This window comes from Wolffia australiana, chromosome 4 (assembly GCF_029677425.1).
Source record: "Wolffia australiana isolate 7733 chromosome 4, ASM2967742v1".
NCBI lineage: Eukaryota > Viridiplantae > Streptophyta > Magnoliopsida > Alismatales > Araceae > Wolffia > Wolffia australiana.
The window spans coordinates 2,309,827-2,377,751 of NC_135838.1; the positions used below are offsets into that span (position 1 = coordinate 2,309,827).

General features: G+C 36.3%; 4 pseudogenes; all 4 read right to left on the bottom strand.

Moving 5' to 3' along the window:
* Positions 1-14,134: 14,134 nt before the first annotated feature.
* LOC144701932 (photosystem II CP43 reaction center protein pseudogene) lies at positions 14,135-18,077 on the bottom strand (annotated as a pseudogene).
* Positions 18,078-18,478: 401 nt separating this feature from the next.
* LOC144701933 (photosystem II D2 protein-like) lies at positions 18,479-29,762 on the bottom strand (annotated as a pseudogene).
* An 11,894-nt stretch (positions 29,763-41,656) lies between these two features.
* Positions 41,657-43,470, bottom strand: LOC144701935 (photosystem II CP43 reaction center protein pseudogene; annotated as a pseudogene).
* Positions 43,471-44,821: 1,351 nt separating this feature from the next.
* Positions 44,822-54,709, bottom strand: LOC144701936 (photosystem II D2 protein-like; annotated as a pseudogene).
* Positions 54,710-67,925: the final 13,216 nt, after the last annotated feature.

Here is a 67,925-nt window from a genome sequence, read left to right on the forward strand (position 1 = left end):
TGTATGTGGATGATATTTTGCTTGCATGTAACGATATGGGATTATTGAGTGAAACCAAATCATTCCTGTCAAGGAATTTTGAGATGAAAGATCTCGATGAAGCCTCGTTTGTCTTAGGCATAGAGATATACCGAGATCGGACTCAAAATATTATGGGGTTACCACAAAAGGCCTATATTGATAAAATCCTTAAGAGGTTTAACATGCAAAATTGCAAACCAGGAAATACCCCTGTATCAAGAGGAGACAAATTTTGTCTTGGTCAATGCCCTAAAAATAATCAGGAGGCAAAAGCAATGCATACTATTCCTTATGCATCAGCTATTGGAAGTATGATGTATGCCCAAGTTTGTACGCGTCCGGATATTGCGTATATACTTGGAGTGCTTGGAAGATATTTGAGCAATCCAGGAATGGATCACTGGATAGCGGCCAAGAGAGTCATGCGCTATTTACAGAGAACTAAGGATTTCATGCTCACATATAAAAGGTCAGATCAATTGGAGATCATTGGATATTCTGATTCTGACTTTGCTGGATGCCAAGATTCAAGAAGATCCACGTCAGGTTATATATTTCTGTTGGCTGGAGGAGCCATTTCATGGAGGAGTGCAAAGTAACCACTTGTAACTTCATCCACTATGGCGTCAGAATATATTGCTATGTATGAGGCATCTAATCATGGAGTATGGTTGAAGAATTTTGTCACGGGGCTTCGAATTCTAGATCGTGTCGAAAGACCATTGAAGATATATTGTGACAATAAGTCAGCCGTTCTGTTCTCCAACAACAATAGGAGCTTGACAAAGTCTAAACATATAGACATCAAGTACTTAATTGTCAAGGAAAGGATACAAAATGGAGAATTGTCCACACAGCATATTGGAACAAACTCAATGATTGCGGATCCGCTTATGGAAGGTGTATTGCCTAAAGTATTTATGGAGCATACCACTCACATGGGCATTCTTCATTGGGAAGAATAGTGAATTTAAGTGGGAGTTTGTATGAAGTGTTCTTAATGTGGACATGTATACATTTTCTGCAGAACTAAAGTTTCTTTTATCCATTTTGTTTATAAGATCTCCATAAAGTGGGACTCGTATAAAATTTAATCTATGTCATTCTACATTATAGCATTAGTGATTGTGGTGGCTGAATTGCACAATAATGTGATGAAAGCTGTTCAGTCCTATGCTAAATATGTTGATGGACGAGATGAATATTTGTACTTTGATAAGTAGTAACCGTTTGAGCTCATTAAAGGTGGAAAGTCAAGGTGTGTAGCCCAAGTGGGAGATTGTTGGAATTCCACCATCAATGTGGTCTACAACCGTTACTTTTCTTAACGGTTGCAACCTTTGGTATTCGGCGGTTGCAAGCCCTTGATGGAGGGGCTTGCAACTGCCACCCTTTGGAATCCCGTTGGGATCCTATTTAAGGGGTTTCGGGTCCCCTTGATCCACCATCAAGAGGAGTCCCCTAGGTGCCATCGTCCTAGAGGAAGAAGCTCCTCGGTGAAGGATCAAGAAGGACCCTCCACCCTCAAGAAGAAAGTAGAAAGAGATCGTTGATGGAAGGCATGTTTTGTTTGTTTCTGATCTATCAGTTCTCCCCGCTCCCAATCTTCACAACATTGGATGTAAATGGGTGTATCATATCAGGTATAAACCATCCGGGAAATAAACAAGTATAAAGCTCACCTTGTAGCCAAAGAATTTCATCAGCAGGACGGATTTGATAACACCGAAATCTACAGCCCTGTCATCAAACATACCACCATAAGCCTTTTACTCTTCATTGCCATCACTCATCAACGGCATATTCATCCATTAGACGTTTTCTAATCCCTTCCTTCGTGGTGAGCTTACTGATATCATCTATATGGAGCAACCCGCTGGCTTCATCATCTCTCTCATTCTCCTCTATCTCTATTCTTCTTCTTTTCTTCTGCCACTTCCACTTCTCGTGAGAGAATCTTTCCAGAGAGCGGGAGGGTGAGAGACAGAGAGCGAGGGAGATAACGAGAGAGAGGCAGAGAGCGAGCGAGAGAGAGCGGGAGAGCGAGAGACAGCGAGCAAGATAACGTGAGAGAGACAGAGCAGGAGCGAGAGGGAACGACAGAAAGAGAAGAGAGAACGAGAGAGAGGGACCAAGCGAGCGATAGAGGAAGAGAGAGCGAAAAAGAGAGAGCAAGAGAGAGGAAATAATGAGAGAGAGACATGAAGCAACAATGAGCGAGGGAGAAAGCGAGAGAGCATGAGAGAGAAAGAGCTGATTTTCTGAGACTGTTTGATTTTGATCACACAAATCGAATAAATTTTCGGTCGTTTGCGCCCCAGATTCTTGTTCGATGGACACATTTGGTCAGTTCAAACAGGCTTTGCTTATGTTCATCAAATACTTTGATCGATTCGATTCGAACCTTAGTTACAACTGTAGTTTTTTGAGAACGAACGTAACAGAACTCAGAAACTCGCACTTGGGATGTCACTTTCAACAACATGCCACAATTAAGGCGTCCATAAAATTGTAAGTGGCCCCCTTTCAAATGAGAGCCCATTGTTTCCTTTTGGTAGGGCCAGATGCTCCGTATGCCCTGTTCTTTTCCTGTTGATATATATTTTATTTACCATCTCGTTTATCGCATGCGCATGGTAGATGAAGCGGAGCTCAAGCAAATCGCCAGTCGCGAACGCAATTCAAGTGTCTTTTGTTCAAGAACGAACATGCCAAAGTTCTGCAACATTAAATAGAGACCTCACTTTCAACGACGTAACACAATTCACGCGTCCATAGTAATTTAAGGAGTCCTCTTTAAACTGAATACTCCTTTCTTTTCTACGTTCTTCTCTTTTTCTCTCACAGGCCAAGTGCCAAGACGTTAGAAAGGTTTTTTTTAAGGCCGAACGTGCCAGAATTAAGCAACATACACCTTAGACGTCAGTTTCACTAGCGTGTCATAATTCATTTCTCCATAATTTTTTAAGGGGCTAACTTTCAAACGACAATCATTGTTGCCTATTTGTAGGGCCAGGAGTTCCATATGCTCTCCTCTCTTTCTCTCTTGAGATATATTTTATTCATCCATCCCTTTCTCCCTACCCACAATAAATATGTGGGTCGCTAAATAGAATCCAAATGACCACCCACTTGGCCAAATGATCACTCCAAAACGTCTGTGCAAACAGCAGATCAAACGGGAAATTGATATGGTGATGTGTCTTAAAGATGCTGTTTCTGCCAAACTTCCCAAGTTGATGTCTGTGGGTCCGATGTATAACGTTTTCATGGTTTGCTTATGGGGAAAGAATCTCATACAAACTCCTCCGGCCTCGAAATACTGATCCGATTAACAGCGAAGTATTCTCTTGACCTTCAACTTGGGAATTTTTTTCCTGATTTGGTAATCTTTTCTGGATCTAATCTCATACACCACAAATCACAGGCTAATGTAAACTTCCTCTTGGTTCTACTCGGCCAATAAATACAAGAGTAACGAGAAGAACACCCCAGGATCGGCGCTTCTCTGTTTAGCCCTTCAAGAATTAGAAACTGCTCTAAGGAAGAAGAAGAAGGGAGTGAGTAGAGTGCAGCCAAGAATGACTTGCCGGCGTCTGCCGCAGCACTCGATAGAACAGCCTATCCTGCGGCGAGTCGCTGGCAAGTTGTTCTTGGCTACACCCAACTTCACTCCCAAGTCGGGACGGCTAATAAAAGGTATTCCCGACGCCCCTCAAATGAAGAGTTACCTTTGTTCGAGTTATCTGACATGCTTGAAGTTCACGAAATGAATGGTAACAAGATAATATATGGTTTAGTATGTGCATCGTCAATTATCCTTTAATTGCATATTTTTACGCCTACGATGCAAACGCTCAGGATTGGGCTCGTCTGGGATGACAATCCACCAACTCTTCGCAAATAATTCTACAGCTAAATGCGTAGTGCATCTGTTGTCTGTCGCTCTCTCTCTGTCTCTGTCTCTGTCTCTCTCTCTGACTCTCTGTCTGTCTGTTTGTCTGTCTGTCTGTCTGTCTGTCTGTCTCTCTCTGTCTGTCTGTCTCTCTCTCTCTCTCTCTCTCTCTTCCTCTGTCTTTCTCTCTTTCTCTATCTTTCTATCTTTCTCTCTGCCTTTCTATCTTTCTCTCTTTCTTTCTTACTTTCTCACTGTTTTTCTCTCTTTCTCTATGTTTCTCTCTTTCTCTCTGTCTTTCTCTCTTTCTCTATCTTTCTCTCTGTCTTTCGCTCTTTTTCTCTCTCTTTCTTTCTCTATTCCTCTCTCTCTTTCTTTCTCTGATTCTCTCCTTCCTCTCTTCCTCTCTCTCTTCCTCTCTCTCTTTCTCCCTCTCTTTCTCTCTTCCTCTCTATCTTTCGCTCTTCCTCTCTCTTTCTCTCTTTGTCTTTCTTTCTATCTTTCTTTCTTTCTTTCTCCCTCTCTTTCTCTCTTCCTCTCTCTCTTTCTCTCTCTCTCTCTCTCTTTCTCAATTTCTTCCTCTATTCCTGTCATTCTTTATCTCTCTCGCTCACTTTCTCTGTTTCTTTCGGTCTATCTCTCTTGCTTTCTCTCTTTCTATCTCCCTCCCTTTCTCTCTTTCAGTCTCTCTCTCTTGCTCCCTTTCGTTCTCTCTTTCTTCCTCTCTGTCTCTCTCTTTCTCACGTTCTCTCTTTCTTTCTCTCATTCTCTCTCTTCACTCTTTCTTTCTCTATTTCTCTATCTCTATCTCTCTCTTTCCTTCTCTCCTCTCTCCTTCAATCTTTTGTTCTCTATTTATCTCTCTTTCTCTATCTCTTTCATTCTTCCTACCTTTCTCTCTATCTTTCTTTCTTTCTTTATTTCTCTGTCTCTCTCTCTTTCTTTCACTCTTTCTTCCTCTCTTTCTCGCTTCCTCCCTCTCTTTCTTTCTCTCTTCCTCTCTCTCTTTCTCTCTTTGTCACTCTTCTTATCTTTCTTTCTCCCTCTCTCTCTTTCTCTCTTTCTGTCTCTCTCTCGTTCTCCCTTTCTTTCTCTTTTTTTGTTTCTTTCTCTCTTCTATCTATTTCACTGTCTCTCGCTCGTTCTCCCTTTCATTCTCTCTTTTTCTGTTTCTTTATCTCTTCTATCTCTTTCACTCTTTCTCTCTTTCTTTTGCTCTTTCGCTCTTTCTTTTGCTCTTTCGCTCTTTCTCTCTTTCTCTCCCTTTCTTTCTCTCTTTCTCCTTCTCTTTTTCTCAACCTCACTCTCTTTCTCCGTCTCTTTCTCTCTTTCTTTCTGTCTTCCTCTCTCTCTTTCTTTGTTTTTCGCTCACTCTCTCTCTCTCTCTTTCTCTCTTTTTTCTCTCTTTCTCTCTCTCTCTCTCTTTCTCTCTTTTTTCTTTCTTTCTCTCTTTTTTCTTTCTTTCTCTCTCTCTCTCTCTCTTCTCTCTCTCTCTCTCTCTCTCTCTTTCTCTCTTTTCTCTCTCGTTCTTTCTCTCTTTTCACTCTTACTCTTTCTCTCTCTTTCTCTCTTACTCTTTCTCTCTCGTTGTTTCTCTCTTTTCTCTCTTACTCTTTCTCTCTCTTTCTCTCTTTTTTTTCTCTTACTCTCTCTCTTTTTCGTTCTCTCTTTTCTCTCTTACTCTTTCTCTCTCTTCCTCTCTATTTTCTCTCTTACTCTTTCTCTCTTTTGAAGATGAATAACAGGAGTGAGAACGGAAACTCGCTAGCAGCCCATAGGATCATTAATAAGAAGTAGCGAGTAATAATTAAACACGTACCCTATACTCGTTAGAGAATATAAATAGGAAAATATAAGTTTAAACGTAGATTAGGATTAAATATATATAGATCAAATATAGATAGGATCAAACGGTTACGATTAAATCCGGATATAGCCGTTATACTTGTTATGACTGCTATGACTAAAACGAGGATCAAACGACCAGAACCGTTCGATCCGTAGCCGTTATATTCATATAACGACTTGCAGTTTTAAACACTTACTATTTTAAGTAACATCGATCAGAATATAATAGGAACCAATGTAGTCTGTGTTGAGCATGGAGAATAAGAGATCTTAATTCCTAGGCTTAAGCCTGTGTCTTCTCTCCCTCACCTCACCCCCTTGTTCTTTTCTCCCTTTCTCTCGTTCCTCTCTTTTCTCTCAAGCAAAGTACGAGTTTTTACACCTATCTCTCTTTTTTTTCTCTTTTTTCTCTCCTCTCTTTTCTCTCTCTCTGTTTCTCCCTCTTTCTTTTTTTTCTCTCTCTCTCTTTTCCTTCTCTCTTTTTCTCCCTCTCTCTCAATTTTTTTCTCTCTCTCTCTCTCTTTTCCTCTCTTTTTTCTTTTCTTTTCTTTTCTCTCCTCTCTTTTGTTTCTTCTTTTTCTCTCTCGTTTTTTATTCTCTCCCTCTTCCTCTCTCTCTCCTTCTTCTCTTTTTGGCTCTCTTTCTTGCTTTCTCTCTTTCCTTGTCTTTTCGTCTCTTTCTCTCTCTTTTTTTTTACCTCTTTCTCTTTTTTTCTCTCTCTCTTTTTCTCTTTCTTTCTCTCTCTTTTTATCTCTCTATTTCTTTCTCGCTCTTCCTCTCTTGTTCTCTCTTTCTCTCTTTGTATCTCGCTCTTTTCCTCTCTTCTCTTCCTTTCTCTCTCCCTCCCTTTCTCTCTCTTTATCTTGCACTTTCTCTCTCTTTGTTTATTTGTCTCTCTCCCCCTTCTCTCGCTTTCTTTCTCGATCTCTTTCTATCTCTTTTTTCTCTTATTGTCTGTATTTCTCTCTACTTTTCTCGCTTTCTCTCTCCTTCTGTCTCTTTCGCTCTACTTGTCTCGCTTTCTCTCTCCTTCTGTCTCTTTCGCTCTACTTCTCTCGATTTTCTTCTTTTTCTCGCTCTTTCTCTCAATATTTTTCTCTTTTTCTCTCTGTCTTTCTATTTCTTTCTCTCTCGTATTTCTTTGACTATCTATCTCCATTTTTGTCTCTTTCTCTATTTCTCTCTCTTTTTGTATCTTTCTCTCTCTTTCTCTTTCTTTCCCTCTCTTTTTTCTCTCTCTTTCTTTTTCTTTTTCTCTCTCTGTCTCTCTTTTTCGTTTGTCTTTCTCTCTCTCCCTATGTTTATAGCTCTATCTTTTTTTTCTATCTCTTTGTTTTTAGTGCTCTCTCCTTTTCTGTATCTCTTTTCTCTCTCGCGCGCTCTTTCTTTCCCTCTTTCTATATCTCTTTTGCTCTCTCTTTTTATCTCCATTTTCTCTATTTGTTTCTCTCTTGGTATGTCTGTCTCCCTTTCTCTCGCTATCTAATACTTTTGAACGGAAACTAACATATTTTGGTAAATTTGGAGTTTTTTTCATGAATCATTGCAAAATATGGTCATACCCACTATGCAAAATAAACAACAAAATCGAGATACTCTGAAATTCAGAGTCTGAATGTGGTTAGACTGTCTTAACTGGTCACGTTATGGGGGATACTGGGGCCCCTATTCTGTGTCCCTAACTGGATAGACATGCTTTTCTTTTAGCTGTGAATTTTCACAGAGGGGCAAGGGAAAAACAATTAATTACTTTTGAAGCAACATGTCGCAACACTATTGATGTACTAGTTATGCCAGCCAAGGCATGTTTAACACTTGAACATCAGTTAGTTCTATAGGTATTTTCAGCATTTGTATTATCAATTTGTACTTAACTCTACACGAGGAAAGTTTTTTTGCATTGAGAAACACCTAGAAAAGTTCTTTTAATTGGACCAGTTTAGTTACTTTAATTAAAATTTTGAAAATGTTTAATTATTTCTTTTTAGGAGCAAGGTTAGTCAACGTTGTTGATGGATTTGATATGACATGTGAGTTTTTTTTACGCTTGGAACTCTTCATCATTCTGAATAATTTAGTCTTTATAACTTCAACGTATTTATATTTATATACGAAGCAATATTTACTGTTGTCCCTTGGCAAACAGCTAGCTAACTTCTACCGATAATTTACTTTTATGTATTTTTTATTACTACGTTGAATACGACGTCTGAATCTGATATACTTTAACATAATTATATATACAAGAAACATTTTCCCAATTTCACTAATGAACACCTAGATAATTTCTACTCTAGTTCTGTTTAATATCCTGGTTATTATCAAATAAGACACATCAACATTGCACTGTAGATATATCACTTTATGTATCATAGAAAGTATTTTATCTCATGAAACTTTAAGGGACTTTATGTGATGAAACTTTGAGATACCTGGTGGTAGAATAGGTTTCACAATAGATATTTTATTATAAGTAGTTGATTTCCCAGAACAAAAGTAATTGATCAATGACATATTCAATGAGTATAATTAATGGTGATTATAAGCTGACCAAAAATTATTTGTATTCTTTTTAAAAGGAGGTTCAATTACTGGGTGCCTAGCTCATAATATGTGATAATGTCTATTTAGAACCTAAATTCATGCATAATTCTGTATTTAATTACGTTAGTAGTTTATACCTTCATGTCCAGTACAATCTACAGCAAGAAGTTTTCGTTATTTATTGTGATTATGCAAATGATGTCAAACATGAAGTTAAAATTCTGTATTTATGTGGGGCTCTTATAAATTTTAATTTTCAAGTTCATTTTTATTTTCAAATAATCATAGAAAGTAGTTTTGAGTTCCATATGAAGCAATACTTGCTATCTGATAAGTCAATATAAAGGTATTAAATCAGAGTTCATTAAGGCGCATTTTATTCACATTTCATATTAAATCCTAACAGGGGGGCATGTGTATTTAGTGAAATATCATGTTAGAACTCTCGACATATATTCACCTGTTAAATAGTATAAAAGTATAGTTTTTTTGTGCTGAATGTGACCCACTTGGCCAATCAGCCAAGTAGGCCAAAACTAACCTCTTCTTTGGGAGGATTTGGGACCTTTTTCAGGACTAGTAAAATTGATCTTATGAAAGAACCAAGGGACTCTTCATAACGCCAAAGGAGAGCTCATTGGGATAATTGGCCTCCCTCTCGAGAGAAACTTCCAAGGAGCTGCAAGAGACCCTTTAAAAATGTGCAAATATTCTAGTATGGGCACTAATGGGCCTATGGGCTTGGCCCAAATTTATTGATTAATCAAGGGGAGTTAGACCCTCACTCCCCTATCAGTGAGGAATGTAAATTTATTGATTAATCAAGTGAAGTCCTCACTCGACCTAGTTCGTAATAGTTAGTATCAATAACCTAGATCCCCAGTTCCCAGGTTATCACTATCCATCAAATATTAAGGATCAAATGGGCCAATTAGGCGTCCTTTATTTAAGTTTATCCACCCTTATGTTGTATCCCTTTCTTCACATTTTTCCGCAGCTACTTTTATGAAAAAATTGATTCAGCTCTACAATATTTCATAGCCCATTATTGCATGACGAGAGTGGTTATCAGGTTTTCAAAGAGTCTGATAAACAAAAGAGAAGCAATGCTTTGAGTTCTCATTGGGCTAGTTGACCAAGAGGTTTGTACGATCTTTCATCTTTTAACCCTGATTTCATGACCTTTATTCCTAAGTCAGCATTCCAAAAGATAGCCTAGATATAATCTTTCCAACACCACAGAGTTGACACTGATTATATCCTTGTTACCATTGATTTTACATGTAGATATACAATTAAATGACCATGCACCTATCTATTAAAATTTCAATAGTTTCATAATTTTTTGAAATGATATTCTAATTTATCCATTTTTGGGTGTTTTACAAAACATTCTAACATTAAAATCATAGAGATATTAAGTGTTATGAAAAAATAAATTTTCTTATAGATACTCATATTAATATTTGGTATGAAATAGCTTTTTATTCTAAGAAATGTGCTTTGCCACGTGTTGTAATCTGAATTATTTTAATGTTAATCAATCATTGATATTTAACAATTTGAAAATGTCAAATTATTGTAGGAGTCATTATGACCTCAAGAATTGTGATGGCATTATCCAAAAACTACAAGTTAACTTTAATTTTTTATTTCAATATAAAATTAAGCTATTTCGATTGTAATAAATGCAATTTTAAAGTGAGAAGATGTGGAAGCCCTACAGAATTACGACATTAAAATTCCATAGATGTTAAGAAAATGCCTGAAACCTCATAGATCTATGGCCTTGCTTTATAACACAATACGACAAAACATGTAAATGTGGTACTAGCAGGATGTGTTTCCGAATCATGCATTTCATAGTATACAAATTACTTTTTTTTTTCTTTTCTTGTATTGCAACATCATATGTTCGGCCATAAAAAACGTATCAATGGCATCATAAAGAACTGATACCAACAGCGAGAGAAAAGTTTGTTGAATTGTATGTGTAAAACTATTGAATGATATGGTGGTAATGTGCTGAGAAATAGAGAAAATATCAATGGTACATACTGTGACAACTTCTAGCCTTGATATCTGACAATACACAAGGCAGGTAGAATTTGAAACTCAAGACCAGCTTTCTCTTTCTCCGGGCATAACTATTTGTGCTCAATGTTCTATTACTGGATATATCAAAACTGTAAAAACTATATTGGAAGTGCTCTTACATTGGTACGCCTAGTAAACGAGGTAATTTAATGTTCAATAAAAATCTCTTGATCTAGTTCATGGGTTCAAACTTCGAGACAACATAGAAAAGCATAATATCATCCTACGTCAGCAAATTGCTTAGATGTTGGCCAAATAACAGGATCTTATCTGAGTTTCTTGAAACTACATTCTATCATTATCACATCACCTGCATTCCAATCCACGTAATAAATTTCCATTCATTCCTCCTCCATTACATAATCAATAAATCCATTTTATCCAAATAATCAATACATTTATCGTTATTCACCTTCAACATCAGTCCTGCACTTTATCTGCCATTTCTCTCTCCTATTATATTTTACACTTCTGAGTCTTTATCTTCCTGCATTTCATCTAATTGCCTCTCTTCTATATATGAATATTTATTTCCACCTTATCCAACCATTTTTATGTATATCCATATCTCTATCTCTATTACATATTTCTTACCTTCCCCTAATCACCAATTAAGAGGCATACACATTCTAATCATTCTTCCCAGCAGAGACAACCATTTCTCATCACTATGTAGCTTTATTTTATAGAATCAATTTAACTATACATTTATTGTTCCATAAACTCAAATTTCAACAACTTATCACCATAAAATACATCCAAAATTTATATCTTACAAAACGTTATGTTTAAAATCTCCATCTCACACAACCTTGATAAGCTTAGGGCCATCAAAATATATTACCTGATCACCCAAACCCAACACCTCCAAGTCCAGTGAAATTCCTGCCCAGTAATGCCAAGAACAATGGCAGTTTCTCAATAAATTACTTTTAATCATTTTATGCTCTTAAAGCTACTAAGGTTTCCACGTATATCAATAAATTTGAGTCATTTTGATAAAAATATATATATGTATAAACAATTTTAGTTTCCGTTTGCTTTCTTGCATCTAATTAAAATTAAAAATATAACTTTTTTTTAATAATAGTATATATTTTAATTTTCACTTTTTTATTTTTTATTTCTATTGATACGGGCTTTACTCTCTCTATGCTTAGCAATAAACTTCTATAATTGTTTTTTCCAGAATGTTGAGCCTCCAATGATGGTTTCAATCTTAATTATGGTTATCAAAAGTGAAATATATTAAATTTGATATATTGGTACATAAAGAGGACTTAACCCTCCATTGTAGTCACAGGAACCCTAGGATATGAGTAATTCCATGGAAAAGTCATCCAATGAGGTCCCATGGAAGCCCCAAGGTTAAATCTAATCCATTACATGATAATACACTAATTAATAGATTAATATTCATATTTTATGGATATTTGTATTAATGGAATTTTTTAAATCTAGTGAATTTATATCAATTAACTTGTCCACAAAGGTTTTGGGAGGAAAACTAGTATATTTGGAATACAGATAAACAGAGACATGCCAAGCAGGTTATTAGGATTCCCCCAATCCATATACATACTGATCAATGAAAAATAATTTAGGATGATGGGCTAAAAGGTATGTCTCATACATATGTAGAAGGTATTCTCTTCACAATATGCCAAGTTCAAATCCCATATAAACATTCTGCATCCTAGTATGCTAGATACAAAGACATAATGAAGATAACACAGTATGCATCACTTATGCTATGTTGAAGACCTAAGGGGCCTGTGTACCAAAAGTTGTGAATGGTATCCTATGAAACATAGTTAGAGAACACTTGAATTATGTCAGCTGTATTGTTATGTACTTGAAAAGGAATATGAAATCATTCATATTTCACAAATAACAATACTTGAAACATAGGGGTGCACAAATTTGAGTTTTCAATTGGATCTAGATAATTTACAATAATTCACAATATGTTGACTCCTGTTTACAATAATTGGAAGTATATTCTATTGGAAAATATTATAATTTAACTAACCCAAACTTGATGGCAGAATCTATGTACATCACTACAGACACTAACATACACGAGCACATGTGTTTATAAAAATGAAAATCTCAAATATTGACACTACATACTTAATTTTAGACCCTATTCAATTATTTTCGGATACAATGATACCATTACCCTAGAAAAAAAAGGCATTGTCTCATCATAACTTGAAGAGTACTTTGAGGTGATGATAACATCAAGTTAGACCAATAAAACTATGCTTATGTATTTATTTTATACCATTTATTTTTTGATTTGCACTTCCATTAATCACCATTTAAGGGTAAAATGAGAAAAATAAGTTTTTTTTATATGTTTTATTGATTTTTTAGACCAATCCTACATGACTCCCTATACTCAAGTAGATTTCTCACATCTTATTGGAGTTTTATTTGAAAAACATGACTTAGGTAATTAAAATGGTGAAATTCAGACACAAATGGAAGAAAAGGAGAAACCAAAGCCATCTCCATGATAATAAGAAGAAATCCAAAACACAAGAAGCCCATCCAAAGCTTTTTCAAACCTTTAAAGGCAAGAATTATCGAACTAACAGATAATTTTAACTTGAAAGGCCTGTTTTCAAATCTTGTAAGGAGTGAACATGGATCCATGTAGGAAATCAACTAATCTGAGCCCTCCAAACTTTTAGAATTATCAGTGTCTGAGAGAGTTATGGCACTATTATTTGATCTCTTTGTATATCATCTTAGATTTCTACTCCCAACTTGATGTTGGACTCCTAGTGCATCAGATTTATTTGGTCCATGGTCCTTAGGGGAAGTGACAATAAGGTTTGTGTGAACCCCAGAATATTTTACTTGAACTTTGTCACATTTTCTCTAGATAAATATTCCATAAATGAGACCAGACTTCATGCTTTCCAAGGCATCAAATGGCACTAAAAAATCATCGTGTAGCAAAGGTTACAAAGTTTTTCGTCTACTACCCGTTTCTTGGACAGTCACCAAGTTTTTCATAATAGGAGATTGATAAAATTATATACGAGCTGAAAGCCAATCATACGTCCAATGTTTCATTCCATGTATATAATCACAAATCATTGTCTTTACTGTGCAAGGGTGAGCTCATGCTTAGTTCACATATTTATGTGAAATGAGAAGTGAATTATAACTAGCGCATACCATGGGGAGTCCTTATTTTGAAGCACATATTATGAATATTTTTATTCATATGATATCAGTGGAGGACATCTGAATATTAACATAGAAAAAAAATGTATATTCATGAAATATGATGAAGGTGGTTGGTGTCATAACCATTTTAGAGGCGACACTGAGGATAGTTAAAAAGATAGAGGGATTAAGAGATTGAACCATGTGATTCTGTGGATGGCTTTATAGTTAAAAATCAACTATATTGGTTTAACTTGCACACTTACAAGTGCTCCTCAGAACTGAGGCACCAAAGACATCTTTTGGATGGACCATTAATTTTTTGACTTGGGCCTAGAACTGCTAATGTTTCAGATTACAAAAAAAAAATAGTTGAAATGAAGCAACAACTACACAAATGTTTTTGTGTATTGAAGAGGGAATTTTATACTCTCTCTGTAAGGGGAGACTGATTTCTTGAAGCTGATGTGATAAATTCCTGGGCCAATAATGGAAACTCGAAAGAGTACTCCAATGATTTCTTAAATACAGTAGTACTTACAAGTTTCATGGATTAGGGTTTTCAAACTTACCATGACCCAAGTAAAATATAGAGAGTTCTGCCAATGAACTATTATGTGTAAAAGGCAACTTATGACACAAATATTTGATGAATTACTTTTTTTTCGTGGATATGTGGTGTACCTTGCAACCTCTCACGTTGCCAACTCATTGAATCGATTGGGATAAATGCATATAGATTAGTGAAAAAATATGTTGGATATAGAAAAATCTTTGGGTTACCCAATAAATAGTTATGTTTTCATTAACTCTTGACTGGTACAAAGACTAGAGGGTGAAACCAAATTCAACCGTACAAGAGTTTTTTTCATTACCTGCATTCTCTCTCTCCTGGGGTTCCCTCCAAACCAATGCAATGGTAATGATTAGAATATCACCCTAGTTTGTTTGGACAACATATCAGTTATACAACAAAGAGAGTTAATTTGTGTGGAATGTAAAAGCTCATTTCAAGAACCAAAATCATGGATGTTTGATTTCTCATAGGATGATTGATCATCAATATTATTGGGCTCTGTTTTGATTTATATTTATTTCACTCTGTGAATAAAATCTATATCATACATTATGCCATAAAACCCTTACTCCATCAATGTTTTATTCATTAAAATAAATCCATTAAAGACAAAAAGGGCACAATTGACCTCATGATAATTAAGTGGCTAACTTTCTTAATGGATATAAATCTTTAAAGTATTTCATTTTAGAAACTATATAGGGAAAATTGGTTAATCTGGTTATCATACTTTTATGAAATATAGAGTAAATGATTTTGATTTATTTAAATATTTTTTAACGATAAACATTTCACTGATAAACATTTCAAATGATCTATATCAGAATTTTTTGTTATTGTGAACTCTCATTTCAACTTATCCAATGATTGGCATGTAGGCATGCACTGACTTTGAGACAACTATTTTCATGCACCCATGGAAATGTCAATTGTTGTGCAATTAAAAATTAAGTTTTGGTTTATTTCATAAATTGTAACTAATGCCTGAATGTCAAACTTACTAATTTAACAATGTATATCAATGGACATCAACTTTATGCAAGTCATTTGATTTATAGGATAAGTGTTTTCTACTATAAAATTTAACAGAACTTAATATTCAAAAAAATTTTACTTAATTAGAATCCATAAATTACTGTATGGATGAAAATCCATGAAATTTTATGTTTTCCTTAGTTGTTAAATTTTATATTCAGTTGTTAACTGCAGTCTGACTTTGATCAAAACGTTCTAAAATATGGGAAAATGCCTAAACAATCTTTGAATTATGATATGCTTTGTCAAATCATTCCAAGTCATTTTTGAAATGCATAGAATTAGTAAGGGCTTTGTTCATTTTATGCATATAGTTGAAGTTTGACACCCCATTCAGCATGCTTTGCTTCCATTTTTTAATATTGTTTCTATCATGAATATTAGTAGGTTCTACGAAAGTTGCAATTTTGGAGGTTGTTTTTATGGCATAACACATGGGGTCACTTTCTCTCTCCTTCAAAAAGTTCAAAACATTAATTTATTTGTATCTTCTTTAATTCTCTAGCTATGCGTTCATCCTTTGGGATGTCACTGTGACTACCAACATCTTCAATAATAATGTGGAAAATAAGTGAAACTTTTACCATGAAAATTTATGAAACATAAAATGATAGAGTATTCAGGGTAGGAAAATCAATTATTTTCATCCATAAATACTTGCACATTTTTTTCATCGCATGTATTTTTGAAGAATTAAAGAAATTATTTTCTTTGAGCTAACACATTAAAAACAATTCACGAATTTGATGGGTTCCTAATATATAGTTAAAGCTTTCATAAATTATACTTTTTTTTGAATGTACAAATTGTGTGTAAAAAATAGAAAGGAAAAAACTACAAATATATTTGGATAATGCTGAATCCTGAGATGAATTTTTTGTTATTATTTCTTGGGATTTAGATATCCACTGTAATTTCATCAAAGCTGAAAGACTAGGGAAGTTAATTTTATTTAAATGAGTAAATGAAATAGAAAAAAATATATTTTATAAAGGCAAGCTAATATTTTATGTATGATGATTTAACTTATCATATACATAATAATACAACCTGAGATAGAGATCAAGCTATTTTCTAAGAGCCCATAGGATAAATGTTTCAGCAAAACTTTAAGAAATGTAAGCCTCTCAAGATGAGACAAAGGCACGGGGAGCCCATCCAAAATGGTTGGTTAAGATATGCCAACTTCCATTAAGTATACTAGTGAAACCTAACCATGCATGCCCACCAATTATATCTTCTAAATTGTCCACACTAAAAATTCAACCTTCTCCTCCAAAAGGATGGTATAGTAAATAACCAAATATACCACATGAGCTAATCATCAAGTTGGTAATTTTTCATACATCTCCTCCAGCTAGAGTCCTGATGTTATATACACTACCAAAATAGACAGCTTTGAGTACTAAAAAAATCACCTAGACCTAACAAAATAAAGTGAATACCTAAATTTGTGGTCATTTTATTTTTATCATTCCTTACATAACCAAAAATGGAAAATATTCTTTCAAGAGTTCAGGTCCCCAAAATGCATGATAAATACTGCCAAAACCTAAGACTGCAGATGAAGTTAAGAGAAGTACTCTAGACACAAAGTATAGAAAAGCATCTCTAACTTCTCCTCCTAGACCTACCCCAAACTTAAAGTAGCTAGATGGGAAACAAATTCAATCCCCAGGGAGCGGTTGGATCAAATCTGACCCCTTGGAGGACTGAGAGAACCCCTCTCGACCCCCTTAAAGCAAGATTCTGAAGGATGAAAACTTATCTTCTGATCCAGAAAAAGCAAAGGCAAAGAACCCTTCTAGCTGTGTAGCATGGAATAGGGGGAGAGTGACACTTCGCTGACAAATCCAATCACTCAGGACGGTGCCAGAAAGACTCTAGAGAAATGAGGAATTGTGCCACCAGGAAGGAGAAGAGCTAGGAAGACTGAAACCAAGGTTAGGCAGCGACGACCAGCACAACCACCCGTTTCTCTTCGAATCAGGGAGGATCTGGTAGGATCCCTACTTGATCTGGTAGAAAACTAGTTGATGAACACCATCCTAGTGATTAATTCTGATTTGAATAGAAGAGAAGTTTGATTTCATTTGATTTTCATGAATCAGTTTTGTTGTGGAATTTCATCAAACACCTGGTGTGTATTCAAGAATATTCATTGCTTATCTAAGTTCTTTCCCACTGTTTTCCTTATAAAATATATAGAGAGTGAATCCATTCCTGTCTTTTGGCCTCGTGCGGGTATTCTGTTGAACACCTTCATAATGAATTAGATTATAAACTAGATAATCCCGACTCTCTTAGCCAACTTCCTTAAAATTAAACTCATAGATAAATAATATTTTTTCTGCCAAAAAAAATACATAAAAATATATATAACTATTGAATAAATACTACACCTATATAAGTGATATTCTACTGTTATAATTGGTCTATGAATCATATATATTCATTCTTAATATTTTTAATCTCTCTCTATCTATATTATAAACTAGATAATCCCCACTCTCGTAGCCAACTTCCTTAAATTTAAACTCATAGGATAAATAATAATTTTTCTATCCCATTAATTTACACCTTAATAAATATATAATTTCTTACTTTCTTATCCCAAGTAACACTTCCTCCCTCCTTTAGTCATCTTCTTACCTCTGATTAAACCAAAGATTTCTATTAACTAACTTCTTACATCTTATTACCCTAAAACTCTTGTTCCCTATCTAACTAAAATCTTAATATCTTGTATCATAATCTCTATATCCTATTAATATTATTTAATTATTCTATCGGTCTTACTAGTGTTCTCTACTTCTTCTACTACATATACAAATATCATCCTTAAGTATAACATCCAATATCCTACTTCTTCGTCATCTCTAGTATCTATAAAATGATATCAGTGCTACATTATATTCTTTATTTATTATCAATTACTATTTACTATTATTGAATACTATCTTAAATCATTTAATCCATTAGATAATATCCTCTAACTAATAATTACTTATCTTTTACTATATTCACTATCTTTATTCCTATTGTAACTCCTCCTTGACTACAACTCGATTATTAAATTCACAGCTAAATGCCAGTCCATCTAGAGATGAGCTTACTCTTACTATACATCTGAGCAATTTTTGTATGTTTTATCAAATTTATTTGATTTAGGCAAATAAAATTACAACGACATTAAAATTAAATATGCAATCTGTCTTCATCAACTTGGCAATGTTGTCTGGGTTTCTTACTCACAACCAGCTAATGCTTAAGTTCCATTAAAGAGCATTTCCGCGTGGTAGAACCTCCTCAAGGAATATAAGATTTTCATAAGGCTGATTCTAAGATGCCATCAAAATATAAATATCTTCCTTTAATAGAATTTTTTTGTGTATAAAGTCTCAAATTCAGGATCTTCTGCGGCATGGATTTCTTGGGAAACAAAGTCATAGGCACATACGTTCAAAACCAAGAGGACTCATCCATAAACCAATTACCGTTATAAGTAACGTATAGAAATATCAATGTTTATTGGAAAAAACAACCCCAAAGATTTGGGCCGAGAAGCAGTTAGCAGTAATCTTTAAATCTCTTCAGCTTAAGTTAAAATCATGGAATGTATTTGCACCATCAGCATCCACAAATGAAGTATTTTGTACAATACCATGAATAGTGCACAGCAAAGCATCACGTAATACTCCAGCAACTCCCATGTTATTAAATTGATTCAACAACCTATTATCAAACATGATGAATCTAGATATAGCTGCTACACAAAAACAAGGTGCAAAGAACCAACCAGACTGGCTTAATTGATACATCAAGAATACACGAATGAAAACTGCAATTGGACGAAAAAAAAGGTAATTTTGTTAAAAGGTTACCGTTGAATAGATCCAGCAGGTTCAAATTGACGTAACACAAACAAAATTAACCCTAAAGCCCCATTGAGAGCATACAAAGTCCACAGACCCCCAAATTGACACCAATGAGTAAAATCTCAAAGAGCTCTTGGGCCCAAATATGGAGATGGAAACTAAGGTCACTGTTTCCATTACAAGATTTTGAAATAGCAAAGGTGCGTAGTGTTAATCCATTATTTCCAACTAAATGGTATATAAAGTCAACAGATATTAATAAATGATATAGTTTTCCATATAGCTACACCAGTTCAGGGTAGTTCTGTATCGGGACCAAGACAATATGTTGTAGGGGATTTATTGAAACCATTGAATTCAGAAGATGGTAAAGTAGCTCCAGGTTGTGCCAGAATATGGCAATTCTAGATATGAGACAAGACAAACTCTTATAGGGGATTCTTGAAACTATTGAATTCACAATATCATAAAGAAAACTTGCACCTTATCTTCAATATTAGTTTATTTCATTTATTTTATGCATAACTTTCTTCAAGAAATCCACTGGATAACGTAGCGACAGAACTTTTATATGTTACGTCTTCCCTCCTGCTCGTAAATACTCCAAAAGTGGCACCTTCAATTAAAGCACAATATTCACGTCCGTTTATGAGTATATAATATATCATAGCTAAACTCAAAAGTCAGGAGAGATAATGCTAAGTAGTAGACCAATCACTAAGTTCTACTTCAGCTGTACCCAAAAGACATCAAAATAAGCGACTGTTTCTGGCTTAGAAGGAATACTAGCTATATACTAAACACATGCAAGTTGAACATGGTATTCAGGGAGCTGGGAAAAAATGGAAAGGGAGCTCCGAGCTAACCCAGCTTAAAAAAAAAGAGATTTTCAAACTTGTGAGTAGTTAAAAACAAAGTCGCAAACGAGTGCATAACGCATAGGAATTTATCAAACAGTTCGGGCTGAATTCTGAGTAATGCAAAAAAGCAATGTTTAATGAACCTGCTTAGTATTGGGTAGTTGATTTTGTATAGAAATTGTGGCATCAAAACTTTGTTTGAGAAATAACTTGAAAATGACTTTTGAAATTAGAACTCAGTCGTCTATATTTTATAAAGTCCGAGAGTTCATTATTTATATTCACGAATGAAATTAATTAAATCTAAATTTGGATATATTTACAAGAAGTACTTTGGTACCTATAATTGTAGAGTATTTTATTACTAAATGTATTTGATATTGCGATATAACCTTAATATATAAACTTCATAAGTTAATATATCGCATAATATCTTAAAACATAACAAGAAAATATAGAGAGCTCCATTTTTTAATTATTGAATTTTTTATCAATAGCAATCAAGCTAAGATTTATCTGGATTGAATTTTTTTCAATGATCATTAATTTGCATAAACTTTGTTGATATATTACTTGATTGATTTGAAATGCATATAAATATTAATAAATTGACATGCACAGATTTCATATATTTCAGTTGCATTGAAGCTTTTTTCCCATACATGAGTCTATAGACAATAGTTTTTTTAAAATAAAGGACATTTAAATAGGAATAATGAATCAAAATCAGATTATCAAAACTTAACTCATAAAATGTAAGCTCAGCTAGAATCCGATGAAAATAGATTTTATCCAAAAAGTTCCAACTCCTAGAGAATGTCATAGGGCTAGTGAATGATACTTTGGGGAGGAAAATACCAGGCATAGGAGCATGTATTTTACACAATTATCAATGTTTTGGATATATTTTCTTAAGGATATTTATTTATATTTTTATTATAGATTTTACTAATCTAATCGTTAATTATGTGCAGTGCAATAACTATTGCTAAATCTTACCAAATTTCGCTTCTATATGAATATTTTCTATCCACCTAGTTGTTTTGATATAATAATAATATGGATACAAGTAAAAAATGATATGCACAATCCTCAAGTTACTCTTTAATTTACTTTAGATGTCTAATAGTTCATAGGACATAAAAATCTAAAATATGGTGTTGAGGCTATCTTCCTGTTTGAAAACTCACTGAAGATATAATTTTTTTAATAATAAATATTGAATATCTTATTTACAAGCAATGAAGGCAATATAGATACAGAAAATAGTTCATGATTTTTTGTGGTTATGAGAATACCGATGAGAGGGAGTAGTTCCATATTTTCTTTAAAAGAATAAATCACTGCAAAAGATTCATTTGGAATTTTCTTAACCATTAACATTATATTATGTCAGAGAAATAGTTTCTGAAGTCTAAGGATGTTTGCGATGATATTTGGCATTTTCAATCACTTCTTTTATACCTTCTTTAGTGGCCCCTATCCGCCTTAAACACTTAATGATTGAACCAGTTGTTGGGATGAATGGCCTAGTGCATATTGTAGATCTGGGCCAGCGCATTGGGATAGGTAAAAAACAGCCCATTTGTGGTGATCACAGGCCTTGAGCTTTTTATTCCAGAGACACATGCCTGGACAGACCTATGTGGGTCACTCTTGATTACAAGGGGGATCAACAGGTATGTCAGCATTTAAAGTGCCTCATTTGGACAGCTCTCATCAGCAAGCTGACTTAGTGAAAGCCACAATCAGAAAATATCTGAAAATGGTTTCTCATCCATCATATGAATGTGAGCTATTCCACCTTTATAGTTTCCAAATGGCTATTAAGCCCATTAAAATATTTTTTGCATAAATAAAAAATATGTTATATTATATTTTGATCTCATATTTTTCATATAAAAAATATGACAAGCATTATAAACTATACTCACAAGGCATATGCATGAGAAAAAAATTCATCCAAATGATTTTTAATTTATTTTAGTGTCTTAGATTAAAACTATTGGATGAAACCAGCATACTGCCAAACTGGTGTCTCGAATGTAAATTTGTTTCTAGATGATGGATGTATAAGTTCCTAATGCGGGTACTATGTAACACATAAACGCACATATGCTGAAGGAGGTTGTGTGCACATGATACATATTCTGTATTTTCTTTTTATTAGCGAGTCACTTTAAGGGTAAAGTTGATAGTTGATGAGAACATATTGTGTATGTTAGTAATTGCAAGAAGAGTTCAATTACACTAAATGTTGCACTCAATGGATTCAAGTGCGTGTAAACTTTGCTCAAAATTTTGTTCATTATGAGTTAGTTTGTCTTAATATGTATCATCATGAAAGATTATATGTTATTCAGGGGAATAAGATTTTTATTTTCAATCTAATTAATTTAAATGCTTTAGAGAAATCTCTTGCTTATGTCATCAGACCTATAAAACCACTTAAATATGATGGAACCACTATGTAAGAATAAAAAATAACATTTTTTTTGTTTGATCACATGACAGGGTATTGTTCCAATATCATATCAATTTGACCTTCTGAGAAAATAGACTGCAACGAAGAAGTTAGACTACTCCTGGAAAATTTTATCAGGTTATGTTGGCATTTATGGTTGAATATAAATTGTTTATTTCATCTTATAATGTGCTCAATAATTATAAATATACAGTTTGAAAGAAGAGAAAGTGATAATTTGGTCATAAATTGATAATTTGGTGCAAGCTAATGTATGCTACTACTAGATCATAATCTTGGATGAACTTGAGGAAGCAAAAGAGTATCAATTCTTCCAACAGAGAAGAAGCGAACCCAATCCAAAGTATCCTGCTTGAAGAGAAAATAAAGGAAAGCTAATTTATGCACCTTTTTTTTATTTTATCCCTCATCTTTACCCTTGGATACATAGTGGGTAGATTTTACATCTACAATTCCTGTCCTTTACATATGTGGTTGCCTCCATTCTTAGAAGCCAAGTGATGATGAACATTTTATCTACACAATGAATAATGATTTAACTGAAAAGGAGCCAAGAGATACTTTTAGGTTGCAATTAAAGTAAGTGCAGCATCTAGACTGTATGGATACTTTTACTGTAACAGCCTTCAGATAAATTTGTGCTTCAATTTCTAGTTGGAAAATTTTGATTATATTTATCTACTTCAAAAAAATTAATTTTCTTCCTTTTCTGAATTATTTATAATGTTCACATGTTCTACATTAAATGATAGAAACCTCGATATAATATAATTGTCTCATGAACTAAATATTGTAAACGAATACATGATGTGCAAAGAGGAAGTTAAAAAATGTGAACTACATTTCATAGTGTCTCGTAAAATTTGAGATCCCTTTAATGAGAAATTAATTGACAACTGTGTGAAATGTATTAAGGGAATACAAAAACACAAAGGAAAAGAGGATCAAACTGAGCTTTATGTCTTATAATTTATTTGTAAAGATTTTGTAGATTATTTTGTATGCAAGACAAAATGCTCAAGGTACCTTAGTCAAATTCATTAGTGATTGTTTACCATACCACCAATATATTACTCACTAGAAATGAGAATCATTGGTCATGTTTTTGAAACATAAAGTCAAAATTTATAACCAGCCCAAAAAATTGATTAAAGCCAATCAAACCATGATGCAACAGATACTGTGGTTCAGGTGAAAATAGTCCGGGACTTTATGGTACGCCAGTACAGTAGTGTAGTATGGTAACTTGATAACATGCAAAACAACTTAGAAAACTCATGCATATTAAATAAATATTTTAGTCATATTTTCCATATTTGCATGTTATAATGAGGTCAATTATGATTTTCCAAAATTCGTTGGTATTTTTTTCCAATTTTTCTGACATTATAATGAAGCCAAAACAAATTCTAGGAACTACCGAATAGCTGTTTTTTATTTAATCAGACATCTAATACATTTTTTACTCGAGGTGTTCTCAATCGGCAAAGCCTCTCTAAGGGGTTCTCAATTGGCAAAGCCTCTAAAGACAAAGGTGTTCTCAATCGGCAAAGCCTCCTAGGTGTTCTCAATCGGTGAGGCCTCCAAGAGTAAAATGTGAGTCCACATGTCATGATCAAGTTTGTTTATAATCCTTGAATTTAGTTTGTTATTGCGCATCATGTCAGTTTTGATCTGCAATTTGAAAAGTTAAAATAACCAATTATGAGCTAATTAGTGGTTCTTTTCGGATTTGCAGGACACATGGCAGAGAGGGAGTGAGAGATTCTTTAATTGCATTTAAATAAAAAGGCAAAATAGCTTACATGGCCCAATGACAAAAAAGGACTCCCTTTTTTGCAATAAATGCATGCACTTTTAGAACACAGGAAATCATTAAACAAGTAACAAACTTGTCTTTTTATAATTTATGGCTTGACCAGTAACAAGAAAAAGAGGGCATGATGCAACTGCACCCATGGATCAAGTATATTCTCTATCTCTCCCTTGTTATTTGATAACCTTGATTTCAGCACAGGTAACATGTGGGCGCACAAATTTTAATTTATCCTCTTTTTGCCTTGTTACTCATGTATTTAAATCTATTTCATGTGATCTAAAGAGAGGGGAATGACCAATGGAGGAGATTATTTTTCGTGTATTTCTTGCTAATTTACGAAGTGGAAACCCAAAAAGCGCTAGAGGCAGATGGAGGAAAACGAAAATAAAGAAATCTGAGCAGTAGAAATCAACAATTTTCAAACTGTGATATCTGGACATCCAACCGTTAGATCAACCTGAAATTTGCAGGGTAGTTTTGTAATTTTTCCCTATTTTGATCCATATGTATTAGTATTTAAATGAACTGAGGAAACGGGCTAAACCACCTCAAGCATACCCCAACCATAGTTGGTCAGGAACGACACATCAAGCTTCTTGAGTCAAAATTTCTCTTTGTTGTTGGCCTGATTTTTTACGTTTCTTCTTCATATTTTGGTTCCTTCTTGAGTGTTTCCAAAATTCCAAGGCATGGGGAATATATTTATTCACTAGGATGATTTTGTTTGCAGGTTAAGATCACTTTATTTTTCAGTCAAGATCAATAGACTTATAGTAGGACAGCATTATGTTATGTTGTTTAACACATTTACCATGTTAGATTTGAAGATCAATTTAGAATCCAGTAAAAATATTCATTTCTTCTAATTTTACTACTTTCTCACTTATATCACTACCTCTACTCTCTGTCGCTAGAACAAATATTGGATTGTTTTAAAATTAAATACTCTATCTATAATATTTATTCTTAAAAATTCATAAAATGTTCACTGATTTTGACCTTGAATTTGATTTTATGAACGTTTCTTGAAGTTAAAAAAACATTTATCTATTTATATAATGTATATATGTAAGAACATTGAACATATATATTTGATTATTATATAGTTTTGGTTTGAAATTTGAGTTATGATCTCAAATATCATTGCTGAAATTCTATGACTTATCAATAGAAACCTATGAAATTCTCCTTGTATTCTGGAAATTATTAACGAGAAAGCATATGACAAACTTTGCATCTTTCTTTATATTCAAACCTTTTAATCAATAAAAAGAAAAAATATTTACAAGTTGATACTCAGTTGCCTCCTTGGAAATAGGCCCCTTCCTCAACCTATACTTGCTACATTTTTGTAAAGGAAATCACAAATTTTAAAGTATAAGCCTAAACACTAATGACAGGGTTAAATTTATGTTTAATTATACCATTTTTTGGCTTATCATTCCTCAATACAGCATTTTAGATTACCTAAACATGAATGATGCATCCGAACACAAACATGAACACTTTGCAAACTGAAAGAGATGATAATTCCATAATAATTTATAGAAAAAACCTTCAGGAAAATACTAAACATGACAGCATTCTCACTCATTGTTAACAAAGGGAACAATGGAGATACCTCATGAGCTCTTAACATATAGGAACCCTAAAAATTTTACATTTGGCTTTATCATGAAGAAATGGGACCTTACATCTCTGATGAAAACAATTGACCCCAGAATGACCATTTGGTGCTTTTTTTATAATGTAGAACATGTAGGGCGTTAAAAAAAAGATCCCACCACTAAAGTAATTTTTGGGACAGGAAATTTCCATTTTTTTTTATAACATAGAGTTTGCAAGAGGAGATGAGTGTCTAAATTTCCTTTCAGCAATAACGAGAAAGATACCCTTTCAGTCATTTGTGAAGACAATGATAATAATTTAGTCATCCATTATGTTCGGCCAAGTGTAACTTCAGTTCAAGAGTATGATCCTGAGCCCTCGATTTCAGCTGAACAAACTTAACGACCTTCAGTAGAAGGGCCTTGACAAGATACACTACACAAGAAAGTGTAGTTCATAATAATTCTATTGTATTTCTAAATAATGAGGGGATGGTTTTAAGAAAAATACATATGATATTTATTAATAAGAACACTCAAAGTAGATTTTAAATTCTTAAACTTGGATATATTTCATGAAAAAATATATTCAATCAATAATATACAATGACATCTAAACCTATGTACCATCACTCAAAGGGCCCCCCACCCCTTTCTTCTTTCTTCCATTCTGCACTTATTCTACTAGAACCCCTTGATGGTGTAAAGATCAACCAAATATCTTAGAAGAATTGGAAAAGGGAAGAGATCCTACCGCCCGGTGACCGTATGGATACATCTAGAGGTCAAGGATGTGAAGGGCTTAAAAGAACTCAACAAGGGAGAAAGTTAAGGTATGAAGAAATTCCCCTCAAGGTAGACTCACTTTACATTGTTTATTTCCCTCGGCCAGCAATTTCTCGGGAGCTTATGATACTTGTCCGTGAACATCTTGGCAGTCCAGATATGAAGTAAAGGAAGAAAAGTCTCTTTGGAATTTCAAAAATTGTCTCTACTGTAAGCAACATAAGTAGTTCAATGGAAATTTCAGAGTAAGCTGCATCACCATTAGGTAGGGCAAAAAATGGTCTCTGGAAGGGTCCTGGCTGCACATAGGCCATGGTTCATATTTTTCATGTATTGTGTGGTGCATCTACATATGAAATCATGAGGTGCTCCCAATATCTTACAAAAATATGAGTCAAATCCTCGGGATAAATAGTCTTGTACGCATGCGCGGGTAGATAAGGCTGAGAATACACTGACTACCGACGGAATTCAAATGCAGTTTGTTCAAGAAGGAATGTGCCACAATTCTGGAACGTGCACTTGGGACGTGTTGTAGAAACAAAAACTGGATGAAATAAATCCAAACCCCAAGATGCTACGGTCGAAATGCGGAATCAACTCAGACAATATAAATATGTGGCCGTATAGAAACAGATAAGAAGAACCTTGTCACGTCACTGGCATGATGTAAACGTCCAAGGCTCTTGGTGCAGGGCACTAGCTTCTCGTGTGGTGCAGTAGAACAGCTCCTTCTTCAAGTCCCAAGCCAAGGGAGTAATCACCAAGGAGTGATGAAGACAAACCAAGGGGGAGAGAGAGGAAAAGAGAGGAAGAGACAAGAAGAATAAACACAAAAACCACTTCACTACAAATTTGGATTAGGGTTAAAGAGGGATGAACACCCCTTTAAATAACAGGGAAATGGGCCCAAAATGGGCCATTTTCTCACATAGGGACAAGATAAGGAGGGTGCGCCTCGATTCCCATGCCCTCTGTTAGAGAATGGCTTTGTCTGGTCAAGCCCCCCCTCTCTCGCATTTCCGCGGTGGGGGGAAGCTGTCAAATCCCCAACAGGACATGACTTTCTACAATATAACACAATTCATGCGTGCATGATTATTTATGGCGCCCCGTTTCAAGTGATACTCCTTTTTCTCCTACTTTGATGGTCAAGTAGTCCGTTTATCGTTCTCCCTTTCTCTCTTTCATTATTTCGCGAAGTGCCAATGCCTTACAAATAGCGATTAGGTATTTGATCTGATGGATAGCGCGCTCAATCGATCGAATCCAAATCTTTATCTGGACTCAGTTTAACCCATTTAGTTCAGATCATATTTAATGATCTGCCCAACCTTCAAATCAAATTAGTGGAACCAAGTTTTTCCTAACTTCCCTGTTTGGATTCGATGATTGAATTGTTTGAATTTATAATAACATGATTATTTATTATAAATAAAAAGGCCCAAGGAGAGAGTGACGCAAAGAGAGAAAGACACAGAGAGCAATAGAGAACGTGAACTAGAGCGAGAGAGTATGACTGAGAGAGACAGAGCAGGAGAAAGAACTAGAAAGAGAACGAGCAATAGAGAAAAAAAGAGACAAAACTAGATAGAGAACCAGCAAACCATCCCTGAACCATCCCATTAAAGACCTTGTTGTCTCCTTTGACGTCTGAGACACAAAATAGGTCATCCTTATGAACGTTCGGCTCCCACTCAGCTTTTCTTCTCAGTTTCCTACTTGGCTTTTCATCACACGCTCTCTAATCCCGCTTGGTTTTTCAACTCAGGCTCGACCCCCCGGCCACACAATCCAAGGCCCAATAACAGGTAAATTTTTTGGACCCATGGAAAAAAACCATCCCGTCTAGAGACCAATGTCCCATTCTTCCCCTAATCCTCCAGGTGGAATGAAGAGATGTGATAGAGAACCCTTTCTTAATGCATGCACTACAAACAAGAATGAGAGAGAGATAGGCCAATGAAGATAGACAGAGAGAGGGGGCAAGAGAGAATCCAAAGTATAGTTTTGCATTGTCCGTGACGTCGACGGTGGATAGAGGGGACGAAGATCGTCCAGTCTGATGTCCCATATTTTTGAGCTTCACCCGGCTCATCTCGTTCAGGGGTTCGTCCAAGGTTAATACAGTTTATCTGCATCCCCACTCAACCCAATTCATCGCGTCCAAGTTATACTCATCTCGTCCCCTGTCCGGGATGAAAAAAGGAGGTCATGAGTCAAGAGTTTTTCATCTCCTTGTGAGGCTACGACTCCCTGCTCCTGCGTTAGGTCAATACTACTTCGCCTTCCTGCCCTTGCCCCTCCACCACACCCTCCACTGCACCGCCATCGGCCCTCTTCCTTGCATTCTCATTGTCGAAGTCCACTCCCCCGGCGACTGCTGTTGGAAGCTGGCCAAGTCTTGCTCCGCCTTGACTATAGGAAATGATCCATTTTTTTCTTAATGTAGAACATTATATCATTATAGATGAATGCAAAACCATTATATAGATACAGAAATAAGAGTATATAGAGATATAAATATGTATATATAGACAGAGACTCAGAGAGAAAAAAAAGAGATACAGAGAGATACTCAGAGAGAAAAAAAGAGGGATACAGCCACAGAGATACAGAGAAAAAGGAGAAAGAGAGAGAGAGAGAGAGAGAGATAGACTCAAGGACAGAAAAAAATAGCTCTATAGGGAGACAGAGAGAATAATATAGAAACAGAGAGAGAGACACTTAGAGAGAGAAACAAAAAAAAATGTCCTTCCCTTACAGTCCATCGACAGATATGACGTCCTCATACACCTTATATAAGGGAAGAGAGAAGGGATAGAATGTGGGCCAAGAGTAGGCCCATTAAGGGAAGAAGAGACATATACTCCAACACTCCCCCTCAAGCTGGAGCATGGAAATTAAACATGCCCAGCTTGCCACCAATAGTCTCATACGTTATCCCAGCAAGTGCCTTCCTAAGGATATCTGCGAGTTGATGTGCTGAAAGAACATGAGGAGTACGGATAGTACCATTTATGACGTACTATCGAATCAAGTGGCAATCAATCTCGATATGCTTGGTCCTCTTGTGAAAAGTGTCGTTGTTGGTGATGAAGGTGGCGGCTTCATTATCACAATACATCTTCATAAGCAAGGGAGGCAGAAGACCGAGTTCAGTGAGAAGGGATCTCAACTAGAGAATTTCCGATGTCATGTCCGCCATGGCCCTGTACTCTGACTCGGCACCAGAATGGGAAACCACAGATTGTTTCTGTGATGTCCATGTGACCAGATTACCCCCAACATAAGTGGAATAACCACCATGAGACTTGCGATCCTCCTTATCACTAGTGTATCATGCATCGGAATAAGCCTCAACGTGTAGATGGCCATGCCTTCGGTACAATAGACCTTTTGCAGGGGCTCGCTTGATGTAGGCAAGAACACGATATACACCATCAAGATGTACCACATGAGGAGCTTGCATGAATTGACTCAATACACTCACTATATATGGAATTTAAGGGTGTGTCATAGTCAGATAGAGAAGCTTACCAACTAGACAACGATACTGGCCTGGGTCCTCCAATAATTTTGTTGCCTTATCCCACCAATCAATGTTTGCCTCCATAGGAGAAGCCACGTGCTTACATCCGAGCATACCCGTTTCTTTCAAGAGATCCAAAGCATACTTCCACTAGCATAAAACCATGTGGTCAGGGTGGTAAGCAATTTCAAGGCCAATGAAGTACCATGGTGGGGAGAGATTGCGCGTTACAAAATGCTGACAAAGATAAGCCTTGGTCGCAGCAATCTAGGCCTCGTCACTGCTAGTAAGAATTATATCATCAACATAGACAGCCATCACAACGCACCCCATAGGAGTCCGCTTGCAAATAACTGAGGTATCAGAGATAGTGGAGACAAAGCCATAAGCAAACAACAATGTGGAGAACTTGTGAAACCAGGCATGAGGGCTTTGCTTCAAGCCATATATTGTCTTTTTGAGGGGACAAACTATAGAAGACTTCCTCTGAGCAACATACCCAAGAGGTCGCTCCAAATAAACTTGTTCTACTAAGTCACCATAAAGGAAGACATTTGAGGCATCGAGCTGATCAAGAGACCATGCCTGATGAGTGCCACCGAGAGGACCCGGGCCACTAGAGAGAAAGTCTCAGTATAGTCAAGACCATAGGCCTGGGAGAAGCGGCGAGCCACGACAAGCACCTTGTACCGGGCAATAGTACCATCAGGATTGTACTTGAGGGAGTACACGCACTTATAGGAGACAACATTGGTGTCGGACGAGCGAGGCACCAGCTGCCACGCGTCTCACTGAAGAAATGCAGCATATTCTACATCCATAGTCGCCTTCCACTCTGGTACTTGCAAAGCTTCAAAATAGGATTTGGGAATTGACCCAGTGATAAGTGAAAGGGCAAAGGTGCGATAGGAAGGGGAGAGATGAGCAGAGGAAACATGATGGCTAATAGGATGTTGAGTACAGTGACGTGTGCCTTTTTGAAAGGCAATAGGAAGGTCAAGGTTCAAGGGAGAAGAGGCAGGTACCGGTGAGGGAGGTGCGGGGGATGAGGATTCAAAGTCGACGGATGGATTGACAGGTAGAGGAGAGGTAGGGATGACGGGCTCAAGAGCAGGAGAAGGTGCGAAGAGTGGTGGAAAGTCGAGATCAGAGGAAGATTCAGCTAGGACGGTGGAAGAAGAGAGAGCAGTAGCAGATTCAGTAATGGAAGCCGAGGGAAGCGGAGTGAGAAGAGGGCCTCGAGTGTTAGAAGAAGTTACAGAGACGGGTGACGGAACAACGGGTGATGGTGTGAAGTATGGGACATCCTCATGAAAAGTGACATCGGTAGATGTGATGTAGCGATGTGTAGAGGGAAAGTAGGCCCGATAACCTTTCTGAGTCTTAGAATAGCCAACGAAGACACCCTTGAGACCACGCAGAGCGAGTTTGGAATGTCGAGCGGAAGGTATGCTGGTGCATGCAGGATATGATGATTGATGATGTTTAACTAATTCATATGATTCACATTTAAAAGAACACACATTAATCCATGGTAAAGCTTCTTTAAGTTTTGCAAAACTTGGATGTCCCAACTGACAATGGCATGAAAAAGGGTCTGATAAGCCGAAAAATCACGTAAAATTACGTGGTCGTTGCGCTTTTTAGACTTATGCAATAAATTTATAATTCCCTTAATTACTAAATAAGAATATAGAGCAAGCAAGGGGTCGATCCGCAAGGAGGCAACAATTCAGAATTTTCAAACAATTTTTATGAATCAAGTCAAGTAATTTTGAATTCTGCAATATTTAATTCAATTAATATTAAATAATATTCTTAAAATAATCAAAATTCAGTAAAACTTAATTTTGATTTCGGTCAAATAATTCCAGATAATAATATTATTATTATTTTAAGCTCATAAAAATATAAATTATTATTTTAAGCTCATAAAAATATAAATTATTAATTTCCCAATTTAATAAAATTTATAATAATTTTCAGAATTAAAATTGGGAATTTAATAATCAAGAAAGTGATCTTTGAATTGGAGTTCAAAATGGATGAATTTTCGGTTCAAATTTTATTTTTGGGTTTTTTATATATTTAAATTCCTGAAAACTAAAACCAAAATCTAGAGAGAGAAACAAATCAAATTAACCTAGAGAGAGAAAGTGAAGAAATTGGGGAAAGCCCCAATTTCGACCCTAAATTAAAAATGTAATGAAGCAGAAATGTCCTAAAATGATTAAGAATTAATTATCAAAACTCAGATCTCGAATCCAAATCAAAAAGAAGTGCTGATGCATTCAAAATATGAATCTAGGGCATGTACATTTCGCCCATGCTACATGCTGAATCGTTCTAGAAGATGATCAAATACAATTCAGAAACTTACAAATTTGATAAGGAGATCCAGATCTGACGACTTCCAGAATGCCTCCTGTGTCCTTCCTGGCCAATTGCTTGGGGAGAGCCTCCAAAAAGTGATTTTCGCCCTTTTCCAGACCTCCATTTAAAGATCCAACCGTCTGGATTGTAGAGGGGGAAAAGACAAACCTACCCTCAAAATTTCAGCCCAATCGGACATGTAGATCTCAAGATATCAAGGTTTTAGTGAGAAAAAATCTGAGCCGTTGGATTTATTTAACTCTCCTCCAATAAGCTTGGAAATGGCGCGTTTTGATTGGCTAGCATGATTATTTCTCGTTTTCCGCTTTCTCGGATCACGCCCTAACACGTTGTTGTGCGCGTCGTCCGCCCGCAATCATTGGCAAGTGATTTCGTCATTTGAACGGCTAGGAATTCTCCACATCACCCTGAAATAATAAAAACAAAAGAAAAGGACAAAAGGTCTTTTTAAAAAAAATATATATATTTTTTTATTCTCTTAGCCGTAATCTTTGACCATTCTTCTCTCTTTTATTTTAAATCATAAGCCGCTATTCTTCTCTCTCTTCTCTCTTTAAATATTTTAAATCATAGCCACTTATGTTGACTATTCTTCTCTCTCTCTTCTCTCTTTTATGTATTTTAAATCATAGCCGCTTATGTTGACTATTCTTCTCTCTCTCTTCTCTCTATTTATTATATAATAATAACCACTCATTCTCTCTCTCTCTTTATTCTTATTTAAATAAATATATCCATTTATTCGCCCGGGGGAATGACGTGGATACTCCTTAGTAAATATTTAAATATATTATAAATGCCAACTAAATAATATATGTGTTATTTAAATATGTAAAAATCATTTCTTGGCTATATAATGGTCAAAAAATTATATAAAAATATGGAAAATTCCAGAAAAATCATGGAAACACTTACCAACCTTTAGCCAAGTATTTAAAACCCTGTAAAAAATATTTCTTCACTGAAATGAAGTTAAATTCCATAAAAATGATATAAAATCAGAATTAATAATAAAATGAAAGGTTAAATGATCTATCTTTATTTTAATATGATAACATGGAAATATAGTCATTAAAACACATAAATATAATATAAAATTCATTAATTAATCATGTTAATTTGCAAGTTATCAGGGTCTTCGGAAGAACATTTGGAAGTAGAAAGTGAAAACAGAGCAAGTGGTCCAGCTGATGGTGAAGTAGACATGAGCTCATAGATTCCTTGTCCATTCTCACGGCCCAGTCCAATCCTCTGCCCCGCACGAAGATCCTAGAAGATGCAATGATAAGGATAGAAGAAAACACCACAGTTAAGGACTTTGGTGATGGCACAGATGGAAAGCAGGTTTGTGGGAAAACCGGGGATGTGAAGGACATTGTGGAGGACTAGGGAAGATGTTGTCGGAGTGGTTCCTGACCCCTTTACAGGACACGAGCGACCATCAACGATGTAGACATCAGGGTGTGAGGTGTTAGGGGAATAAGGGTTTAAGATGGAGAAGGTACCCGTCATATGAGCCAAAGCTCTTGAGTCAATTATCCAAATCATATTAGAAGCTGAGAGGGCAGACATACCTGGAGTGGATGAGCTTCCTTCAGCATAGGAAGCTAGATTGGTGTCGAGAGAAGCCGACGAAGTGTGCAGAGAGGATGCGCGGGAAGCCTAGAGATATGCAAGCTCTGCATGTGAGACCGAGACTTGGAAGCCTGCAGCAGATGAGGTGGTATCTCACATAGTGGACATCATAGAAGGAATTGAAGTGTTCGATGCGGCCGGTACGGATTTTTCCTCCATAGGGGGCGAGTACCCATGCAGGTTTCCTGAATTCCTTCCAACACTTCTCAAAGGGATGCATCAGCTTCCTATAATAGTTGCATGGAGGGAAGGGATTCTGGGGCTTTCTAGAGGTAGGCCCCTTGCCCAAGGGCTTTCGGGGGACCTCCAGATCCGCTAGATGCAGCTAGGGTAGAGAAGTCGGCCAAAGGTGTAGGTGATAAGGTAGGCACACTATCATGAGCCCGGAGTACCGCAGAAAAGATCTCCTCGGTGGGCATCACCTGAGAACCAGCAAGAACCTGTCCGCGTATCATATAGGCGAGCTCACGCTTCAGCCCACTCAGGAATGCACCAGCTTGAAGCTCGTCTCAAGATCAAGCCAATGTGTCGCAATCAATAGATAGAGGCTGATACAGTGCTATATCGGTAATGATGTACTCCATTGCACCACAATATTCCTGGAGTGAGCGAGAACCCTACTTGCATGCAAGTAGATCCTCGTATAGACAAACAGTCTTTCTGACATTACTCTTGTTGGCGTACATCGTCGCTAGTCATTGGCATAAAGCACGAGCTGGGTGAGTCCGACTGATAGGTTGGATGATCTTGCTGTCGACGCTCTAACACAGCCATGTACACATCCGATTCAAGGTAACTCCACTCGACATAGGTTGAATCTGACTCGTTCGGTGGAGGATCCATCAGGTAATGTCGAAGTCAATGAGCATTCAAGAATTCCAAGAATGCATTCGACCACGAACTATAATTTATTCCGTCGAACATATATGCCAGACGTATGAGAGCCATCATGATTGAGTGTCTCACAGGAGTTGGGCCGCGGGGAGCTGTTTGGATGGAAGACTCTGCTTCGTCTGCCATGAGAGAGGTAATAGGTGATAGCGACAGCTTTGGAGGAGATAGGAACGCCGCCTGTAAAGACACTACCGGAGAGAGATGCCACCTGGATAGGATCCTCCGCTTGATGATGGGTTTGCTGGAGAGAGGTCGCCGTCTGATGAAGATCTGCGCTGCCTGGAAGAAGCGCCGCTGGATGATGGATAAATACAGCTGGAAATTGCCCCAAGGAGCTTTTTTCCGCCAAAGAAGACGCCGTCAAGGATCGCCGCCGTCAAGGATAGCCGCCGTCAAGAAGAAGCGCCGCTGATAGATCACTGTCAGGATAGATCGCCATCAAGGAGGAGCTCTGATACCATGTAGAGAGCAAAAAGAGAGGAAGGAAGATAGAAAGAGAATGGCGCGATAGAGAGAGAATGACAAATAGAACGTAGGGTTCTATATTGTGTTGATATGACGTCCTCATACAACTTATATAAGAGAAGAGAGAAGGGATAGAATGTGGGCCAAGAGTAGGCCCATTAAGGGAAGAAGAGACATATACTCCAACACCCGTCTTCGTCCGATACCGCAGACAGGACAATTTTTTCATCCTGGGATGAACAAATCGTACTGTCTACGTGCTTGCATTATAATACTGTATAGGTAGGTGTTCATTTACTACTAGTCTAATCTTATGTCAAGTTCAAGAGAATGAATGAGACAGAGAAAGGAAGAAGGGAGCAAGAGAGAGGAAGAGAGCGAGAGACAGAGGGCGAGCGACAGAATGAGAGAGAGTCAGTGAGCGAGCGATTAAACGAGAGATCGACAAACCAAGCGTGAGAACGAGAGAGGGAGAGAGACAGAAGAATATGAGCTAGAGAGAATGAGAGAGACAGAGAGAGAACGAGAGAGAATGAGAGAAAGGGAAGAGGGAATGAGAGAGAGAGAGAGAGAAAGAAAGCGAGCGATAGAGAACGAGAGAAAGGGAAGATAGAACGAGATAGAGACAGAGAAAGAGAGAGGGAAAGACAGAATGAAAGCTAGAGAGAACGGGTAGACAGAGAGTGAGCGAGAGAGAACGAGAGAAAGAGAAGAGAAACCGAGAGAGGGAGAGAGAGAGAAAGCGAGCAGTAGAATACGATAGAGAGAGATGAAAGAATTAGGGAGAGAGACATAGTGTTAATGATAAAGAAGAAGAAGACGAAAATGGGAGTGAACAACTTGGCACGCCACATCAGCAAAGGGCTCCACGTCAAGACCAAATTCTCCAATAGGAGTTTTAATAAGAGTAGACTAGTAAGACTCAAATACATACCCTATACTCGCTAAGAGAAACAGATGGATAGGCTTTAAATGTAAGTTCAAACATAGACGTGTAGGATTCAATCTAGAATAGGATTACACGTAGACTTATTTAAATCATTCTAGCTGTTATAACAATTATAACGGCCAGGATTTAAACGTTCGTAACAAACAAATATTCACAACTACTATATGGTAATATAAATAATAACCAATGTTAACAAAATGTCTTGCAATTTTCAATGATCTAATTAAGACTTCATCTACCTCTCTTGTTTCTCTCTCTTCCCTCTCTTCTATCTTTGTTCTTGTTCTTGTTCTTGTTCTTGTTCTTGTTCTTGTTCTTGTTCTTGTTCTTGTTCTTGTTCTTGTTCTTGTTCTTGTTCTTGTTCTTGTTCTTGTTCTTGTTCATGTTCTTGTTCTTGTTCTTGTTCTTGTTCTTGTTCTTGTTCTTGTTCTTGTTCTTGTTCTTGTTCTTGTTCTTGTTCTTGTTCTTGTTCTTGTTCTTGTTCTTGTTCTTGTTCTTGTTCTTGTTCTTGTTCTTGTTCTTGTTCTTGTTCGTGTTCTTAATCTTGTTCTTGTTCTTGTTCTTGTTCTTGTTCTTGTTCTTGTTCTTGTTCTTGTTCTTGTTCTTGTTCTTGTTCTTGTCCTTGTCCTTGTTATTGTTCTTGTTCTTGTTCTTGTTCTTGTTCTTGTTCTTGTTCTTGTTCTTGTTCTTGTTCTTGTTCTTGTTCTTGTTCTTGTTCTTGTTCTTGTTCTTGTTCTTGTTCTTGTTCTTGTTCTTGTTCTTGTTCTTGTTCTTGTTCGTGTTCTTGTTCTTGTTCTTGTTCTTGTTCTTGTTCTTGTTCTTGTTCTTGTTCTTGTTCTTGTTCTTGTTCTTGTTCTTGTTCTTGTTCTTGTTCTTGTTCTTGTTCTTGTTCTTGTTCTTGTTCTTGTTCTTGTTCTTGTTCTTGTTCTTGTTCTTGAGGTGTCTCTTGAGAGTTCAAGGAAGATTGACACATAGAAAGTCAATGAGCGAGGGAGAAAGTGAGAGAGCAGGAGAGAGAGAGAGAGAGTTGATTTTCTGGTATTGTTCGACTTTAATTACGTATATCGAATAAATTTTCGATCGATTTCATGCCAAATTCTTGTTCGATTAACAGATTGGATCTGTTCAAATTGAAGTCACTCGTGTTTGATCGAGTCATTCGATCAATTCGAATGGAGTCCTTGCTAGAAATGTAATTTCTTAAGAATGAACGTGCCAGAATTCAGAAACATGCACTTGGGATGTCACTTTCAACAGCATGCTACGATTCGCGCGTGCATAAATTTTCAAGGGGCCCCCTTTCAAATTACAGCCCATTGTTTCTTATTAGCTGGGCCTTCCTCTTTCTCTCATTCATCGCTTTCAACCCATGCTCATGCCAGATAATGCGGAGCTGAAGCCAATCCTCAACGCAACGCAACAGATTCCAATGTACCTTGTTCGAGAACGAGCGTGCCACAGTTGTGCAACATTCAATAGAGACGTCACTTCCAACAACGTAACACAATTCACGCGTAGATCGTTGTTTAAGGGGCCCTAATTCAAGTGAATACTCCTTTCTTTCCTATTTAGAGGGCTAGGTGGTCTGTATGTCGTCCTCTCTTTCTTTCTAAAGCCAACTGCCAAGGCGTCAGAAAGTTTTTTGAACAGACCGAACGTGCCATAATTAAGCAACATACACTTTGGACGTCACTTTTTTCTCTCTTTAGATATATTTTATTCATCCATCTCTTTCAACCGGCCCACGAAATCAAAATGTAAATCGCTGAATAGCATCCAAATGACCACCCACTTGGCCGAATTATTACTCCAAAACTATTGTTCAAACAGCAGATCAAACGAAGATATGCTCGTTTCGCCAAACTTCGCAAGTTTATTTCTGTGGGTCCGATATATTACAAACTCCTCCAGCCTCGAAAGACTGATCCGATTGACAGCGTAGTACCCTCTTGACCGTCAACTTGGGAATTTTTTACTCATTTGGTCATCTTATTTGGACCTAATGTCATAAACCACAAATCACAGGGCTTTGGTAAACTTCCTCTTGATTCTACTCGGCCAATAAATACAAGGGGTCGGAGTAACGAGAAGAACACACCAGGATCGGCGCTTCTCTGTTTAGCCCTTCACGAATTAGAAGCTGCTCTAAGGAAGAAGAAGAAGGGAGTGAGTAGAGTGCAGCCAAGAATGACTTGCCGGCGTCTGACGGAGCACTCGATAGAACAGCCTATCCTGCGGCGAGTCGCTGGCAAGTTGTTCTTGGCTACACCCTACTTTACTCCCAAGTCGGGACTGCTGGTAAAAGGTATAATTGCCCAACGCACCTGAACGAACAGTTGCCTTTGTTGTAGTTATCTGATGTGCTTGACGTTCACGAGATGAATGATAACAAGATAATATATATGGTTTAGTCTGTGCATCGTTAATTATCCTTTAACTGCGTGATTTTTAACTCCTACGATGCAAACGCTCAGGATTGGGCTCGCCCGGGAGGACAATCCGCCAACTCTTCGCAAATAATTTTACAGTTAAATGAGTACTGCATCTGTTATCTGTATCTACGTTCTCTCTCTCTCTCTCTCTCTCTCTCTCTCTCTCTCTCTCTCTCTCTCTCTCTCTCTCTTTTTCTGGCTTTCATTTTCTCTCTCTCTCTCTCTATTTCTGTCTCTCTTTCTTTCTCTCTTTTTCTGGCTCTCTCTTTCTCTCTCTCTCTCTTTCTCTCTTTCTCTCTTTTTCAGGCTCTCTCTTTCTCTCTCTCCTCTCTCTCTCTCTCTCTCTCTCTCTCTCTCTCTCTCTCTCTCTCTCTCTCTCTCTCTCTCTCTCTCTCTCTCTCTCTCTCTCTCTATTTGTGTCTCTCTTCCGTTCTCTCTTTTTCTGGCTTTCATTTTCTCTCTCTCTCTCTCTCTATTTCTGTCTCTCTTTCTTTCTCTCTCTCTCTCTCTCTCTCTCTCTCTCTCTCTCTCTCTCTCTCTCTCTCTCTCTCTCTCTCTCTCTCTCTCTCTCTCTCTCTCTCTCTCTCTCTCTCTCTCTCTCTCTCTCTCTCTCTCTCTCTCTCTCTTTTTCTGGCTTTCATTTTCTCTCTCTCTCTCTCTATTTCTGTCTCTCTTTCTTTCTCTCTATCTTTCTCTCTCTGTATCTTTCTCTCTCTCTCTCTCTATTTCTGTCTCTCTTTCTTTCTCTCTTTTTCTGGCTCTCTCTTTCTCTCTCTCTCTCTCTCTCTCTCTCTCTCTCTCTCTCTCTCTCTCTCTCTCTCTCTCTCTCTCTCTCTCTCTCTCTCTCTCTCTCTCTCTCTCTCTCTCTCTCTCTCTCTCTCTCTCTCTCTCTCTCTCTCTCTCTCTCTCTCTCTCTCTCTCTCTCTCTCTCTCTCTCTCTCTCTCTCTCCCGTTCTCTCTTTTTCTGGCTTTCATTTTCTCTCTCTCTCTATTTCTGTCTCTCTTCCGTTCTCTCTTTTTCTGGCTTTCATTTTCTCTCTCTCTCTATTTCTGTCTCTCTTTCTTTCTCTCTTATTCTGGCTCTCTCTCTCTCTTTTTCTGGCTCTCTCTTTCTCTCTCTCTATCTTTTTCTTTCTTTCTCTCTCTCTCTCTCGCTCTCTCTCTTTCTCTCTCTTTCTGTCTCCCTTCTTCTCTTTTTCTCTCTTTCTGTATCTCTCTCTTTCTGTCTGTCTTTCTCTCTCTTTCTGTCTATCTTTCTCTCTTTCTCTATCTTTCTGCCTCTCTTTCTTTCTCTCTCTTCCTGACAGTCTTTCTCTCGTTCTCTCTCTTTCTCTCTCGTTCTGTCTGTTTTTTTCTCTTTCTGTCTCTGTTTCTCTCTTTCTGTCTCTCTTTCTCCCTTTCTCTCCCTTTAGGTGTCTCTCTCTTTATCTCACCCTTTATCTCTGTCCCTTTCTCTCTGCATTTCTTGCTCTTTCTCTTTCTGTCTCTCTCTTTCTCTCTTTCTTCCTCTCTATCTTTATCTCTCTCTATTCCTCTCTCGTTTTCTCTTTTAATCTCTCTCTTTATTTCTTTCTTTCTCTCTGTCTTTCTCTCTTTTTCTCTCTTTCTATCTCTCTCTGTCTCTCTTTCTCCCTTTCTCTCTTTTCTGTCTCTTTCTCTCTCTCTCTCTCTTTCTGTCTCCCTCTCTTTCTCTCTCTTTTTGTCTCTCTTTCTCCCTTTTTGTTTCTTTCTCTTTCTGTCTCTTTCTCTCTCTCTCTTTCTCTCTTTCTGTCTCTCTTCCTCCCTTTCTCTCTCTTTCTATGTCTTTCTCTTTCTATCTCTTTCTCTCTCTCCTTCTCTATCTCTTTCACTTTCTCTCTTTCTCTCTTTTCTGTGTCTTTCTCTTTATGTCTCTTTCTCTCTCTCTCTTTCTCTCTCCCTCTATTTATATCTCTTTCTGTCTCCCTTTCTTTCTCTCCCCCTCTATTTCTATCTCTTTCTGTCTCCCTTTCTCCGTTTATTTCTCTTTTTGTGTCGCTCTTTTTTTGTCTCTTTCTCTCTCTTTCTCCCTCCGTCTCTTTCTCTCTCTCTATCTCTATCTCTCCTCTCTTTCTCTCTCTTTCTCTTTCCTAATCTTTCTCTGTCTATCTTTCTCTCTCTCTTTCTCTCTCTGTGTCTTGCTCTCTATCTTTTTCTCTCTTTCTCTTTCCCTGTCTTTCTCTCTCTTTCTGTATGTCTCTCTTTCTCTCTTTCTTTTTATCTCTCTTTCTTCTGCTCTTTCCTTCTCTCTCTTTTTCTCTATCTTCCTCACTCTTTCTCTCTCTTTTTCTCTTTTCCTCTCTCTGTTTGTGTTTTTTTGTTTGCACTTGTTTTGGCCGCTCTATGGAAATACATGTCTGTGCGTGTGTGAGCCCGTGTGTGGGTGTGTTAGTGGGTCTCTCCTATTAGGGGCCCCTAGGACCCTTATTTGGGCCTTCTGCTCTTGATTTCTAAGGAAGAAGGCCCATATTTTTCTCTAAGAGGAGGCTACTCGATGAAGGATAATAATGAAAATGCAGAAAAGATGTGATTCCAAGGTTTTTTTTCATTATTTAGGTGTTTTTTAGTTATTTTTAGGTTTTTGTAGTAATAAAAAAATTTTCACTACGAAATTGATTTTGGAAAAAGAAAGTCTCTACAAACCCTAATGCAGCCACCGCTGCCATCGTCACCGTCGCCACTGCCATCACCGTCGCCCTCGTCTAATCGGCAACCGCAACCGCAGCCGCAACCGCGGCTGCATCCGCCACCCGCGGCCGTAGGCCGCCGACCGCCAGTTCCAGCCGCAGACATTCTGGTAGCCAACCGCAGCCACTGCCGCAACCGTGCGTGCAGCCCCCAGCCGTGGCCGTAGTCACCGGACTGCCAACGGTGGCCAACCTTCCAGCCCACCGCACTTCCGTGCCTTGTCGTCGCCCGACCGCCACATCCCCTACCTTACCGTTGCCGCGCTACTGCACCCTACTGCCGCCGCGTGATAACATGATGAATGCATGTCTATTTTCATACATATTACATGTTTTGGCATTATTAATTTGGAATTTATCATGTTATTACTTGAATTAACTAAATATTTATGCACTAGGTATAAATTCTAATTTTTGCACATTATGGTTTTTTTTTACTAAGCTGCTTGACTTCTCTGAAGTCCATCGATTGTAGTACTGATGAGTATTCTATAGTTTCACATGTGCAGAAATGTACATGAATGAGACGACGGTAACTCTGAAAGAGTTAGAGAATTTTTGGGAGCTTAGTGATTCTACAAAAGGCCTTGAAAGGATCAAGTGGAGCTGTGGACCTTGAAAAGAGAAATCTGAGGAAGATGGGTTACTACCTGACCTTCCCATTGGACTCTCAAAAGCCTTATAAAGAAAGAAGCTAAATATTAAAAGGGGAAGGTCTCAATCAATGGAGAAAAAGAGGCACAATGGCAAGAAAAGAGAATAGAAAATGCCCAAAGCAGTATTTTAGTAATACTCCCAATATATAAATACACATTTTCTCCCGCATTTTCATTCATTCTGGACTTGCTCAAGAAAGTGGCTGGCCAGAAGGACAAGGCATATTTCAGAATCCTGGTTACTTAACCTGTTTGATCTAAAGTCTAGTGAAGTTTTCACTCAATCTCAACTCTTGTTTGCATTGACAAATGTCTGATCTTGGTGAAATATAAGGATCCAGACTTTGTTATTATTTCTTAACAATTAGATATCTACTATAATTGCATCCCAGCTGAAAGTATAGGGAAGTAAAATTAATTTTTAAGAAAATAAATGAATGAAGTAGAAATAAATCGTATTTAATAATGGCAGGATAATGTTTTCTATACTCAAAGAATACAACCTGAGATAGAGATCAAGCTGATCTCCAAAAACCCAAAGGATAAATTTTTCAGTTAAATTATAAGACATGTAAGCCTATCCATACCAGAAAAAGGCATTGGGAACCCGTGCAAAAGGCGTGGTTAAGATATCTCGAATTCCCCCAAGTATACTAGTGAAACCTAACCATACATGTCCACCACTTATATCTTCTAAATTCTCCACACCAAAATTTCAACCTTCTTCTACAAAAGGAGACTAATGTAAATAACCAAATATAACACTTGGGCTAATGATCAAGTTGGTAATTTTTCTTACAACCCCGCCGGCTAGAGTCCTGATATTATATACACTACCAAAATAGACAACTTTGAATACTAAAATGAAAGCACCTAGACCTAACAAAATAAAGTGAATACCTAAATATGTGGTCACTTTATTTTTATCTTTCTTTACAAAACCAAAAATGGAAAATATTCCTTCAAGAGTTCCAGGTCCCAAAAATGTATGATAAATACTGCCAAAACCTAAGACTGTAAACAAAGCTAAGTGAAGTACTCTAGACATAGTATAGAAAAGTAGCTATAACTTCTCCTCCTGGACCTAGCCCCAACCTTAAGTAGCTAGATGGGAAGCAAAATCAATCCCAGGGGAGCCGTTGGAGGGCCGTGAGAATCCCCTCTCAACCCCATTAAATCATGATTCTGAAGGCTGAAAACTTATCTTCTGGTCCAGAAAAAGCAAAGGCAAAGGACCCTTCTAGCTGTGTAGCATGGAATAGGGGAGAGTGACACTTGGCCGACGACTGCAATCACTCAGGACTATGCCAGAAAGACTCCATAGAAATGAGGAATTGTGCCACCAGGAAGGAGAAGAGCTAGGAAGACTGGAACCAAGGTTAGGCAGCGACGACCAGCACAACCACCCATTGCTCTTTGAATCAAGGTGAATCTGGTAGGACCTCTACTGGATCTAGTACAAAACTAGTTGATGAACACCATCGAGTTGATTAATTCCAATTTAAATAGAAGAGAAGCTTGATTTCACTTGATTTTCATGAATCCCTTTTCTTGGGGCATTTCATTAAACACCTAGTGTGTATTTAAGAATATTCATCAATTATCTATGTTCCTCCCCAATTTTTCTTTATAAAAGATATATAAAAATATATACAGTGAATCCATTCCTGTGTTTCAGCCTCGTTCAGGTATTCTGTCGAACACCTTCACGTTGTTAATAGAATCACCTTCATTCCTCTTGATTTTCTGCCAAAAAAATACATAAATTATATATAACTACACAATCCATACTACACCAATATAAGTGATATTCTACTGTTATAATGGTACTATTAAACATATATATATTTATTCTTCATACTCTTATTATTCCCTGTCCCTTCGCCAGTCATCTGCTTACATCTTATTAAACCAAAGACTTCTATTAACTAACTTCATACATCTTATGACCCTAAAACACTTATTCCCTAACTAACTAAAATCATAATATCCCTTATTATTATCTCTATCCCCCATTAATAGTATTTAATTATTATATTTATCTTATTAGTGTTCTCTATTTTTTCCACAACCTATACAAATAGCATCCTTAACTACAACATCCAATATCCTACTTCTTTGTCATCACTATTATCTACAAAAAGATATAAGTGCTGCATTATATTATCTCTTTCTTACCGATTACTATTCATTATTATTTAATATTATCTTAAATCCTCTAATCCATTAAATACTATCCCATAACTAATAATTAGTTATCTTCTACTATATTCACTATCTTTATTCATATTATACTGCTCCTTAACTACAACTCAATTATTATATTCACATCTAAAGGCCAGTCCCTGTAAGGATGACCTTTCTCTTACTAAACATCTGAGAGAGTTTTATATTTTTCTTCAAATTTATTTGATTTAGGCAAACAAAAATTATAATGATATTAAATAAATATGCAATCTGCCTACATCAAATTGGCATTGCTGTCTGTGTTTCTTACTCACGACCAGCTGATCTGAAAGTCCCGTTAAAGAGCATTTCCGTGTGGTAGAACCTTCTTAGGGAATATAAAATTTTCATGAAATTGATCTTTATTAGAATTTTTTGGTGTACAAAGTCTTAAATTCAGGATATTCTGCTGCATGGATTTCATGGGAAACAAAGCCATAGGCATGTAGGTTCAAAGCCAAATAGACTACTCCAAGAGGACTCATCCACAATCCAGTTATTGGTACCAATAACATAAATAAATGTGATTCATGTTTATTCAAAAATGCAACCCCAAAGATTTGGGACTAGAAGCAGTTATCATTAATTCACTTCACCATAAGTTGAGTTAAAACATGGAGTGTATTTGCACCATCATCATCTTCAAATGAAATATTTTGTACAGTAACGCCATGAATAGTGAATAGCATAGCAGCAACTAATATTCCAGCAACTTCCATCATATGAAGTCGATTCAACATCCTATTGTGAGACCCGTCGAAGAAGATGATGAATCTAAATATAGATGCTACTGCTAACATGCATATTTAGTACGTTCAAATTATCATATTTTACATGTCTATTTGCATTAAATCACTCATATTTTCATGATATCGACCTTAAAATGATTAAATATATTTTTAGAATCATTTTATGAATTTTGTAAAAAAATTTTTACGAAATGTATAAAATTCAGAAAATCATTCTAAAAACTCATTTAATTTTTTAGGAATTTTCTGACAATAGATTCTAGAAGAATATAATTTTTAAGACATAATATGATTTTTCTGGAATTTTTCAATATTAAAATTGAAAAGATATGATTTTTAAAAGTCAAAATATATATTTATATGTATGTTTGGGATTTTTTTAATTAATATGAATTTTTATATATATATTTAGCCCTTTTATTTGTGCCGTCACGTCTTGCCATTCGATTCGTCGAACGGCGCCAAATCATAGGGATTGTTTATGATTTGTGACAGCCAATCATAAGCCAGGCAATCATCGCTTTGCGATACATGAAGCGATCATTGCATTTATTGCTCACGCATCAAATTTCAAAATTTTCTAGCGCAGGGTGACCTGGACCAATCAAAAAAAAGGAAGGCATTTTTTGCAATAAATGCGTGTGGGCCAAGGGATAAAAAGACAAAAAATATGTTTTTAATTTTTTTTTTCATGGTATAGTGGCAGGCGATGTGCTGTCCAACGCGAGGTCACGTGTATACGTGGCCTACGCAAATTGACGTTGTACTTGAATGGCTGGCACTGAGAGGACAAAAAAGGGCTCGCGTTGACGAGGAGCGCGCTGACGCGCCGCCACGTCAACTGGGAGAAGAATTTTTGTTTTTTCTCTTTTTTTGTCTTTTTGTCCTTTTCCAGGTACACATAGACTCCGAAAAGTCACGTGCAGAAGAGGAAAAGTGTGGAATCTCGAGTGATTTGACTTCTTATCTGAAACATGAAACAAAGACGCTGATGAGGAGAGAGAAGGAAATCAAGGGGTAGGATTGGCTCAACTTCAAATGGCCATAACTCTTGATTTACAACTCCCATTGAGCTGAAATTATCCATACCCTCTGATCTATAAATAGAGACCTAAATCATTGTGAAAATCATCTTGAACTTGCTTCCTACTTGTGTGGGCAGAATGAAAGATAGTGGGTTTTGAGATACATCAAGTGTGCTCTTGGTGTCTTGGGTGCATGAACTTAACAGCACTCGTAAATTACCGCGAACCTAGAAAAACATAAGGATCTAAGGTAAGTGTCTTTGCCTTACGTTGTTTCTTTTCCAGGCATCATAGTTCGCCAAATTAGTGTTCTTCAACATATTTTCACTCACAGTTTACTCCTTTATAACCTGTTATCTCGTCTCTCCATCCTCTCCATCACACCGTTCTACATTCAACTACTACCATCGTTCACACACTCGACCATCATCGTATCCTTCATGTTCACTTACTCTTTCTTAAGTTAACATATAACTTACATCCATTTACTCGATATTAGTAGCTAATATACTCTACTCTCGTCTTTACCTCTCCTCGCATTTATCATCACTATCATAAAAAATTACATCATTAATCATCATTCCTTGCGGAGATGATCCACACTCATCACTAACTAAATATTATTAAGTAAGTACGGGTAAATATATTTTTATTGAATAATCTCAATTACCAACTAAAAGTTACCTAAAATTTGAGATTATCTGCTACGCATAAACAAACTGCAAAGAACCAACCAGACTGGCCTAAGGATATATCAAAAATACATAAACAAAAACTGCAATTGGACCAAAAAAAGCAATTTTGTTATAAGGTTTAAATTTATGTGAATTTTTCAAACAGTTTGGGCTAAATATTGAGTAAAGCAAAAAGGCAATGTTTAATGAGGCTGCATAGTATTAGGTATTTGATTTTGAATAGAAATTTGGGCATTAAAATTTTGTTTGAAAAATAACATTATAATGATTTATGAAATTAGAACTCAGTCATCTATATTTTATGAAGTTAGAAAGTTTATTATTTTGATTCATGAATGAATTTAATTAAATCTAAATTTAGGTATATTTAGAAGAAGAACTTTAGTAAGTATAATTATAGACTATTTTATTACTAAGGGTATTGGATATTGGGTTATAACCTTAATACCAATAAACTACATAAGTTAATATAAGACATAATATCTTGAGAAAAAACAAGAATATATTTGCAGCTCCATTTTTTAATTATTCAATTTGTTATCGATTTCAATCGAGCTAAGATTCATCTGGATTAAATTTTTGTCAATGATCATTTTTTTCATAAACTTTGTTAATATATTTCTTGAATAATTTGAAGTGCATATAAACAATCATGAATTAACCCAATATCATACACAGATTACCATGAAGTGCATATAAACTATGACAAAACATTTTCACCAGTTGCCATGATAAAGTCAATCAGAATTTTTCTCACCATAGCTGCACACCACAACTATGAAATCTGGCAAATGGATGTCAAGACCGCTTTCCTCAGTGGAAACCTTAAGGAAGAGGTGTATATTATACAACCCGAGGGTTATGAATCCAAGGAATTTCCAGATAAGGTGTGCAAGTTGCAAAGATCTATTTATGGATTAAAGCAAGCTTCGAGGAGCTGGACTCTCAGATTTGATGAGGCTATCAGATCTTACGACTTCATTAAGAATGAAGATGAACCATGTGTATACAAGAAAACCAGTGGGAGCGCAATCACTTTTGTGATTTTATATGTGGACGATATTCTACTCATTGGGAATGATGTAGGAATGTTGTCATCAGTAAAGGCATGGTTATCCAAGAACTTCTCCATGAAATATTTGGGAGAGGCAACCTACGTATCTATAGAGATAGATCGAGGAGGTTTCTAGGATTGTCCCAATCTATGTACATAGACACCATTGTCAAAAGGTTTGGCATGGAGAACTCTAAGAGAGGTCTCATACCAATGAGACATGGAGTTCAAATATCTAAGGAGCACTCACCTAAGACTCCTGAAGATAGAGCTATGATGTCTAAAGTTCCATATGCTTTGGCTATTGGATCCATCATGTACGTGGTGCTATGTACCAGGCCTGTTGTTGCTTTTGCTCTAAGTGTTATGAGCAGATTTCAGGCAAACCCAAGAGAGGAACACTAGGTAGCAGTGAAATGCATCCTTAAGTACTTGAGAAGGACTAAGGATTTATTTCTGATTTATGGAGGAGAGGAGTTGAAACTCCAGGGTTACACTAACTCCATTTTCCAATCGAATCCAGATGATAGTAGATCTACATCTGGATTCCTATTTACACTAAACAGAGGCGCGATATCTTGGAAGAGTTCCAAGCAGAGTACTACCACAGACTCAACGATGGAAGCTGAATACATAGCTTCAGCCAAGGCCGCCACGGAAGCACTTTGGTTGAAGAAGTTCATCACAGAACTTGGCATTGTTCCTTCCATCTCAGAACCTATTCCGTTGTTGTGCGACAACAATGGTGCAATAGCACAAGCAAAAGAGCCACGGTCTCAGCAGAAGTCAAAACACATTGTTAGGCGATTTCACTTGATCAGGGAGATCATTGCACGAGGAGATATTGTGATGGAAAGGGTTCCATCAACCGACAACATAGCATACCCGCTAACTAAGTCACTAGCTCATGAAGTCTTTGAGCGTCACTGTCAAACAATGGGATTGTTGAACAAGGGTGATTGGCTTTGGTCCAAGTGGGAGATTGATGGATATTATGCGGCCGTCAAGCTAATCACACTACCATATTTATTTAAGTCTATTGAATAAAATATTTACGTTCATTATTATTCCGTGTGATGTTTATAATGAAGTCCATGAATACGTGCAATGACTTAGTGAATTGTGATGAGATCATAATACAGTGATTACTGGTCTTTAAACATGTATTCTAAATATTCCTATTTGAGGATAGTCGAGATGGACATTGAATTATCCAGATAGAATAACACTAGCTGATCCTACTTATTCGATAAGTATAGTTGATCATGTGGCTATTAGTGTGGCGATACTAAGGATAGTGGACGCTCTTTGGAGAAAGAGTTCACTGAATTGATCCGTATGAATCCCTAAATGGTATTATAACTAAATGTCAATCAAGTTGATTCAATTCACAGTTGTATAAGTGATCCACTGACCTGAGACACCAAGGACAACTCGTGAGTGGACGACTACATTTTGACTATGACTACGAGCCTCTAATCATGGGATTCAAATAAGTTATAGATCGGATGTAGTAAGAAGCTTACGAAGATGATTCAGCGGTCAAGATGGGACCATCCACCCTTGGTATAAGAAGAGATTGACTCGAGGAAGACGATGCAGAAAAATCCCTGGCCAGGGTAGTGAGGATATTAGAGAAAACGTTCTTCAATGCTCCCCGTTACGCATTAGTACTAATCGAATGACGGATTAGGGTTTGACGATAAACCATACTCTAAGTCATTTGGGAGTCTCGCGCGGATGATGGATCATACATATACGGTAACAGATGACGGTAAAGGTTCCATGAGAGAGTTCAAGACTACTCAGTATCTTCGAGAGCACGAGGTGTAGCTTGGCACCCCACAGGCCAAAAACTTAACCTATCGATTGGGTTAAATCGATCCTTATTTAATTAATCTATATGTTGATATAGTTAATTAATAAGGTTGGTCAATAAATGTTATTGCGTCATTAAAGTTATTAACTAGAACGATACATGGGCCTAGAGGGTCACACGCAAAATGTCATAAGGACATTGGTGGATATATTTTATTTTGGAGGGTTTTTGATAAAAACCTTAAGTGATATATAAAGAGGGAAGGGGTCTCATTTGAAGCACCCATGTAAGCCTCATTTGAGAGTCTCCTCCTTTCTCCACTCTCTTCTCCACTCATCCAAGGAAGAGTGTCTTCATAGTGAGGAGATCTTCTAGATTTTCAAGAAGAGTTGAAGAAGAAGATGTGGAGATCCAAGCGTCGAGTGATCATATGGATACTTCTGGATCTCAGAGCTTTAGAACGATCTCGGAGCGACAAAGTCAAGGGTGGAACGAGTTCCCCAAAAGGTACATGAAATGTTTCATTTTATAGATCGATTGAGAATCGATCGACCATGCTTACGCATCCACAAAACGTGTTCTTCCATGGACGAACAAAAGCACAGAACCCAACAGATTATTAAAATGAAGTCAAGGATTGGGGAAAACACTTCGACTGTGGCCCAACCATAGTTGGTTAAGAAGGTCACATCAAGCTTTTGGAGTCAAAATTTCTCTTTGTTCTTGGCCTGATTATTTAAGTTCCTTCTTTATATTTCGGTTCCTTCTTGAATGTTTCCAAAATGCCAAGGCATGGGAAAATATTCATCCACTTGGAGGATTTTGTTTACAGGTTAAGAGTACTTTATTTTTTAGTGAAGATCAATACACTTATAGTAGCACAGAATTAAGTTATGTTGTTTAACACACTTACAATGTTAGATTTGAAGATCAATGTAGAATCCACTAAAAAGATTCATTTCCCCCAATTTTACATCTTTTTTCTCTTTAGATCGCTACTCTACTTTCTGCCGCTAGACCAAAGATTAGATTGTTTTAATATTAAATACACTATCTAGAATATATCTTCTTAAAATTTCATAAAATGTTCACTGATTTTGACCTTGAATTTGAATTTATGATCGTTTCTTGAAGTTAAAAAAGACCTTTATCAATTTATATAATGTATATATGTAAGAACACTGAACATATATATTTCATTATTATATTGTTTTGGACTGAAATTTGAGTTCAGTATGATCTCAAAGTACATTGGTGAAACTTTATGACTGATCAATAGAAACCTACAAAATTCTCCTTGTATTCTGGAAATTATTAAATGGAAAGCATATGACCAATTTTCCATCTTTTTTTTTTTTCAAAAATTTTAATCAATAAAAAGAAAAAATATTTACAAGTTGCCACCCAGTTCCCTCCCTGTAGACTGGCCACTTCCTCAACCTATACTTGCTATATTTTTGAAAAGGGAATAACAAATTTTGTTGTACACACCTAAACACTAACGACACAATTAAGTTTATGTTTCATCTCGCCATTTTTTGGCTTATCATTACTCAATACACCCTCTCAGATTTCCAAAACATGAAGGACGCATCCGAACCCAAACATGAACACTTAGAAAAATGATGGAGATGATAATTCCATAATAATTTCTAGACAAAAACCTTTGTGAAAATATTAAACATGACAGCATTATCCCTTGTTGCAAACCAATGGAACAATGGAGACACCTTATGAGTTTTTAATATGTAGGAACCCTAAAAAGTTTGCATTTGGGTTTGTCATGAAGAAACAGGACCTTACATCTCTGATGAAAGCAATTTTACCCCAGAATTACCATTTGGTGCTTTTTTGATAATGTAAAACGTGTAGAGCATTAAAGAAAAGATCCCACTACTCAAGTAATTTTTTGGAATGGAAATTACCATTTCTTTGATGACATGGAATCTGCAAGAGGAGATGAGGCTCTAAATTTGCTTTTACCAATAATGAGAAAGATACCTTTTCGATCATATGCGAAAACAATGATGATAATTTAGCTATCCATTATGTTAGGCCAAATGTAAACTCAATTGAAGAGAATGATCTTGATCCCTCAATTTCAGATAAACAACCTTAACAACCTTCATTAGAAGAGCCTTGAAAAGATACGCTACATAAGAAAGTGTAGTTTATAATAATCTATTGTATTTCTTAATAATGTGGGGATGGTTTTAAGAAAAAAATGTATGTTATTTATAAATAAGAACACTCAAAGTAGATTTTAAATTCTTAAACTTGTATATATTCCATGAAAAAATATATTTAATCAATAATATACAATGACATCAAAAATTATGTACCATCACCCAAAGGCCCCCGCCCTTTCTTATTTCTTCCATTCTGCACTTATTCTACTAGGACCCCTTGATGGTGTAAAGTTTAACCAAGTATTTTAGAAGATTTGGAGCAGGAGAAGCTATCCTACTTCCCAGTGACTGTGTGGATACATCTAGAGATCAAGGATGTGAAGGACTTAAAAGTACTCAACCAGGAAGAAAGTTAGGGTATGAAGAAATTTCCCCTCAAGGTAGAGTTACTTTACTTTTTTTATAAATCAAAACTGAATGGATCATGATTTCATATGCATAAAAAATTGGTTTTTCATCCTCCAAATCATAGCTTGATAACCTTAGAAGAAAGTTGTGTTTTGACCATTACTTAAAAATCATTCATAATACTCCAATAAGTTATATCTCATATAAATCAACAAAATTCAGAAAGATAAATAGATAGTCTAGATGAGATCATCTGCCATCAATATGAAAGAAAATAAAGTCAAGGAAAAGATGCATCGAATTCCTAAGCTGGGGTAGTAGAGGTATCCGAGAAATGATTCTCTAATGATCTCTGTTATACGTCATTACTAACAAGGATGATGGACTAGGGATTGACGGTAAACCATACCTTGAGTCACTTGGGTTCCATGTGTGGATAAAGCATTATAACCTATATGGTAACCAATGACAGTAAAAGTCCCCGTAGAGAGTGGATATACTCCTTTATAACTTCTATATCATGAGGCATAGATTGGCACCCCACAAGCTACAACTAAAACTATCTGTTTGATTAAATCAGCCAGTAGATAACTAATCTACACTTGCATACAGTTAATTCATGAGTTTTGTCAATTAATATTATAAGGCCAATAAATTTATTCACTAGACTTGTACATTAACCTAGAAGGTAACACGCCAAATATGCATGGACATTGTTGGATACACATGTCATAGGGAGTTTTATCAAAATTTCAAAAATGAGTATAAACAGGGGAAAACCAATTTACTGTGCAATCCAGACTTGGGCTCATCCCCCCCCCCCAATCCTTCTCTTGTCTTCTCTTCCTGATGGCAAATGCCATAAAGGTTCATCAATGATTCCGTCCGCGCAAACCGCCACCGTCATCGAAGACCGGGTGAAGATACTCCTTATCGTTTCTGATTTCCATCGTTTCTTTGTTATGTTTTTTGTTTTCCATATTTGTCGTTTTTTTTTCATCGCATTCGCAATGCGTCACATATGTTCATCCTCATCGTCATGGGAAGGGGCCCCTAGTCCTTTCCCCTTTCCCTTTTTATTCTTATATTTTCGATTTCCTCTTTTTATATCTTTGTGATGGGGTCCATTCTATAAGGGCCCCTAATGGATCTGCCTTCACCCCCCTTGTTGACCCACTTAGGGGGCCCAATTCCTCTTCCCCCTTTATAAGGGAAGAGGGAGGGGCCCTAGGTCCTTAGACCAGGAGAAATCCAGAAGTTCACGTTTGATTTTTGTCTGGTCTCCCTTCTTCATTCAACAGAAAATACAAAGGAGGAACAGGGAGCGGAAAGGAAGAAGGTGGAAATTGGGGGTCGGGAATGCTTCCGTACCCCCACAATTTTTCTCTGATCAGATTATTAACGTCCATTCCTTTTGGGCAGCTGATTCTCACGACAGAGTTCTCTCGCCTTGCCTGGGCACTCCAATGCAACGATGAGAATTCCGACAATCTAAATCGCCCCCATAGATCAATTATTGGGTGCGTGATATTCTAGGGGAAGACTTGACAATTCCCGGCAATACTATTGCCAGGGCCATCCTCCTCCCTGCCCCTACACCATTCATTCACGGTGTGCCCGATCTCCCAGTAGACACCAGAAAAGGGGAACCAACAAATTCTCAAGGGCCCGGTTTATTCGCTCGTGGAGCCAACTCCAGATATCCCCCGATAGGCACCCCGGCAAGCCGTACGAACCCTCTGACCAATCAGAATCCTGAAACGTCGGTCGATCTGGACGAGGGAACAGATGACCCCCACCAGACGAGGCTCTCACACCTACTCGAGCCCCCCTCTCAACATTGCATTGTCAACAGATCCAACTGTAGGACACTGCAAAAGCTCAATCAGCATCGGCCATCTGACCCACTGCAGTGTTGGTTAGACTTCAGTTGACCGCCAAAACTCCTGCAGCACCAGTCGATAGAACGATGATCCTCCGTGCCCTAATTGTTCGCCGCTTACTATCGACCGCCGCCTGTGAATCATCATGTCGATGTACCGAAGATCATTTGTCACATCGTTTGCCTTAATCTGCTTGCGCCAGTCATCCAAAGGGGTGCGCCCGAGTTCAGAATTATACTTGAGCTAGTTCCTCTCGGGCCAGACCACGATCCCTCCTCCTCCGACCTTTATCCCGAGCTCCAGCATCATCATCGCTCGTCAAGCCACAGTCCGCTCTCTAGCGCCTTTCCGCCACACCTGTTCTGACCGCCACAACTGTCGATGAACCTGCATGATGAGCCATGCCGACGACGAGGTACGCCATCCTCACACTCGCTCGTTAATTATCCTTTGCAGTACACTTTTTTCTTGACTCCATCGCGCTCGGGCTAGGTAGGTGAGAGAGACAAATTGAGAGAAACTACGACATAATTGGGCATCTTACTAGTATGGATGAGTCCATCCGTTACGTGCGAGCCCTTTGGATTGAATCCGTTCAGCCGCAGACGCCTTCGTCGCTCTGACAAGCTTCAAGAGGCCACTGTCACCGTCACCCGGCAACCCCGTCCAAGCTTGGAGCTCGGCGCCTCCCTCGAGTCGGAGCCTGTACGTACGACATGTAGGACACTCATTCATTACATCATAGTTACATATACCCAGTTAGGGTTTTACCTGTCAGACGACGACACCGTCCGCGTTCAATACCACCATCTATTATTGGTACCGAGCCATCATACTCGATGCCGACCAGACGATGTCCCCGACGATGTCCGACATCACTTCCTCTTAAAATCACATTTCCTCCTATTGCGACTAGATCATGAGAATATTAACTAGATCTTCTATAAAAGATTAACAGATTCAAGGGGAAATACAACATTAAATTGCTTGTATCAATATAATTATAGGCCAGGTAAGTGAAAAACTTAAAGATACAGTTAGAAGAAATCATGTAACGGTGGAATCTACTCCACACAAGGTATTTCATCATCCTATATTAGACATTAAAACCAGATTTGATTTGGTTCTACAGAATAAATCATTTCATATTTTTAAACAACCCTCACCAAATATAAAATATTCAAATAAATTTAAGAAAATGTTCTTCCATATAAACTTAATTTTTTGTGGATTTGATATCTGTGAATTCCTTAGATACTGGGAATGAAAAGATAATATTAGTATTCAAACATTAGATTAACCATTTTAACCCTGATAACATGAATATGTGATCATTTAAATGCACAAAAACATATGATATTGGGATAATCCAATGTGGTTAGGCATTTAGATATAACACAGAATAACAAGGAATATGACGCAATGATACATAGTGGATCTTGGTTTCTGATGACCATGATAAAAAGTTCATATAAAACTCTTGCTATGAAAATCCAATCAGAATCAAATGGACATTAATACAAAACCAAAAATGAGGATTTGAATAATCTAATAAAGAATCAAATATTCTGTCCTTTTGATTCATAGAATGACTTCTCACAAGAAGCTCAAGTTTTTATCCTCTAGATGTTTCTTCACGGTCATCTATATGTAAAGTCCCTTTGTATTCTACACCATAGGTACCACAATTGATCCAAGAAACATCTCATCAATTTGATTGCAATAAGGGAGGGCATCCAATGAGTAAAAGGACAAGGGTGAAAAATAGAACAACCATTCGATAGGTAATTTTTTTAAGACTTTCTCCTATTTACATCCAATAATATGTTTTTCTCTAAAACCCCTATACTCTTTAGTATCTCTTTTGATATCCAATAAAACTTTTGTATATGACCCTCTTGGCTTATGCACGGATCTTGTTAACTACTTTAATAAGCCAATAATATTTATTGGAGAAATTGAGTATACAACTATAGCTACCAAATATATTAATTTATCAGCACTCAATTTTTCATATTTCAGATGTCGGGTATCCACTTTGTTCTCTATAAGGAATTGCCTTTCTTGAGATATTACCTATTATACGGAGACCAGAAAATCCATCCTGAGAACATAATCCCTTTTTTAGGCTTGTCACATCAAATTTAAGATGTTTTGGAATCCTCTAGATATTCCTAGGCTTTTCTTGCATCCAGTGAATATGAAACTGCTCATCCTCAGATATCTACTATGTCTAAATTATGAGGACCACTTTCACAACCATGATATGGATTAACAGGATTGACACTTAGTCATTATACTATCAGGGGATTCATATGTTTGAATTAAATTACCTATTTTACAAAATAACACCCACTATACATCATTTATGTCTCCACACTAGTCGCTCTCAGATCAACCAAACTTATAATATGAGTGGGACTAGATAGTGCTACCCTATATGTGTATTTAAATGTCCTAGATATAAAATTGTTTATATTACATGTTTAAAAATAATAGGTCAGGATAATATGATATCATCATAACCCAATCACCAACGAATATATCATTTGACTTCATTATAAGCATAACTTCATGAGATGTGAAATGAATAATTGGATTGGAGGCCATATTAAATGACATCAGTATATAAATTTGAGAAATAGTTCTCTGATGATATCTTAATGTATCATTCCTCACTAGTTTGATTAATTCATATTTGATAGGGTACCCTACCCAAAGTAATTATAGGAGCCTTACCTCAATGAAGGATAATTTGTACATGACAATTTGACAAAACTGTTCCATAAAAGAGTTAGTAAACCCATTTTTATATTATGTACAATGTGGCGTACTTCATACCTTATGTGTTGGAGATTCAACCTATCAATGGTTCACTAAATTATATTGTTAATTAATAGGCTATCCATAAAGGGATATTGGGCTTAACAAGTTATTAACTAGAGCAGTACATGGGCCTAAGCTCTGCATGAATAAGACTTATCAAACACTAAAGGATACACTAAGAGTGTTTCGGTTTTAATGCCAATATCATGTTTAAGTATAGAAGCACAAAATCTCTTTTGACAATATACCCAAGCTAGTGTATGAAGGGTGCCCCATTGTTTCATCTTGACAACCCGCCTCCAACTGATTGGAATGGTGAGAATACTTTTACCAGTCTTTATATATGTTGTTTAGGTTTGGGACAAGGGGATTTGACATGATGAGGAGCCTCTAAGGCATCCATCTGTAGCTGATTACACAATACACAAGGTGGTTATGCTTTTCTTTCGTTTTGATTTTAAGGTCCATTTTGATTCATTTTAATTTATGTTTCATGAATCATTTTAACTTGTTGAAAATGAACCAAAAGACAAAAATAGCCTCAAAAGTGCTCTGGTTCATCAAAAATGGAGTGCAACAAATTATTCTTTCATTGTTAATGACCAACATAATTGTCAACCATCACAGCATAGAATTATTGTCAATGCAATCCCAAAATGTTATGCTGGCAAGTGGCAACCCTTGCATCATTCCAAGATACAACTATAACCAGCACCAACATCATTGCTTGTCTTGAGCAGCTGAACCAATGCTAGTGGTAATGACGAACAATAGTTTATATATCACCACGCATGCCTTTAGTTCCATAATTGGCACAGGGTCATTTTTTATCCTCAAGTGCAAGGTCAACTTGTGCCATCAATTGAATGGTGCATCACATTTTTCAGGCAAGGATTTGCATCAGACTTGCTAAACTACCTTACACATTGCAGATCAATTTTGACATGATGTATGAATTGTGGGAAGGGAGCTTGTTGGGGAAAGATGGCGGTGCTCACCCGCATTAGGCCACTACCAACTAAAGCTGATTGGGGCAAGCATTGATCCACTCGTTCCAGGGCCTGGGTATTGGAAAGTCCTATTGGCTATATCAACTGGGCCGCACCAACTTGGCCAGAGCCAGATAAGTACACCATATGAAATGGCACCGCATGAGTAGCCTACACAACATGGCCTGGCATCATGTGGGGCTTGACCACAAGCAATGATGCCACATGAGTGGCACGTGCTACATGGCCGACGTAAGAAAGGGAGTCATGCCACACAGGTCGTCACACCACATACTCAAGGCTTGTGTCCATAGGGAGCAGGAAAAATTTTCACAAATATTGTGCCACATGAGAGTAGAATCTGTAAAATCTGGATCAGAGGTGATAATATACATGTATTCATTCCTCATGTAAAGACCTTAAAAATTCAAAAATAACTATTTAGTATCAAATAAATTTCACACAAAATATCAGAAATATGTATAAATATTTATTAATCTAAATAATATAAATTGCAATTCTGAAATCCTCATAAAATCCCAAAGTAAGGGAATGTGTATCTTGGTACTTGAAGCATGAAATAATAAAAGTATGCTTATCTATTTTTCAATGAACTTCATCCAATTGTAAAATATGTAAATAATAATTTCATTTATTTTTTGGAATGATTTTCATTCTTCTACTAGTACAGAATGTGATTATATCTTCCTTATATAGTTATTGATATGGTTGAGAATGTTTAAAAATAGTTCATGGAAAATTTGGAATAAGAGCCAAAACTATACAAAGATAGGTACATAGTAAAAGTACCCTTAGATCTTTTTGCTAATATAAAGTGATATTAGGTTGACAATGATATGTGGTCAAACTACCAACATCTTTAATAAACATAAAATCCTTTTTGATAGCTTGATATTCAATTCATACTAATTACAAGATTGTATATGAGCTAATAAATCATATTCAATCTCTTACAAATCAAAATGAAATATCAAAATCCTCGAATAAACATCAAACTGCATTCGTGGCAAACCTAGCACATGATCATTTATCCTGGATGTCTTTGGATTCTAATTGCATTTCAGTTGGGTTTGTTGCGTTATGACAAGGCGTGCTTATTTTGGAGGATGGATTAAGGGTAGTGCGGAAGATGTAGAAAGTAGCGGAGCCAAATGGTTTAGCTTTTGTCTTCTACCCCATAGGCTACATCCTAATTGGTTGTTGGCAAGTAACAAGGGTAGCACGCAGATCAAACTTAGTAGTTCATTATGATATCACTAGGCCACAAAATATTTGGTAAATAAAGTATGGTCATATACTATAAAGCATTGCAATTTCAATGAGAGGTTTGCCTAATAACTTTGTCTTGATTTTTCATACCACTACTATGTTTCTATCTTTATTTACACCGAAAGATTGTATCGAATATTTAAATTTGGAGGGAGTATATTTTTTACTATGTAGATCGTATGTGTGATCAATATATTCATTATTTATTATTTATTACCTCAATCAGGAAAAGATGTCACTTATTATGCCCATCCCTAACATTATGCATGTGTATCATTTGATGTGACCAAACTTTCAAACTCTCTCATAAACCTAAAATTCTTCTGGTTGGATGCTTCTAGGAGGGAACATTTTAGAGAATAAGAAATCAAAAAAAGGATTCAACATCAGTCCATCGTTACATGCTAGCCTCTATAAGAAATTGATTCATAGGTAACATGATGATATGGAACCTAGAGCCATGTTTGCCTATATGATTGAACCCTCTTGCAAAGCAAAGTAAGACAGAATAATATCAGATGCCAAATGTTTTCAAGGCTCAGATGATCGAGTCATCATCAACGCGGACTCCCATGCTTAAGATGATAGAACGCATTGATCGGTTGTCTATTCTATCAGTTCAATGATTTAATCAAATAAGCACGAAAGCCATCATATATTATTTACCTGAGTACCACTCCCATTTTATTGTTAACTTTGACGTCAAAAATATTGATGTCACTCAAGTGCAGTAACTTAACTTGATAAAGAGTGCTGAGGAGAACTGTCCAGAGGAAAATTATTTTAAGCCATGATAACAAAGGAACATAATCATTTTAATACAAATATTTCAAGGCTTATCTCCGGATTTTATCTTGATTATTCATCTCCATGGTGTCTCATGCGTGCATTTACTCATTTGTTTCCCAATGTTTTGACATGAAAATCATTAGGTAAGGCATTATTATGGCATCAAGATTTTGCAAAGTTTAGTCATGTATCATAATTCAACGCACACAAATTTTGATTCAAGTCACCAAACATTTCTCTGATGGCATGCTTCAATCCATGCTTAGAAGTAGAACATTATTTGCATGATGGACTATTATAAAACGTGCCAAAATGGGATTCATAGAACATAATTAAAATGTGTTGACATAGCACCTCACGATTCCCAGTGCCACATCTTGTACTGAATGAAAAAATTCAGCTGGTTTTAATTCTGTTCCGAAGTTAGGTGTCCGCACCTTTAAGAAACAGATAAAACAGGGCACATAATTACACACAAATTTGGACCAAACTTCATTTTTTTCAAATGTGAAATCCTATGAACAGATTTGTGGCTGCATGGAGGAGACAGAAATTTAGATCGCAAGGAAAAGCAATTAACCTCACCCCTAAAATTTCTTCGCAAGGAGGGCACAAGCAGCTTGGAGTCATAATTTCTTCTGATCCTAAAATGCTATTGTGCTTTTTTTTTCTTAATCAGCTAATAACTTCCTTTTTCATCTCCAATATTACTAACCTACGTGAAATATAGTGCCTTTAGGGAGATACTTTATTAAGACAGCCCCAAAATTTTTCAAGAATGAAAAAAAATAGAGAACTAATTCATGATGTTCCTAATTTTAGATTCTAGTGTAGATTTTGAAAATTAAGGTTAATTTCATCTTAAAATAAATCAAACACAACATTTCTGCTCTCAGTCCTCAAGAGAAAATCATGATCTTGCGGATCATTTATCTTCTCTTTATTTTAATTTATGCGCACTGACTATATTTATATTTTTTTAGGAGTATAAGGGAGTAGAAATTCATATGTATGCTAAAAATGTGTGTCCGGGCCATGAACTCAGCATGCGTGTCACAGCTTTAGCATGCTCGCAAGCAGGTTTAGCATGCCTTCCTGAAGTTTTAGAAACTTTGCATGTAGATTATGTGGTGAAACATTTGAGCGCACATAAGCTGCCAAAACGCCACACCATGGAACGCCTGAAGTGCCGCACTACACAATATTCAGAGTACAGCAGCTTGCAGCTATTGCTCTTGTACAACTACATAGTGCTGCTCTCCCATCCATGTCGAGCACACTCTCTGTGCTTAGCCAAAGGACAATGTTTTGGCTAGGTCCATGTTAGACAAAAGAGGGGAGGAGTTCACTTATGCGGCTGCCAACCGGGCACCATACTCTTAGCATGACTAATGACAAAGTCAATCCTTAAAAGGTGTGGCCCCATTGGATACCAACAGAGAGGTGGTTTTTGTACATTTCCAATTAATATATATATATATTATAATATATTTAGTATGAGTTATATCATTTATACACAAAGTTCATAAATATTTCTATAAATTTGATTGATATAATGAGCCTGTTATGCCTGAATAACTTGAAATTTTTACTATAAAACCTGTCAAAGTATAGAAGAAATATATTCAAACCAATCTTTTCAAGTTCAAAGACAAAAAAATTAAAAGTGAATTTATGTATCCTTCAAGATCAACCCTTTTCTCCAATTCTAATGGTTATAGACCGTGAAAAGGAAATTAGAATTTTAATTTCATGTCTAAAAACCTAATAAGTCATGTATGACCTTATCTAAAGTTTGAGTTATCACAGAATTTTATATTATACATTTTACATCATAGGTACCGTATACATAATGTAATTCTCACATTTTCAATGATTTATAGGTGCTAAAGTAAGAAGCTCAGCAAGGCCAGGGTGGAGCTGTGGTTAGGATGGTTCAAAACTTGCAAAACTATGGGGAAAATGGGCCCCAATATTCCCTTGAGATATTTACTATCTTTAATATATTTTTAATAAGTTTCTAGAATCAGCCTTCCCATCATTTTTTAGACAGAATTAGCTATTTTTATGAAGAATAGTTGGTATATTTATCATTAATGAAATTATCTAGTTGAGCCTATTCAGTCCATGGTAAAAAATTTATGTTTATCGTCATTATTTCAAACTTAAAGTTTCTCATCAGAAGACCAACAAATGTGTGAATAAGCCCTACCTTTTGCTTAGGATACTTGGGCATGTTAGAAAAAGGAGATAACCAAATATGTAGGACTAAATGAGTACTAAGGCTATGTTTCTAATTGAAAAAGGAGAAGAACAGAAACTTTAGGGTGGCCCTTAGTTGAGGTTATAATTGGATCCAAATGATAGGATGTCTCCATCAGATATTGTGTCAAATCTAAATGAAAATGAAATATATTGGAAAATTACCAATCAAAGTACTATTTCAAACTTGAAAAAACATCCGAGTATATATCTGGATATGATTCCACCAACAAACCTAGGTGTTGCAATGTCTTTCAGTGGAATTACTTTTTTCCTTCAATATTTGAAGCTATTTCATTTTCGTGTAACAATAATGGCGCAATAGCACAAATAAAGAAGCTCCGATCTCATAATAACATCAAAAGAAATTGAAGAAATTTAACTGGAGAATGGAGATCATTTCTATTGTAGATACCAAGATGGGAGGGTTTCGTCAACCAAAAATGGAGCCAATGAACTTAAAAAGCCTTTGGCTGGAGAGGTTTCAAAATCACTCCAAAGTCATGGGATCATTACCTACAGATGATTGGTTTTAGTCCAACACTGATATTGATATTATTATATACACTCCAAGAGAATACCTTTTATATATATCCTTCAATCTCACTGAATTAAATCATCTTCACCATTACTAATGTGTGATTTTTATAAGGGAGTCCAAGATTATATGCAACAATAAGAAAATCATGATAACATCATATTAAATGATCAGTTATGTTTCAACACATCTGAAAAGCATTTATATTCAAATAAAAATCCAAAAGGATATCTAAATATATGAATAGAATAGTACTATCGGCTCTCACGCATTTGTTGAACATGATTGATCCCATACCCAATAGTGTGGAGATGCCAAGCAGAAGTAGTGTGTGTTCTTTGAAGAAACATCTTGTGAAACTACCTGTACGAATCTCAGGCTAATATATACCAAACTGTTATGCATATTTATTCATATCATGCCAGTGCGAGTGTTCCTTGTATCCATTACACCAAGGACATCTTGATGATGGAAAATTGTATGAATATGATCTAAGACAAGATTTTGCATGGTCTCAAAATAGATGCAGCAAATAATCAACAAAGCTGACCGTGTAATCAAGGTTAAACTTTCCACCTTGATGCAACAATATATATAAAATATGTTGTTTTAACATTATAATGTATGCAAGAGTAAGTATTTTCCCTACATTGGGCTGGGTAAGGCTTGATTCCACAAGGACCAGGTAATCAGAGATTAAATAAAGGTAAAAATATATTTTTGAAAGCTTTTTGAGGATTTGTATATTTTTTGTGTTTTCATTATTTTATAAGGAGAAAATTCATTAAAATGAAGGAAAAATATTTTAAATTTAATGTAATAACTATTGATTTTATGTTCTGTTAATTTATTATGATTTTTTGAATTTTTTCAGCGGAGGAAATAAATTAAAATAAATCAAGATACCTATGTTCCTGAGGCTCAATTTGTGCATGGCTGTTCTGTCCAGCGCGCAAATTGTAGGCAACGGTGCACCATTGGGCAGCAAAATGGGGTAACAATTGGTACTTGATGAAAACGTTGTAGATTTTTCTACATAAAGATATTTTCAGTGTCGTCTGCTGCAGTGGAAAGAATGTCGAGTAGCTAGCTACTACAACTTTTATATAAAAGGTGAGAAATTTCAAGTAAAACATACAAGAGAACACACAAACCTTGTTGTCACTTCTCCCAATGGCCAAGTGGTATTTTTTCTCCAAGAATCTTGATTATCCTTGAACTACCTTTCCCACAATCTTGTACTAAAATATCAGATAAAGAAATCTGATGCACTAGGCTGCCAACAATAAGTTGGGAGCAGCAATCCAAGGTGAGATACAAAGAGAAGATTGAAGAGTTTAAATAGTAGTGACCAATCTCCAGTAGCCATTGGATTTAATTCCAGGAGTTTGGGCAGATAGAATTACATGATTCCAACCTTGATCTGTGTCACTTAGTTTCCATATTGTGGGTTAGTTCCACAATTCTTGCCTTTTTTGGACCTGCTTCTTGAAAATGAATTGTGCATGGACTTCTTTTATTTAAGGCCTCTTTTTGTGATCAGGAACATGGCTTGGGTTTCTTTTTCTGTCCCAAGAAGTATGTTCGGCTTCTCTTTTCCTACCATTGGTATCCAAAACTCACCATTCTATTCACCTAAGTCCTGTATTTTAAACCGAACTCCAAGAAGATGAAACAAATCCAATCAACTCTAACGTTCCAAGTGAAGTTCGTCTCAGAATTAATAAAATAAATAACAATATAGATTAGGGAAATAAATCATGAATTTCACATTTCATCCCTCAATGGTAAATAATCCAAAGGTAAATTTAAAAATAAATTGTAAAAATAAATTATAACTACGCATTTGCATTAACCTAATTTGATGTTATAAGTCCCTAAGGTTAAACCATGACTGTTTGCAGAAACTCTAAAAGATTTGACAGTATAGCATCCTTGCACGCACCATATTCATCCATAGTGAAGGTGATGTTGATCATCAAAGAATTAGGAGAAATGTTCTTCAAATTTTAGGGGAGAAGCACTTGAACCCATTTGGGTCAACTAAACATTGCCAAAAACTTGGACTCTGGGTATATAGCCTTACTATAGTGATCACATGGAGCAATTTATCTATTGAGAGAAGTGCAGCCACAACAACAATCCCTCGTCTTAACATGTCACTAGTTTTAATACCATCAATGTAGAGGGATCAAGGGGGAGTAGGGTTCAGAGATGATATGATGGATGGATAAAATCACATAGTAATGAATAATGCCTTTAAGAAAATGGAAAAAATATGTGGGAGTATAGCTTTTAAACATCTTATACCCCATACTTCGGTATGTGATTAAAGGCTACAAATACATACTCCTGCATAGAGATCCAGACAATATTGATCAATTTTATTGTGATTTGTTAGTGACATTATGTTTGATAAATACCTCGTAAATGATCACATGAAGCATACTTGGGCAGCCTTGAAGCGGAAGATCTCCTTTTTTCGATACAAGTAAAGTCTCACATAATTTGATGGTCTAGAAGATGTCTGTCTTGCTTGTATGGATCATCTACAGATTGCTCCAAATATTTCATGCAATGACTAACCAATGTATAAACTTATTATTTAAAGTATCTAGGCCAAAATGATCAAACCTAGCATAAAACACTCTGAACGATTAACTGTACTATCAAGTCATAGTGATCTCATCATGTGTAGCAAATATGCAACAGTGTTAAGGAATTTTGCATGGTCAGATTTACCCCGTTCATAATTAATTCCAAAGAATGTAACAAGATGGGTAGTGAGTATGGATGACCCAGGATAAGCAATGTGAAACTAGGAGGCATGATTGGATGATAAATCTATTCATTGGAAGAATTATTCTCATGTGCAATCAATAAATTCCAATATGCACTTTTTTATGATGTGGAAACCAACAAACGCTCATGGCTGTGAGGGGAGTGGAGTGATAGGTGTATAGACAGGGTCATACGCAAGTGCAGATTCAAGAACAGGTGTCAACTTAAGCATAAGTGAATGTGCAGACAAAAGCTAGTTCGGTGCGAGCATAGTGCAAGTGCTGGCCAGTTTTTCTCATCATACCACGTGTATGTGTGTAATTAAAATATTATAATGAACACTTTTATTGGCCTTTTGAGACATCATATATCATGATGACAGCATGAAACTTTATCCAATGATTGGTTGGGCAGAACATTTTGAAATTGGAAAAAATGAATATGAAACCTGAAGAATATATCTAAAAAACTAAAGATAAGATCCCTCTATTTTTATCTTTCCACTGGTCAAAACAATTAAAAGATGGCATATGTTAATAACCTGAGGGTAGATAAACCCTTGTGATTTTCATGTTGAGCTCAAATTTATTTTCTTTGCCAACTCATGCACCAATTACTTTTTTAATATGATCTTGCTGGTTTTATCAAATATGGCAATAACCGGGGGAAGTGGGTTCTGACCATTTCCTTTGGGATCCTCTGAACTATCTTATAAAATTGTTTATCATTATTTTAGGATAATAAATTCATAAACTGAATAACTAAGAAAAATATCAAATGATATCGCTCCCATTTCTGATTTATAAATCTTGATGTTGAATCATATAAATTTGTAATTTGATTGATAGAGATTTTAAAAAATGCCTATTTTGAGTCAAGAAGAAACTCATGAAAAGTAATAACTTGACTCTGGTGGAACCGAGCATTTTACTAGGGAAATTTAAGTATACTTCTTGATCATGGCAAATTGTGTATTAATTTTCAATGTCGTTGTAATTTTAATATTTTTTAAAAAATCAAATAAATTTGATAAAAGATATAAACCCACACGGATGTATAATGGAAGCGAGTTTGTCTCCACAGGGACTGGCCTTTAGAAATGAATTTAATAGTTGAGTAGTTAAGGAATAATGATAGTAATAATACTAATGAAGATAGTGCATGTAGTAGAAGATAAGTAACAAGTAAGTGGGAGAATATTAAGTGGATGACAGAACTAGATATGATAGAGTATCAGATATTATTTATATATATTTTTATATGTATTAGGAATAATAAAGAACTGAGAGATGGAGTGAGAGTTATGGGTAATGTTAGTATAAGGAATGAAATAAGAACAGAAGGTTAATAATATATATATTAGAGTAAAGTTCTAATAATAGAGAAGTTAAGGTTATCTAATTAATTAGTAATAAGCTATATGAAACTAGGAAGTGAATATAAAGATAATGATATTATGGCCTTAGTTAGAAAGGGAATAATGTGTTACAGAAATGAGATATAGGAAGTCAATTAATAAGAATAGCTACTATAATAAGAGGTTAAAGAGAAGAATAAAAAATAGAAAATAAGTGTTTTAAAAATAGGAGAAATAAGGAGTTATACATTTATTAAGATGCATACTAAAGTTATAGAGTGATACTTATATGTATCCTAATAGTATAATCTAATTAGAGTTTAGTAAGTTTATCATATAATTAATTAGCTAGCTAAATAGGGAGAGAGGTTATGATAGAATAAAGGATCTAATAAGGGTAACTAAGGAGTATATGTATAATTAATAGTATGACTATATTGGTCGGCTTCGACTTATATAGGTTTATTAGTCACTATCTAATTATATATACGTATTTATATATTTTAATATATTTTTTTTGAAAATTATATATTTTTAACGGCTAAAAATTTTGATAATTCAGGGTGATTCTATCGACACTTGAGAAGTGTTCGACCAAATGCCCGGGAGATTGAAATCAGAGGTGTATTTTTATATTTAGATATATATATATACTTTTGAAAGTTTTTTATAAGGTAAATTGAAAGGGACTTTTATAAATAGATGAGTATTTCTCATACACACTTGGTGTTTGATGAAATGCCAAACAAAATCATGATCATGAATTTTGATAAAAAATTAATTAGCTGACTGATGGAAATAACTCTAA